This window comes from Dipodomys spectabilis, unplaced genomic scaffold (genome assembly GCF_019054845.1).
Source record: "Dipodomys spectabilis isolate Male_0828 unplaced genomic scaffold, ASM1905484v1 ptg000140l, whole genome shotgun sequence".
Lineage (NCBI taxonomy): Eukaryota > Metazoa > Chordata > Mammalia > Rodentia > Heteromyidae > Dipodomys > Dipodomys spectabilis.
The window spans coordinates 21708341-21780429 of record NW_024870817.1 but is presented as its reverse complement, the minus strand read 5'-3'; the positions used below and the strand labels follow the sequence as shown (position 1 = coordinate 21780429).

The following is a 72089-nucleotide window of genomic DNA, read 5'->3' as shown; positions in this document are numbered from 1 at the left end:
ATTTCATATGCTACAATTTTTTCTTTGCTGTAGTCTATGAGTTTGATTTAGAAATTCAGGAAAATCTAGCAATGAACAAATAGGTGAGAGATTGGGAAGTGTTCATTCAATGAGAATAATCTACAAGCTTTAGCACTTTGAAGCTATGGCATGGTAAGCCATGCCTGCTACTTGGAAGATTACAATCTCCACCTGGAGACTGAAAGAGGATCATGCTTAAAGGCCAGTCAGTGCAAAATATTGGCAAGTTCCCCATCTCAATCAATAGGCCAAGTGTTGTGGCATATGTCTATCTAAAGGGCTGGAAACAATAGCTAAAATATAAAGGGCTGGAACATGGCTTAAACTATAGAGTGCCTGCTTATCCAGTTCAAGGCCCGGAATTCAAGTCTTAGCATCAAAAGAAAAAAAAGACTTATAATGACAGTCATTAGAGAAGTTCATGAGGAACAGAAGCACTTCATACACTTTGGGACACAGTGGGCAATTTTTTTGCTCTATTGCTTAGCTCTTCTGTGAATATCTATTTGTGTGCCTCATTGCCACTAAACAGAATATCCAAAAGCATTGTAAGTCTTTAGTTTTAGAGATATATTCTACAGCTTTCCACAAATTGGCAAAAAAATAAAAATAAAAATTGCAAATCTCTTAAAATTTAGCAGCTTGTAGTTCTATGTAGAAGAAAAATAAATATTGTTAAGGTTAATTAGTAAATTTACAGTCATGTGAATTAATTGTTCTTTAATTTCCTGGACCTATTAATTTTATAAATAAATTTAATCATTCCTAATATATCCTAGTATATCTAAACCACAAATCATCTTAAAGTCTGTAAAGGGTGAGTGGATTCCAGAGCATTAGGGTCAGACTGCCATGTGTCTGTATGAGCAATTCACTTAACTTCTCTGGGTCTTACCTTTGTTTTGGAACAGTGATCCCTTTTATGCCTGGCTGATAGGGCTTTGGAAGACTCCAGAATAGTGATATGTGTTAGAGGTTTACCTATTTTGTGTGGGAAATTGTTTTCAAAAGAGTAGCATATATTTTTAGTTTTCCTGAGAAGTAATGCTTTCTATAAAAAGAAATGGAAAACTTTCTCACCTCTCAGAGCTATAAAATTAATAGCTCTCATTTCTGTCTGAATTTGACCTTTGCTCTTGGACTCCCTTACTATTTTCTCTCTTACTACTCTCCCTCCCTTTGTGGAACATTCATGAGAATGTAAGACCAGAGGCCATCAAAGTCCCAAAAAGGATCAGATAGAAGGTGGAGAGGGTGGCACCCAGGATGAAGTAGGTACCAGGATCCTGGTACCCAGGATGAAGCCTCAGAAATGTTCATCTTCATTTGCAACTCCCTAGCTCACACATACACAGATCCAAACATGACCATGATAGCTTGCTTTTCTTATGATTTTCACAGACAAACACAAAAACAGCTCAAATTGACTAAATTAATTTTCTAATCATAAGTTTTCCATCTTTAATGTCTATATTTAATATCTTTTCCTATTTGTCTCAGCCAAGTCTGTGTGCAGGCTGCACAAGTAGTTTTCTGTCCCTGTGCCTTCTGGAATTAGTCTGCTCAGTGAAGATAGGCCTCAATCCCCACTACTCTCTACTCTCTGTGTGTCCTATATGTAGGATTTGGCTACTACCCAGTTGCAGATTCCTACTGTGGTCTGCCTGATTTCAGCCCTGTCAACTCTTGGGAGTATTCTGCTTCAGGGTCAAAATTATGAATGAAACCAAACCCCAGAGACTTGATGAGCCAGTGGGAGAATCTCAAGAGAATCAAGCACTTCTGACCCCATCACACATGTATACTTATTGTTATGAAATATTATCTGGGGCCTTGTTATTACTTTTCTTTCCAGTGATGTGGATGGTATGTTGGATTTTTGCCTGATAATTATTCATTATCTCTCATATAGAAAAGACTTAGTTTTATTCTGAGAGTGAAAAGGAATAGAGCTGAGGACCAGTGGCTCACACTTGTAATCCTCACTACTCAGGAAGCTGAGATTTGAGGATTGCAGTTCAAAGCTAGCCCAGGCAGGAAAGTCTGTGAGACTCTTTATCTCCAGTAAACCACCAGAAAACTGGAAATCGCACTGTGGCTCTAGTGGTAGAGTGCTAGCCTTGAGCTGAATTGCTGAGGGACAGCGCCCAGGCCCAGAGTTCAAGCCCCACAACCAAAAAAAGAAAGAAAGAAAGAAGTTTCTGTCACTCCAAGAGTATGTTCATTGTAAGACAGTCTTTCTGAAAGAAAACATTTTATTTAATATACTACATTGACATTGTGGAAAAGACCAGTGAGCATCTGCCAACTAAAATCAATGGTCTAAGTTAACACCTAAAAGTAGTTTTCACTTTTAAGGTACTAAAGTAATCTTTTCCAGACATTTAAGATGTAAAGTTTTAAGATATAAAAGTGAGAAACTATGGCAAATGTGTTCATCTAAAGTAGAGTTGCCAGATAAAATGCAAGATGCCCAGTCAAATTTGAATTTTGTGTAAATTTTTATATAATTTTATATAAGTACAAACTTCAATGATAACTAGGCTCACTGTATTTTTGTTTATTAAATATATTTAATATTTAATATACCAACTATAATCTAAGGGATACATGTTTTCCAACATTGTTACTCAGTAAAACCCAGTATCTGTAAGAAGGCCAATTAATTTGGGAAATCATTCAGTACAATTTGAAATCTCACTGAGGCAGGATCCTTAGCATTGACACTACTGACATGTAAGGCTTATCACTTAGTTGTGGGGCTATGTATCATCAGATACTTAGTACCACTGGCCTCTACCAACTAGAACCAGAAGTATTTCCTTGCTGTAATATCCAAAACTGTTACCAGACATTGCTTATGGTGGTGAGGGGTATGGAGCATTATCCCTTCTTGCTTGGCTTTCATGCTCAAGGCTAGTGCTCTACCACTTGAGCCACATCTTCATTTCCAGTTTTTTTGCTGGCTAATTGGAAATAAAAAAGTCTCATGGGCTTTTCTGTTTGGGTTGGCTTTGAACCTTGATCCTCAGACCTAAATCTCCCAAGTAGCTGGGATTACACATGCATGAGCCCCAGGTGCCTGGCTAAGTATGTGTTTTAATAGAAAACTAGTCTTTCTCTTGAGGAAAGAAAGGGAAACTCATTTGTTAACATTGTCTTCACTTCCAAATATCTTAGAAGACTCCAAGGAGGACTTCTGGGAAATGGAGGAGGTAAAGAGCTGATAAACATCAAAATGAAGGTCAATCAAGAAAGCTTCCGTTTTCCTAAGTGGGTCCAAGAGAAAAGTAAAGTGGAATGAACTGTGGTAAGCTCAAGTTCCCAGCACAGCCTTATTCATGCTTTGAAAGAACAATTAGTACAGAACCCACTGATTTTTGGGAAAGGAGTGTTTTATTTGGATAACAATAATTGAAATTCCTTCCTAGACCACCTAGCTACATAGTCATTTGTGTGTGGGTTCAAAAAAGAAATGGTCAAGAGAATTAAAAACTCCAATCAGAAAACTGTTTAATTGATTTTTCACATACTAATTCCATGGGAATTTTGCTATTGTTTCTATTTTGCCCCAATCAAACATATGAATTTAGTTTTCTATTTAACCAAGAAAGTAATGTGGCTATGCATATTATGGAGAAATCCTTAAAGAATTAACCTTTCAAGTATTTATGGCTCTAAGTACTATTCTTTGGTTCCATAGTGAGAGTCACTAATCATTCTTCTCTCCAAAGAATGTCCAATATAATCCTACTTTCCACTCTGATTCTACATGACTGCCAGATTAGAGGGAAAACTCAAATCTACTTCCAGTAAAGAGAAACTCCAAATGACAGTAGTTCAAATAAAATTCCAAAGAGAATATGTGTAATAGATTACTAGATTTTGCCAGAAAACCACACAGACATCCAGGTACAAAGAACAAAGAAAGGCTTATTGCAGCAAAGGGGCCTACAATACCCCTCGGAGTGAGAAGAAGCTCTCTGGCTATTGTCTGAGGTGACCTGTAAAACCTACTGAGGCTAGGAGGGGCTGGAAGGGACCAGGAGTCAGAGACTCCGGTGTAGATATGAGGACCAGGGGCTTTATCATGGTGGACTAGGATTTATGGCTGCTGCCCAAGTAGTAGATAAGGGTCCTGCAGCTGCCCAGACCTGAAGGTCACTCTAAGGGGCTCTTACTGCCTTATATGGTGGTAGCTGCCCCAGAGGAGTACCATCTCAAGGAAAAGGGAGGTTGGAGGCTGATTATTTACTGCCTTTGCTAAATGGGCCTAGAGTTGCCTAGGAAGGCGTATGCCAAGCTGTGGAAGAGAAAAGGAGCATGCTAAGCTATGGGAAGGGAGCTCATTGGGCTACCAATGTGAATGTTTTACTCTGCCTATATTAATTTAAAATGTATAATTTGGTATTTTGAAGGATAATGCAAACTCTTTTTTTTTTTTTTTTGGTATTTTGAGATGAGTATCTTGCTATACAGGCCAGGCTGGCTTCTAACTGGCAATTCTCCTGCTTTAGCCTCCTAAGTGCTGGGATTACAAGCATGTACCACCAGACTGATGACAAAACATTTTTAATTGAGTCATCCTAACTAAATTTTGGAGACAAATAACTCTTGTTTTTTTGTGTCTTAATTCTTGTTTTAGTTATATCAAGGCAATTCTGCTCTAAGGGCAAGCCCAAGAAAGACACATTACCCTTAGGATCGAGCCCCGAATCCTTTACAGTCTATAAGGTCCTAGATAATCTGACTGGAGAACGCCACACTTTGTCCAACTCCTGGAGATTAGGTTAGACTGCTCTTACATAAAGACCTCCAAAGAGAGTGCTTCAAATATAATCAAAGGTGATTACCTTCTCTAACACAATAGAAGTATATAGATGTCAGTGAACCAGGGTTGTGGGAGAAATGAGACCATACCATGACCCTTATTTTATTGCTTCTTCATCTCTTAAGGCATTCTCCTTGTCACATGGTCAAAGCTCACCTCCACCCTTTAGGAAGAGAGGAAGGAATATAATATTCTTTTGAAAAACTATTGCAGAATGGGTTCTCCAGGAAACATACTCTGAAAATGGAGACAAGTATACAGGGAGTCATAATGGGTACTCTTAGAGGGTGTACATACAGGGAGAAAGGAAGAAAGCAGAATAAGAAAGAGAGAAAAGCTTGGCTGCAAGATTGCCTTAGACCTTGATGTCCTTTGGCTATGAGTTGTAATAGGAAAGAGATACAACCTTGGATGAGACAGATCTTTGCAGCTGAGGCAATTCCCAAAGAAGGTTGTCAACAACAAACTTTCAGAAAAAAAAAAGATGGCAGCTCAGCACAGCATCCATGGTGGCATGTGACCTAGAAGTTTCATGAACTACTCCCTCTTATTTCTTGTTATCTGGAATGGTTAGGGTGGCTACCTCAGCTGCAATGGAAAATACAGTCTCTAGCTAGAAGGGAAGAAGGGATAACAGAAAATAATCATTATAGGGAAGTAATTTGTTTAACTTATTGACTATTTTATATCAATATTATATCAATATTCCATTGAGAAGCTACCCATAAAGCACACAGGTAGAGAAAGGTAAAAATACGGTTCACATCCAGTTATGACCTTTGAGTAGAAATGACTACACCAATTTTGACTACATTTCAGAATGAACCAGAGCTTTGTAGAAAGGAATTTCTAGGGGTATATTTCTAGGTTGCTCCTCCAAACATCAAATTTGGTATTAAATTTTCTAGGAAGTGCTGCATGTCAGAACAAGTCATCTAATGTGGAGGATTAAATGTGCTGAATTGTGATTTTGTTTCTATAAAGAAGATAGTTATATTGATCCGAGATCAAATTAACAAAGATACCACTTTCTGTTAGAATTATTGTTGCAATTTGTTGGATTTTCAGCATAATAATGGTACCTAGAAAATAAAAAGAGCAAAAAGTGTTCAAATGCCTAGTATCTTTCTAAACATAGCCAGTTTCTGCCATTGTTATACACAGTGATCAGAAACACACACACACACACACACACACACACACACACGAACACGCACATGCACACAAACACGAAGCTACCACAGCCAGATAATAAAATTCTAATCAATAGTGTGCTTATGTGAGACTAACCAACTGAATAACCATTTCTCTTGCATAGTTTGAATAAAGGACAAAGTGAGGCCAGTATGTGGTTATGAGAAAAATCAATGAAACTATAAAAACTCAAACAGAGAGAACAAAGGGACTATAAAATATCTGACTTCTGAAATGCCAGTGGGATCCTAGAAGTGTTTGGTTTCTTCTTCAGAGGCAAATTTTAAGTAGCAGTTGAATCTAGTTAGCCTTATCACTTCCTTTTGCCCCAACATCCTGATTCCTATTATTAATCATTTGAGGTAAACAATCACTATAACTAATACCTTAATTGTGCCTATCAAGAAAGACTCTATCCCTAACTGAAAAATATGATGAAACTAAGGTCCATATTCAAAATTCAGGGTGTCTCATTCTCATTAAGTAACCACGTCAATCTTCACATTAAAGTATCTGTACTCATCCTCCTACTGCACAGATGTCAAGCTGAAAGAAGGCTGAGGAAAGGTGACTCCGCCCCTGCTGGCATAAGGAAACAAGAAAGCAAGAACATGGAAGAGGAACTGGAGAGGAAGCCGAGGCTGTTGAAGTAGGCTGAGACAAAAGCTGCTGGCAAAATGTCTCCATTAAGTCACCAGTGGTCTTTACAGCAGGGGTCAGTACTGTCACTACATTGGTGGAGAACAAGAAGGCTCAGGTGGCTGTGATGGTATATGACATGGATTCCATTGATCTGGCTGTCTTTCTGCCAGAAATGTGTCTCAAGATGGAGATCAGGCTGGAATACCTAGTTCACAGGAAGACCTGCACCATTATTGCTTATGTTGACTTAAAAGGCAAAGGAGTTCTGACTAAGCTGATGGAAACAATCAGGACCAATTATAAGGACAGATATGAAAAACTAGTCATCACTGGAGAGGCAATATCCCTTGGGTCCAAAATCTGTGATTCACCTTATCAAGCTGGAAAGGAAAAAGGCTAATGAGCTCACCATTAAAATGGGTTAAATGTGTAATATTGAGTTCTCTATACATGAAGAAAATAGAAACTATCCATCCTCAAAAAAATTAAAATGAGAATAAAGCAAATGTATTAGTAACTTTTGTAACTAATCATCATTCTGATGAAATGCATGACAAACATTCAACTTATGAGTAAAAGGATTTATTTTGGCTCAAAGTGTCAGCGTTCAGGTCTATGGTCACTTGGCTTTGTGTTTCTAAACATCACAGCAGCAGAAGTATGTTGCAGAGGAAAGTCTTCACCTCACTGTGGACAGGAAGCAAAAAAGAGCAGCAACAGGAAGGGGCTGGGCAAGATATAATCCCCAAGGACACATCCCCAGAGACCTATTGCCTCCAACCAGACAGGAAGTACCACCTACTCTCAATGGCCTATTCAACTTTTGAAACCATCATTAAACTATTAGGTCAGAGACCTCATGATATAAGATCATTTTGGAAATTACCTTGCAAACACACCCAGGGATGTACTTTGCTAATATCTTAGGTACTTCCCAATTCAATCAAGTTTACAGTCAAGATTAACCATTGTAGTTTCATTAGAAAATCCCTACCTCTAATGTCTGGGTATGTCACACTGGGTTCCACTGAAGGCTCATTCCAGGACTCTCCTATTCAGCACTCAGCTCTGTCAGAGATCCTCTTTCCTCTACCCTTTGCCCGCTGTCCTTGTCTCCATCTTCTTCCAGATACCAGGAATGGAATACAGATGACATCTCGCCTATGGGCAGGCTCATACAGATCCTCAAAATGGGCAAGATTTTGTCTCATCCTTGTGTTTAATTTCTTTCTTTTTTTTTTTTTGGTCCTCAGAGTTACTAATGTAATTATTTTATGTACTTGTACAAAGGGGTTTCAATTCAACAAATCAGATTTGTGTTTAATTTCTTAATATCAGAGGAATCATACCAGTTACTGAAGTCTCACATTTTAAGGACAAAGTAGTGTCTCCATGACAGATCTACTCTGAGCCCTATCTAAGTCCACATCTGGAATTTGGTAATAGGTCAGTAGAGGTGATAGCTGATGGTAACAGCTAAGTCCGTGAGACATTATAACAAGTCGCTGAGACAGCAGGCTGTAGTTCCCACAGGTCTGGGATTAAGCCCTAGCTCATCACACATTAGCTATGAGGCCATGGAAGACTCTATCACTTGCAGGTACAAGGCCCTGAATTTGATCTCTAGCACCATGGGAAAAAAAAGCATTCAGTTTCCCTAAAGTTTCATCTCCTTTTTTTATATAATAGGGACATGATAATAGTATTCACTTTTAGTGAGTAGCTGTGAGAGTCAAGCGATGTTAAATTAGCTCCTGGCACAGGACCTTGAATGGAACATGTTCTGATAAATGATTGTTGTTATAGTAGCTTCCCTATTAATAAGTTTCAGAAGAAACTAATTCAAAGGTATGAGGTACGAAGTTAACTTGATCCAGAAACAAAACCTCAGAAGGAGAGATTCCAGATATATCTCAGAGCCCAGCTCTTAGATTTGTGCTTCTGTCTCACTTTCCAGTAACTCCTCACTGAGGCCCATATCCAAATGAGATTGTATGTAAATTGTAAAAAGAGATGTTTTGTTAACAACACCTGAAAGGCAGAGGTGCCTCTATCACAGCCTTCTATTGTACATAAGTCCCATCTGGCTGCAGGGGTGGGGGAGCGGGGAGGGCAGAGGAGAGGGAGAGCTAACTATTTAAACTTCTCTGCAAGACACTGCACAACATTAGAATCTCACAGAATCCAGAGCATCAGAGGTATACGCAGAAGATTTCACAACAGTCTCTAGCAGAGATGACAGTGGCCTCCAGCTGATAAGTCAAAAGTACTAAGACAAGATTATGGTTCACAATGGAAGGGTCAGTGATTTCTCTAGCAGATAACAATGGCTCCTTACACACGGTGGCATCTCTAGAAGTGGCAGAATAGTGCTGTAGGAAAGGCAGGACATTGGGAAACATCTTAGGATGAGAGATAGTAGGGAGTTCAAGGATCTTGAGGCCCAGCTGGAGGGATACTCCAGATGGGATTGGTCCAGGGTCGGGGAAAGAGAAGAAGAAAGTGTTTAATATCATAAAGCATTGCTACCACCATGTGTGAGATATAGTCCAATGCACAGATTTTCTAGAAGTGAGACATGTAGAAAAGAGACTAAATTGGACCAGAATGCACAAGCTAAGAGCTTTCCTCTTTTAAATGTGTATGTTTGTACTCAGGGGCTCCTATTCTTGCTCAGCTTTCTTACTTTTCTTATGACTTGTGCTCTACCACTTGAGCCACGCCTTTAGCTCAGCATTTTGTGATCTAATTGGAGATGGAGTCTCTCAGGTTTTTCTGTTCGGGTTAGCTTCAAACCTCTCAGCCTCCTTGCCAGTCTTCCACTTCTATTTTTGTATCGTTGCATATTGATTGTACAGAGAAGTTTCACAGTAATATTTCCATAGATGCATATAAATTATTGCCATCGTATTTCTCTTATCATTTTCTCCATTTCTCCCACTTCTTCCATTGTTTCCTCTCCCTCAAAGTGCTCTCTATATATTCAAGTCATACATTTTTAGGTGTCGATTTTACATGTGAGAAAAACTATTTGTCTTTGTGATTCCCACTTCCATTTCCCAGCAAATGGCCTAACTTCATTCTTCTTTGTTTTTCAGCCTGTGTTTCAGTGAGGAAGTAGCTCAGTAGTCCAGTAGCTCTGGACTGGAAATTTGAGAGACAGATTAATCCTAGTCTGACTCTGCCTCTCTGGGAAGTTACTTAAGCTCTCCGAGGTTTAACATATCCAATCACTGAAAGCAAGCCAGCAATTGTATTCAATAGCTGATGCTTTTTCCATGATGAGTTTATTTCATCACTCCTGGATTCAGATAGAGTCTAGGTCCCCTTAACACATCTTCTCAGTTGAAATGTAATAATTCTCAAAAACTTGGAACAGTTACCATATTCTTTTAATGGAAACTTTACATCCTCCAAAATAATTAACATTCAGTACTCAACCTTAGAACATTACCCAAATTTAGATGACAAGAGATGCAGCAAAGAAAGAGGTGTTACCTTATCATACTTTTCCTTTTGGTATTAAAATAAAGTTCCATTTAGGGAATAGGAAAAGTTTTGGTTTCTTTGGTACTGATAGCAGCAGGAGTTAAATAGGAGTTGGCTATCTCAGATAGGAACTTCAGCTAAGTGACTCAGGAACCAGGGTCAGCCAAGCTAAGTATGTCCTTCTGGGATTGCATGGTTATTCACAGTGAACTATCTTCAGTAAAATTGACTGGTATTTGTGGAGATGAGAAGGGCACATTCTCACGGCCCGCCCCAACTGTTGAGGGGAATGAGATAGCCAGTGCTACCCATGGAAGAGAGAACCCACATTCTAGAGCCCATTTCTATTTCCCCCTCTGAGAAGGAAGGACCCTCTAACAATAATGTGTTTCACTGGAGCAGTATCATCTTCATCATCAGTAAAATAATTGCCAGTTGCCACCACTTGTGCAGAAGGTCCCTGTAGAGGTCAGTTGTCATGGGAAGAATGAGAGGCTGACCTCAAGAGGACTGGTTCTTTCCTAGGTGAAAGTACTATATCGGGCACCCATCGTAGAGATGCAGACACTCTTTTCTTGTGAGCCCCTGAGGGAGACTAAAGGATAATCAGCAGATGTCATTGTCTTTAAGAGGCAAGGCATCCTTTACAAGGTGGACATTGGCATCAACCAGGCACACAAATGGTAAGGAAGCAAATTTAACAGAAATTTGCTTTGTAAACAAGTGGATATTTAATGGAGTCCGCCTATCATTATTAACTGGTGCATCCATTTTCACCATGTGTTCCTGTCTGCCTCTTGACCCAGAAGGGCTATGTTGGAAGGTTGGATGTCAGAAAGCCTTCCTTGGGCAACACTCCCAAGTCCACTGCCATACGTTCCCTTCTGCTTCCTGGCCTGCTGGTTTTCAGACTCTGACTGACCGGCTCCCTTTGCAATTCACATGTTCTTATTTGAAATGCATTCATATCTTTACTCAGGCTAGGTTAACATTAGGTTCCTGCACTCTATGAGATGTTTGAATTTATAATGTGTGCTCAGCTGCATAGGGCTATTCCTTTCATTGCTTATTTCTTGGGATCGCCCCATTGTGCCTTCCTCCCATCAAGCACCTACTCTGAAGCCTGAAAATGTCATTTTGTTTAATTTCATCTCACTTTTATTTTCTATGTTCTTTTGAATGCCTCTACTGATTTTTTTGAGTGGGATTGTTCTAAGAAATGATATTATTTTTAGCATAAATTGAGTAGAATGAAATGAAATGTTGTAACAAATTCCACTGTTTCATTAAATCAAAGGAGACTAGATTCTTTACCAACTACAATTTCTATGTGAGAGACAAAACTGTGTTTAACATAAATGATAAATAAAGAAATACAGGTATATTATTGTGTTTAGAATTCCTACCTACCCTAAATTGTGCTCAGCAGTAATTTGGCACTTTTTATAATAGATTTCACCTGTTAATGGTTTGAACCATTAGCAGCTACCAACAAATAGACCAAGAATTTGTGACTCCAACTTCTCATGAGCTGATCCGGGGACATGCGTGCACACTACATTCCATTGTGAATCCCTAAACACTGAGGAAAGAGCTGCCACTTCCCAGATTTCAACCTTCTATTTGCTTTAGTCATTTTGCATTTATTTGTTTGTCTATTCATTTAGACAATTATTCCTACTTAGTTTGTTCTACAGAGCATTAAGATCGAGGACAAGAACATGCAAAAAATCAGGATCAGGAAAAATAAATATTATTAAGAGGAGAGAGAATAGTTAGAAAAAATATAAGATACAAGTACCTACTTGATAATTGAAGTGGAGGTCAATGTTTATTCCAGGCTTCCAAGTGGCAAAAGTAAAAATGAAAATATAATAGGAACATAATCACCTACTCCTCAAAAAGAACATAACTGAAGGTTTTTTTTGAATTTCAAGGAAACTTCTTATTTATGGCTTAAAAAAAATCAAGTGGTATGGATGACACTATCTCACAACGTGGAAGCATGCAATAAAACAAAATTTTACATCTTAAGGGATACTTTGTCAATTTCTTTCTTCTAGTTTCTGAACAATGTATCCTCCCTTTATTTTTCTAAGATTAATCTAAATATTTAATAAAATCTTACTTGCTCCTAAGAACTACAAGACTATAAGACTATATAAATTGCTCCCTCTCCGCTTTATTGTTATTTTATTTGATTAGTCCTGTTTTGCATTTGTTTTTACAAATTTAAAATCATTACTAGATGGTAAATGTTTAAATCTAAATACCTTTGCTCAGCATTTCCTTTTCTGTTTTCTTCTTCTTCTTTTTTAACTCCTCTTATATGATAACAGTTATCTTTTTGCATTTCAGTCTTTCTATGTAGGTTCAATTTCTCTGGGCCTGAGGACCATGCTTAATTATCATCATCATCATCATCATGATTGCTGTTGTTGTTGTGTTGTTGCTGTTGTTGTTATGGCAATGCTAGTATTTGTACTCAGGACTTGGTGCTTGCTAGGCAAGCCTTTACCATTTGAGCTGTGCCTCTAGCCCTTTTTTCACTTAGTTTTCCAGATAGGGCTTAGTTTTTGTTCAACACTGACTTTGAATCATGATCTTCCTACCTATGTCTTTCAGGAAGCTGGGATTATAGGTATGTACCACCATGCTTGTATATCATTTAGAATTTTCTTTTGTGAGAGTCATGTTGCTTTGTTTGCCTTAAAATATTGTCATATTTTACTAGATCAAAGATTGCCAAAGCAACTCATGTTTTTCTTATTTCCTCATACTTTGACTCTGAATAATAAATAGATCAATAGACTCAATTGCAAATGAAAATATATCTTATCCCCCACAAAAGACAATAACCATAAAACATCTATATAACAGGTATTAACTCAAATGCAGTCTCTCACCTACTAACATCTCTGTTCCCTTACAACAGAAACTAACATGTGAATGACACTCCCTACTAAGGAACCAAGGGAGCCATTAAAAAGCTTCCCAATGTCACACAGTGATGGAACCAGGATCCAGACCTGACGTACTCCTAGCTAGAGCACTAGCCCTGCTATTTACTGGTCCTTCTCAGAACTGTTGTGGGAGTTGGCTTCAGGTCTGTGATGTCAGAAGAGCCCCCACCTAGAAATAAAGCACCCTTCTTTATTGGGAGACAGCATGTGTCAACACCATCCTGGAACTGGTTCTCACCCAACTCACAAAGTAGAGATCATCCAAAAACAACAACAAAGAAAAGCCTTTTGTGTCCATGTCTTGGAGTTCATTTCACTTAGCATCATCCTATATGGTCAGATGTACCTATGTGATTTCTTTTTTCTTTCGTGTTTTCCCCCCTATTGTTTATCCCTTGTTGTCATTGTATTTGATGTTGATACCCTTTGTCAAGTATATGTGTTTATCTGATTTGGGAAAGGAAAGGGGTGTGACAAAATGGTGAGACAAAGGACAAAGGGGGAACCAATGCCACAGCAATATTCATTCACAAGATACTATATTGGGGCGGATTGGGGAGGGGAAGGAAAGGGGGAGAAAATGAGGGAAGGGGTAACAAGTTAGACAAGAAATCACTCTACCTTACTTATGTAACCCCTCTGTACGTAACCTTGATAATAAAAATTAAAATTAAAAAAGTATAGATCATCCCAGGGAGAAGATGGAGACAATCCTACCTACACAGAAAGCTTAAGCTACTTCCCAAGGTCACATAGCTAATAAGTGTCTGGGTCTGGTTTTGAACTTGGAATTAGGTCCTCATGCAGCCTCCAAGATGTTTTGAGTAGTCCTTCACAGTCCAGGGTGTAGTATTGGGGACAGCACAATGGGAATAGCTCTGTTTTGGTAAGTAAAATACATCTCTTTTTTATGCTTCTATAAACTTTGTTAAAATGTTTCTACTTTCTCTGACATGGATTTTTAAAAAGTAGAGAAAGAAAGAGCACATATTAGAAAATTGAATTTGGGGCTTCAGATAATACTTTAGAAGGAAGTTAGGTTCATGACAAGAAACACATTCTTTTTTTGATTTTTATTTTATTGTAAAGGTGATGTACAGAGGGGTTACAGTTATGTAAGTAAGGTAATGAGTACATTTCTTTTCAAACAGTGTTAGTCCTCTCTCGTTTTCTCCCACTTGCCCTCCCTCCAACTCCCCTCCCCCTGAAATTGTAAAGTTCCTTTCCAACGTAGTGTCTAGTAATCACTGTTGCATTGGTTCACCTTTGCCCCACGTTTTCTGTGATAAGAAATTCATTCTTTTGGCCTCCCCTTACCAGAAAGCAGCATTTGTGTACTGACCCCACATTTGCTCCCAATAAGGTAGTAATGCCTCACAGAAAGGCACTGAACTGCGGACAGAAGGCCTAAGTTTGAGTCTAGGCTTTGGTATTTCCTTGGGAAGTTCATTCAACCCCTTTGACTTGGAGATTTTTTTTTGGTCTGTACAGTGTATGGTGACAATTAAATGAAACCAAACATAAGACAGAGAAGACAGAGCTGCTAGCTGGTCACAGCAATGCATGCCTGAGTCTCAGCTACTTAGGAGGCAGAGATAGGAGGACTAATAAGGAGACTACATCTCAAAAAACCTTTGTCCATCAAGTGTAAATCAAGTTGCTAGTAACAAAAAAAGAGAGAGAGGATACCATCTTTGAATGGAATGTTTTGGTTACTATTACAATGTGTATTATTAGTAGCTAAAAACATAATATATGCTTCTACACAAAAGGGAGAGATGGTTTGCTTTGGTGTGTTTGTATGTGTGTGCATAGATATGCATAAATACACAAGGACATATGTTCAAGTCAGTGTATTCTGCCCATAAAGATGTAAAACCAACCCCCCCCCAAAAAAAAACCAGGATCTCAATGGAAACACCCTGATAAAGGGTGCCAAGGCAGATTTGCAGGCCTCTACTTCAAGCTATCAGATACAGAGACAATGCTGAAAGATTTGTTCTGACCAAGATAACAGGAGCTCTAGCCTGTGAAGCCTTGACCCTACACATGACTTCAGAGAGCTGTAAATGGAATACTTCCAGCTGTGTCTGGAACACTTCACTCCAGACAGGGCACCAGAAAATGAGCTGCTAGACAGCTCAAGGAGAACGCTTCATGAGAGGTGTTTTAAGGGAATGGATCCTCAACACCCCTGGACATACCAAGTTTGTCCTGACAGACCCTGCGCCATCCCTCCCTTTCCCTTCTCTGGCCTCCTGCATGTCCCTTTCTCTGTTCTTCTTCCTGATCCTGTTTCTACAATTCTACCTGGTTTTTCTGCTAAAAGTTGACTAGATTTGCCATCCCTGTTTTCTTTCCCATGGGCCAATTTTTAAGTGTGGCAGCCAGAATAACCAACATCTCTAGTGACTGTATCCCATGCAGAACTATTTTATGACAGAGCATGAGGGAACACCATGAGAAAATGTCTTTCTGAAGCCCATAGAAAGTCAGAAATCCATTTTTAACTAGCATGGGTGGCAAAACATATGCAGTCTATCAAAGAAAGTTCACATGGAACAGTAAAGTATGTTTGCCGTACACGTTTCCCTAGATCCATGAGAAGAATTATACCGTGTCATTAGATTTTTCAAGTCAGTGACTAGATCCTTCCCATTTCTTGAATGATATGAGCCGGTCTTGTGTATGCTCTCCATGTACTTAGAGAGGGGAAGAAGAACAGCAGCAGACTTAGCATTTATTAGTCTATGGAACTGGGAAGCAAGGTGGTAATCTAAGACATTGGGCTTCTACACAGGATTACACTCTTCTTTCTTTGAACAGCTTTTAGATGTTTCATTTGTGTGGGTGTTTTTGTTGTTATTGTTTGTTTTGTTTTTTGTTTTTGCTCATCCTGGAGCTTGAACTCAGGGGTAGGGCACTGTCCCCGAGCCTCTTATGCTCAAGACTAATGCTCTACCATTTGAGTCACAGTACCACTTCAGGCCTTTCCTAAGTAGTTTATTGGAGATAAGAGTCTCATGGACTTCTCTGCCTGGGTTGGCTTTGAACTGTGATCCTCAGATCTCAGCCTCCTGAGTTGCTAGGATTACAGGAGTGAGCCACTAGCACCTGGCTGATGTTTTATTTGTGAAATGAATAAAAAGACACATGCACAAGTTGTGACGAGATTCAGAATGTTCTGAAGGAAAAGGCAAGCTAAAGGGAGAGGTCTTCTAGTTCTGCATTAAAGGTAGGAATGGGGGCTCGGGGTTTAGCCCAGCGGAAGGGCTCCTGCCCGGCGCGCTCAAGGCCCTGGGTTTGGTCCTCAGCCCTGGAAAAAAAAAAAAAAAAGGTAGGAAAGTCAGGAACAGAACCAAAGGGATTCCACAGGTATTGGCTTCCACAGGTATATGGCCAGTAAATACCAGAAAGTAAATATGTTAGGCTTTGGCATGTCTTACAGACTCTGGTGACAACTACTCAATTTGCCACAGTGCCACAAAAACAACTAGTGATAAGTAAGCATGATTGTGTTCCAATAATACTTTATTTACATTCCTTGAAATTTGAACTTCACATAATTTTCACATGTCAGAAATCTTACTCCTGTTTTTATTTCTTTCCCCAAAATCTAACACTATAAAAACTGTTCTTAACTTGATGATACCAGAAAAAAACAACGTGACCAGATTGAGCCTGTCAACCAGTTTGCAGATTCCTGGTTTAGAAATATATCTTAGTTAAATGATAGAAATTGAAGCCATTTTCTCTCTTTCTGCCTAAGTCTTTTATCGGTTTTCTCTACAGTCTCACTCCATTCCTATACATCAGCACATTGCTTCTCTGAGTTTGCATGTTTGTACTATAAACCTCACAGGAGAATAAGGGCCATTTGGCAGAGCTCCACTTGGCAATGCTCAGTGACTGCAGTGGGTACCAAGGAGCCTGTTGATGAGCACAGTAGTGCCAACATCCATTATCTTCTCTCTTCCTACTCTCTTCCCCCCGCCCTCCTCCACCCAACAGGCAGAAAACACTAGAATGTCGCTTTCTTACCCCTTCCAATGGACAAGACATCAGTATGTCTATGGTTTACTTCTGGACAGTAAAACTTTGAAATCTTCTGGGAAAGGTTTTCCTCACTGGAAGAGTAGAGAGAGGTAAGGGATAGGAGAGAAAATATAGGAGAGAAGAGAGAGGAGAGAGAAGTGAGAAGAAAAGAAGGGAGAGAAGGGAGCAGAAGGAAGGAAGAGGAGAAATGGGAGAGAGGAGGGAAGAAAGAGGAAGAGGAAAGGGAAGAAGGGAAGAAGGAAAAGGGAGAGAAGAGGAAAGAAGGGAAAGAAGAGGAGGATAATGGAAGGAGTCGAGGAGAGGAAAAGAGGGGAGGAGAGGGGAGAGGAGAGAAAGAGAGGGGAGGAGAGGGGAGGGGAGGAGAGGAGAGGAGAGGAGAAGGGAGGAGAGGAGAGATGGAAGGTTTTTCAAGCTGCTGCAGCAGCCATCTTACAACCATGTGGAAAGTTCAGTAACTGCCAAATGCCTTGAAACACTTCATCAACTCTGCAATAGAATATGGTAAACCCTCAGAGTGGAAATTGTCACTATACATTACATAGATGGCCTTTAGTTCCCATGAAGCTCATGTCATTGGAATGGTAACAGACATCTTAAAAATGAAAGATCATTATAAGAGGACATAAAATAGCAGGCTCATGCCAATGATCCCAACTTTGGGGACGCAGAGGTCAAAGGATTATGAATTCAAGTTCAACTTGGGCAACCTAGTGATTTCCAGGCCAGCCTGGACTTCATCGTGAGACCTGTCTCAAAAGAAAAATAAATAAATAAAAGGAAAGACAAAAGTATACATTATCAAATTTCATAGACCAGCAACTGATACACACTATTTTCATTTTTGTGGCCCTTGATTAAGAAAAATCACTTATCTGTGATTCCCACCCTGGAAGTTCTATTCCGTGTGGATAAAACCATGCAGTCAGCCCCACTGACCAGCTCCTCCAGAGCTCACTGCCCTGGGACCCTTGTTACCTCTTCAGTGTCTATATCCTCACCCCCAAATGGCCTTTCAGCACTATTCCATCAAACTGCTTCAGTCACTGATGGCTTCAGTATTAACAAACCCAAGAAAAAGATTTTTTAAATCCATTTTTTATTTACTTGTTTGGTGCTGGCAATCAAACCCAGAGTCTCAGGCATATGTTCTAGCGCTGGGCTGCACCCTGAGCCCTCTTTTTGATTTAGTCTGCATCCTGCTTTGCCATTCCATGAATTTGTGATCCTTCACCCTGCCTCCCTGACACCACACGTCTCAGCTTTTCTCTCCCCTCTTGCATTCTCTCAATGTTGGTTCTCCTCACTGTTCTACTTTACCCTTAGCGTTTCTTGTTTTACACTCTTCTTAAGTTGGTCTCATCTATTCTTAAGAGCCTTGGTCATTCCTTATAAGTGTATGTGGTGCCCATGTTTATAAAGCTCCCTCCTGCACCATAAACCCATGTAAGTGTAAGGGAACAGCTGCATTTGAACATCCTGAAGGTGCCTTAAATTCAGCATGGTGAAGACAAGCCCTCATCTACCCTTTGTATGTCCGTGTGTGGCATATAACTCAGAAACCAGATATATTGTTGGCATTTCTCTCATGGTCTTTCATCTAACAATGCATTCCCTCTCCTTGTGAGGCCCTCCCCTAACTTTGTTACCTAAACAATGCCTCCACATTTTTACCATGTAAGAGAAAAGCTAGCTCTTCTGGAAGCCCTTTCTAACACTCTCTAGCTCTAAGTTGTTCTCTCCCAGTATGTCTTTATTTCTTATGACACATCCCTATTTATTACAGCATGTACTATTTATTTTCCTGAGTAGAACTTGATTCAGAGTAGACATTGTATTCATAATTGTTGTCTAGACATTGATGAGAACATTCTAAGTATTTCCTGAGTAAATTAATGCATGGGTGCTAAGTGATTAGTTGAATTTTTGGTTATATAATGAGGATAATTGTAAAATATCATACTTCATAGGCAAATATTCTTTTGCACATAGTGCTTTTGTCAACATATAGTAAAAGTCACATATTTTTATGTAGAATTAGAACGAATAATAGATTTTTAATCCAGCTTCTTTATGAACTAGCTAAGGGTTGTTTGTAGTTACCAGTACCAATTTTGCTGGTAAGTTAATTATCAAAATGCCTCATGTCTTAGATTAAATGTATCTCCAGGTATTCAAGTAATGCTATTGAGTGCTTACAAACCTCTCCTTCCTCGCTGCCGTTGAACCTCAACTCAGATCCAGTCAACTTATCCCAAATTCTGAACTCCTTTCTTCCAAATCAATACAATTTTACTGTATTTTATGAGCTTTCTCCATGTCCTATTACTTCATTGTACTCTGTGTCTTATTTTCATGGTAAGTGTATTTAGCCATCTGGCATTAAATTTGGGTTTTCTTGGCACAGTAAACATCATTATCATTAAATATTGTGGGACTTACAGTATGGATAGCTGGATGGGCTATTTAATAAAGGAACTGACTAATTTAAGAGATGGTACTTGTCAAAACTCTCTCTGGACTCCAAGTGTGGTAGACAAGGTTATTAGCTAAAAAAAAAAAAATCCTTACTGTTCATTTATTGGTATTTTTTCTAAGGAGTTTTACACATTGTTTAGTAAAGTATATTAAAGAAGCTTAATGAGAGACTTTTTATAGAGTCTACAGAGACCCTTAGTGAGATTAAAAGAAAGTAATTTTACAATTCCTTTTTGTACCTCACTAATCTTCAGTGCCTAATTGCTAAAACAAAATATCTTCTAAGAACCTAAAAAAAAAAAATCTATGTTTAAATTACACTCTAATCAAAAGCCCCCTGCTTCATTTACTGGGCTCTTATTTGTGCTAAGTGGCTTCTAGAAAAGCTATTTTGCTGTCACTTAATAGATTCCCTTCCATTGTAATTAACAGTAAACTAAACAGCAGTGCAAAGTCCACTTTCCCAGGGCTGTGATGTAAATGTCATCCCACAAAGCAGAATGGAAACCATATTACCTTTCCCGTCTTTAAATGTTAGTAACCATCTCATTTATGGTCCCTTTGAGAATCCAGATAGAAACTTGGCAGAACTAATGATAGTGTTATACATGTCTCAACGAACAAATATGTATAAGAAAGCTACTCAGTTGTGCCAAACAGCAGTATATGGTGAGTAATGTCTCCCGCTCCTCAAGAGGAATGTTAGAAGACTGCTGTACCCATCTCACAGGAGTAGCATGGACCACATTCCCATCCTTAAAACTGTGTTTAGATGTCAAGGTTAATGCTGATGCCACACAGGCATAGGAAGTGGTTAAAAAGTCTATTACTCACATCATAAGCCATTCTAGGAAGAGCAAAGTAGACTTGCCTGCTGCTCAGCAAATGGCTTGAGAGAGCAGGGAAAGGAGAATGGCTTTGGTAGGAAGGATTCCTGTGCATGGGCCAGAGTGTCCAGAGATGAAACAAACAAGCCAGCATTGGCATCCAGGCTTTCTCATCAATTGGAGCTGAGAGGAAAGGAAGTAGTAGGGCTTGACATTGTCAATAGTCAGATCAAAAATGGCATTCTAAGTGGGCATTGGTGGCTCACACCTGAAATCCTAGATGACCAGGAGGCTGAGATCTGAAGATCACAATTTGAAGCTAGCTTGGACAGGAAAGTCTGCAAGATTCTTATCTCCAATTAACCTCCAAAAAAGCCAGAAATGGAGTCATGGCCCAAGTTATAGCCATGAGCACAAAAGCTCAAGGATAGCTCCTAAGCTTTGAGTTCAAGCCCCAGGACCAACAACAGAAATAAAAAGTCATCCTATTGTGCATCACAACACATTGTGTATTTGAACAGAAAAAAATCAGGCACCCATGCTTCATATCTGTAATTCTAGCTATTTGGGGAACAGAAATCTGAAGGATGGAAGGTAGAAGTGAGCCCAGGCAAAAGTTTGTGAGACTGCATCTCAAACTATATCTGGGTATGGCAGCATGTGCCTTCATCCCATCTACCAAAAGAAGTATAAACAAGTATAAAACAGGTACAACCAGGCTGACTGGATTGACTAGAAGTAGACCCTCTCTCAAAAAATAATCAGAGACCTATGACCTAGCAATCCCACTTTTGGGCATTTACCCAAATGTTCACAAACAACACCACACTAAAGCTACCAACACAACTATGTTTATTGCAGCATTATCTACCATAGCTAAGATATGGAACCAACCCAGTTGCCCCTCAGTAGATGAATGGATCAAGAAAATGTGGTATATATACACAATGGAATTCTATGCCTCCATCAGAAAGAATGACATTGCCCCATTTGTTAGGAAATGGAAAAACTTGGAAAAAATTATATTAAGTGAAGTAAGCCAGGCCCAAAGAAACATAGGTCCCATGGTTTCCCTTATTTGCAATAACTAGTATATGTCTGAGTCAAGCAGAAAAGTCAGATAAGTTGATGTTAGGGAAATGAACCCTAAGATATGTATTCAAATGTTTTTTCTTTCATGTGATTGTTTCTAACACATTTATAAGATTATTTCTTTGTTGCTTTGTATGTCCCTCCTCCACAGTATAACCCCTGCTTTCACTGTATTTGAGGTTGGTATAATTTGTGAAGGGGAAGGGAAAAAACAAATTGTTTAAATAGGGATACAGGTGGACCCATTGCAGCAATGAGATGTACAAGTCATTATGTTGAAAACAAACTTTACAACTTTGGTGGGGGGGGATGGGGGAAGGGGAAACAAAGGAGGAAGCTACAATGCTTGATAAGAAATGTACTCATTATCTTGCCCATGTAATTGTAACCTCTCTGTACAGTATTTTTGCAATAAAAAAAGAAAGGACATGTGAAAAAAATAATAATCAGAGATAAAAGGTCAGGTGATATGACTCAAGCAAGGGAGTGCCTGCCCAACAAGTATGAAGCTATGAGTTCAAACACCAGGACCAACATGTTTAATATAACTTCATTGTTATTATTAAAATGTTGTACAGAAGGGTTATTATCAGGTAATACATACATTTCCTTTTTTTTCTGATCATGGAGCTTGAATTCTGGGCCTGAGAGCTATCCCTCAGCACTTCAGCTCAAACCAATTGCTCTACCACTTGAGCCACAGCACCATTTCTGATTTTCTGGTGGATTATTGGAGATAAGAGTTTCACAGCTTTTCCTGCCCAGGCTGGCTTTGAACCGCACTCCTCAGATCTTAGCCTCCTGAGTAGCTAGGATTACAGGTGCGAGCCACCAGCGCTGGCCATACATTTCCCTTTTGGACAATGTCTCTCCTTCCTTCACTTTCCCCCAGTTTTTCCCTCCAGTCTCTGCCCACAAATTACATAGTTCATTTTCCACATAGTATATTCTGAATACCATGATTACATTTATTAAGCCTTCCTCCTTCCCTTTCTGTGTCCTCCCCTTTCTCCTCTCCACCAAAACAGCATTAATAACCCATGCCTGGAACTCAGTTCAACAAATAGTATTTGGTTCAAGGGAATTATGCCTTTGGGTTCCTCCCCTTCTGGTATCCTCTTTTGGTCTGTTTGTCTGTGAGTTCCTGGAGTCCTGTAGAGGTTATCCTGTCCAGTATATTTTAGATCTAGCTTCCACATATGAGAAAAAACAAGCACTGTTTGTCTTTCTGAGCTCACTTAGCATGATTTGTTCTAGGTCCATCCATTTTCCTGCAAATGACATAACCATATTCTTTTTAATGGATGAGTAAGATTCCATTGTGTATATATATACCACATTTTTTTCAATCTACTTATCTGTTGTAGGGTGCCTGGGATGTTTTCATAACTTGGCTGTTGTGTATAGTGTAGCAATGAAGATGATACACAAATGTCTTTACCATATCCTAACTTAAATGATTTTAATAGATGCCCAAGAGTGGTATGCCTGGGTCATAGGGAAGTTCTATGCTTAGTGTTTTGAAGAACCTCCAAACTTCCTTCCTGAGTTGGTTGTACTAGTTTACATTCCTATCAATTGCAATAGGGTCATGACCAACTTTTAAAAAAAGAAAGAAAAGGAAAAAAAAGAAGAGAGGAAGGAAGAGGAGTAAGGGAAAGAAGAAACGGAAGGGGAAGGGGAAGAAACTTAGTATTCTAATTATCCATTGTCAATATAGTATTGTAGAACATTCACACACACACACACACACACACACACACACACACACACACACACACACACACACTCCTCAATAACTGGTAAAAAAAAAAATATGTATTGCTTCTCTGTGTGGAGTCAGCTAGACAGCTCTGATGATCTTCCTGGAGCTCATTTGTCTGGATGAGTCAGTCATCAACTGATTTTGTCTGGCTTTTCCTAAACCGATGATACTCCTCTCCATGTTGATGACCCTTCATTATATGAATGTAGGCATGCTATCTTGGCAAAGACAGAGGTGTAATGGCAAGCAAGCCTAATTGCACAAGCACTTTTTAAGCATCTGATTTGAAGCACTTTGTGTACCCATCTGTTGAACAAGCAAGTCATTTTCCCCAACCTACTGTATTTATATTATACACAGGTGACTAACATCATAGTATCTCTTTTTCCAGTTCAAAGTAGTTGGAAAGAGAATTTGAGTCAATGATCTATTTATTCACTATTATGTGTTCAAACACTGTATTTGGAATTGGTGCTACAAAAGCAAATGTGATAATTCTCAGGAGCACAAAGCCTGATAGTTTAATACACTATTAAGATAATACAGTTCAGTGCAAGGGCAAACACATTGATTTTAACAAGGTGGCACAGAAATGAAACTGTTTAACTCTTTTCCCTCCTTGCCCTTAGATTTGTCAGTTGATTTAATGAATTTTATTGAAATAAAATTTCCTCTTGATTCAGAAAACATGAAGAGAAAACTTACTGAGACTCCCCTGTGTGCGGCTTCATAAAAATGCAGGATTTCTAGACATAGTTATCAGTTCTGTTAGGCTAATGGAGATGTATTTTATTTCTTTTCTCCATTGCACTTAGTAGCAGCTTAGTTCAACCAAAATTTATTGTGTCCCTATGTATGCAAGCTACTGTTCTGGGAACCTACTAAAAATCAGGGATTTCTAAAAAATAGCTAAGATGCCTAAAATATAATACCTTCAAATAACTTATAGCTTAGTTTTACTCATACATATCACCTGGTGAAAACACACCAGGTATTTTAAGTGGGAGAACTTAGTAGAGGGAAACAGTTACATAGTGATAGAACTGAGATGACAAACTGAGACCCATGATACTGTTCGTAGCTAGAGGGACAAATGGCCACAGGGCAGAAAGTAGGCTTTGTGGCTCTTACCTACAAGAGTTCCAAAGAAGATGCATTTATTCAGGACAGAAAGGAGGGAACCATTCTAGTTTCTATCTACTCTCCCATTTTATCCAGACTACTGACCAGCATACAGAGGAGGGAGAAATACTAGGTGGGAGAGGAAACCCAAGAACTCACACAGGCAACTATTTTATGTGTCAGAGTAAGCTATGGCACACATAGTATGCTAGTTGTTCTTTTTCTGTTTTTTTTTTAATGAGTGTTTGTTGTTGTCTAAGGTTTTGTTTTTGTTTTTGTTTTTTTGAAACAGGGTCTGACTATGTAGCCCAGACTGAATTGGAACTCCCTATAGCTCAGGTTGATTGGAACTCATAAACCTCCTTCCTCAAGCAAGTGCCACCAAGCCCAGTTTTAATTGTCCCTTTCCATGTTTGGTTTCCTTGGTATCCTGTAAGCATCTAAATTGTGTTTTTTAAGCTCCCCAAAAAGATTTTAATAAGCTCACTAAATAGTAGCTTTCAAACCTGTCAATATCCACTTCTTCAAAGAAAATCCCTTCTGAAGTGCATTGTATGAAACAGATAAAAGCAAAGCTGTTCTGCTTGTTCCAACTCAGTCCTGGAGACAAGGTTTGGGGACCTAAAATTTCCCAAGTTTTAGTAGAAACTTATTTACACATCCTTGTGTCTCTCCCGAGCTCTCATTGGTGGATATACGGTGATTCATTTCATCGAGTGACTTTAACACGACACTAAAGGAAGCTTCGGTAGATCTTAGAGTTTTTAATTTTTATTTTATTGTAAAGATGCTGTACAGAGGGGTGACAGTTACAAGAGTAAGGTCATGACTACATTTCTTGTTGAGCATTGTTACCCCCTCCTTTGTTGTTCTCCCACTATCCTTTCCCTCCCCCACCTCTTTAACTCCCCCCCCCCAAGTCTGTTAGATCTTAAATAGAAGAGAACTGGAAGGAAAGCACAACTCTCCAAGAGTAGCTGTAAACTTAAACCCTAATTGATGGTTCCTCTATCTTTGGGAATAGATACCATGTTAATCTCCTAGTTAGTGGCAGATAGTTTCTTCAACTTTTGAATGAATTCTTCCAGACATAAAAGTTAGAAAACAAGTCGTTTAAATAAGGATACAGGTGGACCCGTTGCAACAATGAGAAGTACAAGTTGTTATGTCAAAAACGAACTTTACAACTTTGGTGGGGGGGGGGGGGGGGCGGGGAGAATTGTGGGGAGGGAGGGGGGGGAGGATGGGAAGGGATAGGAAGGGGAAACAAAGGAGGAGGCGACAATGCTTGATAAGAAATGTACTCATTATCTTGCCCATGTAATTGTAACCCCTCCGTACAGAATTTTCACAATTAAAAATAAAAGTTAGAAATCATCAGCTGGATCTCCTCTACATTAGTGAAGATTGTTACATGAGGAAAATTTAGCCCTAGATTTTCAGATATCCTTCCTGGCCCCTCTAGTTCATCCCTACACTGTGTTAGGAGAAAACGAATTATATAATGTTCCTTCCTTGTCTTTTGCGGCCTACTTCAGAATCCTTAGAGTGTGGAAGAAGGTGGGTAGACGGGGAATTTGGAAACTGGAATGCAAATAAATTTTCCACAAAAGACAGCAGCACTAACATATATGCATATATATATATATATATATATATATATATATATGTACACATATGTACAGAAAGAGAATGAGGGAGAGCGAGAGAGCGAGTAAGGGGGGGGAGTGTGTGTTCTGGATGAATTCCTTGAGATGTGTTTTATTTCCTTTAGAAATACAGAAACTCCCAAATGGTCACTATTCGAGTCTCACATGTTGATGAAAAAAAATAAAAATCTACCGTGTCACGGATTCAAGGAAAGTCTGGAGACATGTACAGGAAGCCAGTTGCTCCCTGGACCCCTCGAGGCAGCGCGCCCCGCAGTGCCGCGGGGATGCGTTCAGCGAGGGACTCGGGGAAACTCTGGAAGCCCCTCCAAAACGCAGTCCTTTTCATAGGTGAACGAGCGGGAAAGGCCGCAGGGTCTGCGCGGGTCCTCGCGCGCCTCGTGGCAGTCCGCAGCACCCGTCTGTCGCCCACCTTCCCTTCGCCCTCCCGCCTCAGCCCCCCAGGATGCCCGTGCGCGCTCACCCGCCGTCTCCGCGCCTTCCCGCCCCGGCTCGCGCCTCCCCACCCTTCCCGGCAAAGGGGGATCCTCGCCAAAGGGGGCCGCCCTGGCCCGGGTCCTCCCCCGCCCCCGGGGCGGCCGGACCATAAAGCGCCGGGTGGCGGCCGTCCAGCCCAGCCGCCGGCGCCCCAGCTCCGCGCGTGGCCAGGACGCGAGCGCCCTCCCGGTCCCCGACGGCTCCCGGACTCCGCACCCCACACCTGCGCGGCCCACGGGGTGGGGAGGGGACATCCCCCGACTTGGGACGGCACCCTGCCAGCCCCGGGACACTGAGGCCCGGCAAGATCGCCGTCGCTCGTCCGATCCACCGGTGAACATGCTGACCCCGCGTGGAGCCGCCTTCCTGCTCCTGCACCTGGTCCTGCCGCCGTGGCCGGGGGCCGGCGCCCAGGCCGCCCCGCAGGGTAAGTGGGCCATCGTCTCCGCGCTCACAGGCCCCGCACATCCCTGTCGCTCTGGGGCTCGGATCCAAGCACGTTGTGATTGGAAGTTGGGGGTAGTCTAGACGTTTCTGAAATTCGATTATTCCCTAACAGCAACAGTTGGAGGGATGCAAAGCTTTTTCTCAGCCTAGGGCGACGTGGTGAAGCGCGTTTCACAGCTCCCTACAAGGTCCTGGGTGAAATCACGGGCTGCTGAAGACCAGCTTCGGGCCCCTGCGATGCCCTGGGGAGGCCGAAGCTGTGTCCACCCCCAGCACAGCCTCCTCCTCATGCCTCTTCTCTGTCACCAGCCTTTCCGTTTGGATCCCAAAGAAGCACGCTTTCTTATCATTTAGAGGTTGGCTAAGTGTACTGATTCCTGAGACAAGTGAAAAGGACTGAGAAATTGGTCTTTGTCTATGGAAAGGTTTAAAACTTCAATAAATATAGATACCTCAATATTCCTGCTCTTGGTAAAATGAAATGCCCTCGGACAGAGAGCTCTTTAGGTTAAACAGAATTTCTTGTAGAAAAGACAAGAAAAGAAAAAGAAAGAAAGAAAGAGAAAGAAAGAAAAGAAAGAAAGAGAGAGAGAGAGAAAGGAAGGAAGGAAGGAAGGGAAGAAAGAAAGAAAGAGGAAGAAAGAAGATAAGACTTTAGGCCATATTCCTATTTGAACTTAGTGTCTGGGTTGATTTCTAATATTAACTAAGAAAACTGGAAGAGACACTGGAAGTGACAACTGTTATTCTCCTGGTAGCCAGAGCAAAAAACATTTTCAACCCCTTTAAGTCCCCATCACAAGGATCACTCACTTAAGCTGCTCATTTCACCAAGAAACTCATCTTGATTCCACACCAGAAAACCGGAATTGTGGTTTCAGGGATTCCTGTGCAACTAATTTCAGATCGGGTTGAAATAGTGGAAATGCCAAAGTCTGTAATATGCATTATGCCCTGTGCTTCTAGGAAGCCAGAAAAACTAACTTAAAAAATTTTTATTTTACTGTAAAGATGCTGTAAAGAGGGGCTACAGTTACTTGAGTAATGAGTACATGTCTTGTTGAACATTGCTACCCCCTCCTTTGTTTTTCTCCTAATATCCCTTCCCTCTCCCACTCCTCTCCCCTTCCCAAGTTGTAAAGTTCATTTCCAACACAGTGCCTTGTGAGTATCATTGTTGCAATGGGTCACCTTGTGTCCTTGTTTCAGCATTTTGTTATCCCCCTTCCTGTCCCCAAATTAGATAAATGTATGTACAAAATCAAATACAGTGAAACGGGATATACAATAGGGGGAAGAACATACAAAAGAAACCAAAAAAATCACATAGTACATTAAAAACAACAACAACAAAGAAAAACCTCTGATGTCCAAATCTTGGGGTTCATTTCATTTAGCATCATCTTATCAGAAAGAATGGCACTGCCCCATTTGTTAGGAAATGGAAAGACTTGGAAAAAATCATATTCAGTGAAGTAAGCCAGACCCAAAGAAATTTAGGTCCTATGGTTTCCCTTAGTTGCAATAATGAGTATACATCTAGGATAATCTTACCAGATGAGCAGAAAAGCTCAAAAGCTATGTACATATGACCATATAAGAGCTATTTTTTTGGTACAATTCAAAAAATATTCTTGTGGCAAAGATTATTTGACACATTCATATTTGGATCCAATATTTTGTGTTATAATAAATTCTTGACATTTGAATGCACAACCTTGTGGTGTACCTTAAGCATGACTTCTGCTTCTTGGACCTGGCAGTTTTATGGAAACTTAAAAGCTCAGGCTAGAATCTAACTATCTGGTTAATTTAATTGCAGTAGATGATCTGATTAAGTCAAGTTTTTGATAGACTCTCTTATTGAGTAGATAACCATCAGCTCAACTGGATAATTTGCTTATCTCCTTTTAGAGTGGGAATTACAAGTCTTAAATTAGTGTATTCAATTTACATAATAGTTGGGTTCATTGGTAGCAGCAATTTCACCTCTAACACTAGAGGCTTGTGCTTGGATTCTAGTTGGACTAAAAAGGCAATAACATTAATAGAAAATGATAGTGTCTTATTTCCTTTTTTAAACATCCTGAAGTCATTACTAACTAATCCCCACTCTGCCTCTTGAGAGAGCAGCAAATGGATCAAACAAACCATATAGATTGAGATACAGAACTTTTAGTTTGAGTTAAATTATGGACTTGAACAAAGTCGAACCAAGGATGAAGAGTGCCATGTTTCATTTGGATGCATTCATCTACCCTGAACATATCTCTTTTCTGAAGATACCTTCATTGGTAGGAATCCAAAGTTTCCAATTGCTGAAAACAACAACAACAATAAAAGCAATAATAATAATAATCCCTTTTTGAAATAAAGTAGGCAGCTGTCTTCATAATTTGAGGACATGGAAAATTAGAAAGAACACACACAATAGATTTATTTTTCCAACACATCTAGTAGTATATTCATTATTGTGTGAGATCAATTAGATAGATCAATTAGAAGCCAAAGTGAAAACAGATGTTTGTGAGTACTTGAATTTTTACCTGTTTTAGAATTTTATTCATTCTTTCTTATAATAAAAGCAGTATCTACTCATTGCAGAAAATAGAAATTGGGGGGCTGGGAAGGTGGCTCAGTGATAGAGCGCTCGCCTTGCATGCTTAAGGCCCTGGGTTCGATTCCTCAGCACCACATAAGCAGAAAAAAAAGCCGGAAGTGGCGCTGTGGCTCAAGTGGTAGAGTGATAGCCTTGAGCTAAAGAGCTGAGGGACAGCACCCAGGCCAAGAGTTCAGGCCCCACGACCAAACCCCCCCACCCCCAAAAAAAAAAAGAAAATAGAAATTGGATAAGAAAAATATTAGATAGCTTCCACTAATATGAATGGGCTGTTATGTTGTCTTCTCTTTCAAATGTTTTCAAAAGTTTGTGTGACAAGCTTTCATAATCTTTTTTTTTACTTTATCACAAACATCTTTTCCTATCTGAAGGTATTTAAATAGCTGTATTTTTTAAGTAGATGGTATTTCCTTTCTTTTCTTTTAAGAACTGAAACTAACTTAGCCAGGTTTGTAACAAAGGACACAAGTTATTTTCAGTATTTTGATATTGTAGTTGGTAATTTATTGAGTGAGTGAAGTGCCACAGGATGGCTTGATTAGCATTCCCCAACCAACGAAAGTTTATGTTTTCATGGCAAAATACTTTGTCAAGAGAGCTTCAGGATTTATTTCTCTTGCATTTAGAGTTTTACCTAATTCCTTCCTAAACAAAATTCTAGAATTTTGATGGCAGATATCCTTGTACCTAAATCATATGCTGTCTTATCTATTATTTCTGTTATGAATTTCTTTAGGTAGAATTTCTAGGTCATAGGACATTTGTGTTTTAGGGCCTTTAATACTATTATTTAAACTGTCTTCAGGGTATTTATATTACTTAAAACTTTCCAAGCAGTAAATGAAAAAGAGGGCCCATTTCCCTGAATCCTTACTGGCTATTACTGTGTTTATGACTTTTCTGATTTGGAGTTAAAATAATGTCCTATTATATAACTTAGCTTTCTCCATCAGGGTAAATATGAAAATTTATGTATATGCTTCTTTATTATTTATAATTTTTTCTGTAAATTGATTTTTCATGTTCCTTGCTCATTTTTCCATTAATATGCTTAGCATGCTTTGTAAGAGCACCTTATAAATTATTAGTATTATCATTTTAGTAATCAGATTATTGTATCTAAGAGACAGGTACTGAATTTCCTGTAGGCTACAGAATTGTTCAAACAATAATTGCATAAACTAACAAATTCTAAGTTGACTTCTAGTGAGTATTACCCACATTGAGCCTTTGCCTTTTAAGTGACTTCAAACATACTCTTCTATAGCTTTTACTAAATCTTAAAACACTTTTTATTAAAAAGTGTTGCTTACTTGATCAAAGACAACTTATACAAATACAAATGCAGATTTTTTGTTTCTGCACATCAACTTTGCCTATCAATTTGTAGTCAAGAATGAGAAACCTCATCATTTTGTTTTGTTTCCACTATAGGATTATTTTTTTAACAGAGAAATATTGGAGGCACAAAGGGAATATTTAGATCTCACAAGGCAGCCAATCATTTTAGTGACCCTGTACCTATCACTGCATCCATGCCTTCAGCTATATTAACTGTCATTTATCACTGACCAGGAAAATACAATTGGTTCTGGTCTGCTAGGTACCTAAGGGAACCCATGACTGAAATTCGCTGCTTGAGGACATGAGAAAAACAATGAGCTGGATGCTTCCACCTGTCCCCATTGTACTTCAAGCCTTAGTGTTTTTCCTAGTAGGCATTTTCAAAGCCACTAGTGCAGCCACATCCAATTTTGTTTGCAAATTTAGTCTTCCCTTAAGGACTCTAACTAGTGATGAATATTATACTGTATTTCTACTGCTTCAAATGTGCAGCCACTACCAAGTGACAAGGAAGAATTTGTGAGCCTGACAATGTGAAAACATGATACAAGGTGCCAGGTACTGGTGACTCACACTTGTAATCTGAGCTACTCAGGAGACTGAGATTGGAGGATTATGGGTCAAGGACGACCCCAGCAGGAAAGTCCATGAAATTATTATCTCTAATTACCATTACAAAGCTGAAGTTGAGCTGTAGCTCAAGTGCCAGCCTTCAGTAGAAAACGCTAAGGTATGGAGTCCAGGACCTGAGTTCTAGCCCTAGAACTGGCACATGTACATGAAAGTGTGCACAGGCGCACGTGGGCGCACGCGCGCACACACACACACACACACACACACACACACACACACACACACACACAGTAAATTTCCATTATTTTGTAGCTATTGTCAAATGGCCCCTAAGAAACATGTTTTCCTCAAAATTAATCTCTCACAAAGTTAATCTCTCCCTTCCTCCCTCTCCCAGTCTTTGACCTTCTGCCATCCTCCAGTCAGAGGCTGAACCCTGCTGCTCTGCAGCCTGTCCTGACAGACCCGGCCCTGAATGAACTATACTTGATCTCCACCTTCAAGCTGCAGACTAAAAGCTCAGCCACCATCTTTGGACTCTACTCCTCATCGGACAATAGCAAATATTTTGAATTTACTGTAATGGGACGCTTAAATAAAGGTAAGTACATTTGCAAGGAGCATTTCCTTAAAACTCTCCTTCTATCCGAAGAATTGGTGTCCACTGTCCTGAAAATGGTTCCTTTGTGCAACTTTATTCTTACACATTTCGTTTCATTTTCAATATCACATTCTTCTTATTGTTCATTTACCTATAGTGGAAGATGAGATTATATGAGGAAAGAATAAAGAATTGTTTTGGGCCAAGATAGCTTCTGACATTGTCAAAACTCAGCTATTGTAACAAAATACCAATAGAATACTAATGGATTACCACAGACTCTACTTCTCACAGTTCTGGGAGCTTCAAAGTCTTAAGGTCAAGGTGCTGCCAGATACAGTTGCTGATAAGGGGCCATTCTCTCTTCTATCTCTTTCTCTCTCTCTCTCTATCTCTCTCTATCTCTCTGTCTCTCTGTCTCTCTCGTTCCCTCGCTCTCTCGCTTGCTCGCTCATGCTCTCTCTCTCCCTAGGAGTGCGTGTGTGTGTGTGTGTGTGTGTGTGTGTGTGTGTGTGTGTGTGTGTGTGTGTGTGTGTGCTGGAACTGAGGCTTGAATTTATTTGGACTCTCACTTGGCCTATTCACTCATGGCTAGCACTCTACCACTTGAGGCACACCTCCACTTCTGGGACCCATTTTCTGGCTTACGGATGTTCATCATTTCATTGTATCCTCTATAAAAAGTACGGAGAACATATTTCCTAGTCTTCTTATCTCTCTTCTTATAAAGGAATGAATCCTACCATGAGGGAACCACCTAATCTAGTCCTACTTGCCTCTCCCAAGGCTAGGTACCTCCAATCACCATCTTACTGGAAATTCAGAGTTTAATTCAGAATCTGATGTGGACACAAGCATTCAGCCCCTAACAGCAGATCCCATCATTCTCAAGTTCCGGAGTCTGAGCAGAGCTAGCGCACAGCTCTGCAAGGATCTAGCTGTCCTGGATAGGGAAAATATCCTCCTCCCGTAGAAGAGAATAAAGGGCTCTTTGCTGCTTGCTTCCTGACAGCTTACACAAGCTCTCACTTTTCTGACCACTTTGCTGTCATCTCTTTTACTGCCGAAGGGAGGGACTGCAAGCACTGAGAAATGACTCCCCAGAAGAAAGGTCACTATTTTTCATCCTCTTCCTTCCACCCATGCCCTGGGGACAACACCTGTTCTTGTTTATTGAGGAATGTGATAGATACATGTTCTGCTGTCTCATGCATTTAATAAAACAGGAAGGGAAGACTGGTCTTTCTGCCTGTTTTTTTTTTTTTTCCACTTGCTTTAAAAGGAGATGCTTCCTAGTGTTTCAGGATGTCTCTTAGATTCTACTCAGGACTGCACCCTTAAATCTGTAGATTAAAAGATTAACTCCTAGCTTTCATGGGACTATAGAGTTAAAGCAAAAAAAGAATGGAGATAGGCATGGTGGCCTATGCCTACATCTTAGCAGGGATCAGGAAAATCAGTTTAAGGCCAGTCTGGTTAGAAAGAACTGGGTTCAAAACCCCATCTTGATCAATAAGTGTACTAAGTGTAGTACCATGTGCCTGTCATCCTGGCTACGCCAGAAATGTAAAAGGAGAGCCCTAGTTAAAGCTAGTCCAGTTATAAACATAAGACACTATCAGAAAAACAACAGAAACAAAAAGTGCTGGTGGTGTGGCTCAAGTGGTAGAGCCCCTGCATGGCATGTGCATGGCAAGTTCAAACCCAGTGCCATACCCCAGCTCCCCTTCCAAGCAAAAAGCTAATTTGCCTTGCATTTATTGAAGGAGCTCCTTCCTTGTAGCAATCACTTCTCTTCATCTATAGTCCAGTAGCTTCTGACTAAACTATTTTAGACACATTGGCTTATTCAACCTAATGGCTACAAGGTCCTCTGTAGTGAGAAAAAACTCTGCTCCTCACTTGTCACTATCACTGCATCTCCCTTCTATTCCTAAATTGCTCCGTCTGTGTGAATTCATCATAGAGAGTCTATGAGACCAGGACACACAAGGAAGTCACTTCTGAACTGATTCCATTTGCTGACAGAACAAGTGTAACACTAAATACAGGGGGCAGACATAGAAATGAGTGAGGAGCTTGTTAGTGTGTTTCTTCTGAAGAATCACCAATAATAGAATGAAGCCATACATACGAGCTTATCGACCTCTAAGGAAGAAGATAAGAAGGTTGATAGACACTCCTGTTAGGGTTTAAATGGTGACTGTTCCTCTAAAGGCCCATGTGCAAGAAGCTTTGTCCCAGTTGGCAACATGGTTGGGAGCCGATGGAACATTTAGTGGTTGGGGCCCAGTTAAAGGAACTCAGGTCATTGAGGTCATACCTTTGAGGGGCATCTTGGGAGCCTAGACCCTTCCTGCTTCTCTCCTTTACCCTTTGGCCCCTATGAAGTGAATAGTTTCTGCTGTATCATGTATTCCCACCATGAGTCTGCCTCACACAAGCCCAAAGGCAGTGAAGCCAACTGACTATGGACTGAAGCCTCTCAAACTGTGAGTCAAAATAATGTTTTCTTCCTTTTCAGTAGTCAATCCCATGTGTTTTGTCATAGCTATGAAACACTAACACACTTCCTCATCCTGGTACATAGTAAGTATTCAAAAAAATGAGGAGGGTTAGTAAGTGAATCTTGAAGACTTTTTGAATGAAAATATAAGAATATGAAAATAATATTGGTCAAATTATTAGCAAAGTGGACGCAAAGTCTTAATAAAAATAAGGATTCTACAGAAACCACTTGACTGAATATGGTTGATGCTTTTGTAGTATCTGGCATGGACAAATTTCCAGTTAGTATCCTGGGTTTTAATTACCAACTGGTCACCATGACTACATATCTCAATCTGTTTTAGCCCATTTATCATCTCTAAAGTAGAATGATAATAGCTGTCTCACAAGTCAACTGTAAGAACTGAATTATGTAATCATCCCCCTTAGACTCTGAGATGCAATTTTAAAACTTCATATTTTAAATACTACATAATGATGGATGGATAGATAGATGGACAGCAAGATTCTAGTGTTTATCGTCTGAAAACAAAGGCTTGGCTTGAAAATAGCTTTACCTTTCAGGAAAAAAGACAATGAGAAGAACTGTTTTTTTTATCTTTGTCACAGAAGAACAAGTTAATGTTGTGGAAATGAAAGAAACCTACCTGTATGTGCTATCAGGACTAAGGAGAGCCTACAGATAGGAGATGTCCAGTGGTCTAGAACAGTTGTTCTTGAACTTTCTGGCCAAAAAGAAATATAGCTTGAGAGTGGTGGGAAGCTCAGAAATTAATATTCTGGACTCCATATTGAGTGGGGAAAGATAAAGGGCCATGAATTCAATTATAACCTTAATTGATTCTTTTCAATATTCCAAGACTGTTCTAAAAGCTCAAGGCTCATTTTATTCTTGACTATTAAAAGATTCTAACCATTCAATTAGCTCAGTTTTAAAGTAGGTTTGTGCGAAGATGGTAAGAATTTTGAAATTTTCACAAAACTATAGGAAGAACAAGTTAAGAATTTTTAAACTTTCACAAAACTTAGGACAGAGAAGCTAAAATCTAATTGAATCAAATTTAATGATTCACACTTCACACACAAAAAGCTATGTTCAAAATAAAGAAGGAATAAACCGCTGCCTAGAATATAATACAGGATTAACAGATGTTGAAAGAATCCATATTCAGCTCTTTTGCTTCTATCTTATCCATCAAAGGAAATGCTCTTCAAATGGTCAAGAACAACTAGCAGGAAACAACCACCTGAGCTAAATGAGGAGATAGCAGAATAACACCCAACATCTTCATAATAGAATAATACCAATCTCTTCAGTGACTTTAGTTGTCTATGTCATTACATATTGGGATATTTGATGAAGAATGTAGCAACATCACTGTGATTTAGAAATCACAGAGAACAGAGTGGAGAGAGACATGTTTTCCTTTCTAGAAAGAGAGGCAAGGTGGATTCTGAAACTCATAGGCTAGTGAACTTTCTAGCACAAACTCCCAGAGGTCTGTAGTATTCTTCATGTAATTTAAGATTGCCTGGAAAAGAAATCTGGAATTTTTTGAACACAAAATTGGAGTTACTGACGATAAGTCACACGGGACTATTTTTCCACGAGACCTCTAAGCTGATTAAGAAATGCTATGGAGCATAATGTATCTTTACTGCACAAAATAACGTTATGCAGTTACTGATTATACCTTTCTGAATAATATAAAAAAGAATAAGATATAGATAGATAGACAGACAGACAGACAGATAGATAGATAATAGTACTGCTGAGTGTTGTGAGGTGATTTATCACTACGTAGCTAGAAGCTTTTTGGCAAAATTGTCTTTAGCATCGAGCCTCTCAACATCGTGATTTAAATGAAGATAGACAGTATTTATTGTGTTTATAGTCAGCACAAAGCTGGAAAACCAAACTGAACATATTGGATGTCATCAATATTTGCAAAATGGCATTACAAGCCACAATCAAATTGGATAAAGTTTCACAAGCATAGATGTAAATCCATGCTCCAAGAGGGAGAAGTAAATTGCAGAAGCATAGAATGTGAGAAATCTAACCTAAGAGGTCGACAGCAGGAGAAACCAGTCAGTGTTGAGCAGAATGAATGAATGAATGAGTAGATACTATGATGCGACTGTTTTAAAAAAGCTCTTTAAGTTTGAATATCACATACATGTGTCCAGGTTAAAGAAATTAATAGTCTCATTTTACTCTTAAATGTCCAAGCCACATCTAAAATTACATCTTGTCCTGAACACATTTCACAAAGATACAGTCAAATCAGACAGTACTCTGAGAAGAACTGAATCCATTTAGACCTTCTTGCGCCTTTTATTATTATTATTATCATAACCCAGTTGAAAAGTTAAAAAAAAAAAAGCTAGGAAAGTAAAGAAGCCAGACAAAAGATAAGAGAGATAAAAGTTCCCTTAAGGTATTTGAAAAAATGTCATTTGAAATGAGGGTCAGACTAAATCTGTCTAAAGCACTGAAGAGTACAATGAGGATTCATTGGTGAAAGTGAGAGGAAACAGATATTGGCTCTATGTTAGGAAAACTGTGGAGAGCTTTCCAAAAGTGAAATGGGTTTCTCTGCAGAGTAATGAGTTCCTTGTTACCGGAAATGTGTTGGGAGAGGAGACACTGACTTTATTGAAGAGCTTTGTGAAGTGAGATATTAAGCTGGATGACTTATCAGGCTAATATGCTGTGATTTTACTAAGGCTAGAAAGGTTCCATGACTTAAGAAATGGCTATGCAACTCCTTCTGTTATATGACCTTTGGATTCTGTGTGCCTCACAACTTTGTATCACAGAGTTAGGCATCATGATTAGTCACATAATTTTTAAAACATAAAGCCCTCTGTAGATATTTGATATGATTGCTTCCCTTCTTTTACTAGATAGTTATGCTGCTGCTGCTGCTGTGTAGGTATATATTCTGTAAACTTTACATCTGTTCAAACTGTCATAAGAAAATCCGGCCAGGCAACAGTAGGCTTCTCCTTGTAATCCTAGCTATTCAGAGACTAACCTATGAGGATCTTGGTTCAAAACCAGCCAAGGCAGAAAAGTCTGTGTGACTAACCAGCCAAAAGCCAGAACTAGAACTGTGGCTCAAGTGGTAGAGCACCAGTCTTGAGCAAAAAAAAGCTAAGGGACAGCAGGATAGCACCCAAGCCAAGTCCAATACCAGTATACACATGCACAAAATAAAATTGAAACAAGCTGAATTTATCACCCAGAGTACTTTTAGCAAAGGCAATTTGATGATTTACCTTTTATATGAATCAAAAATGCTAACATTACTGTGTTTAGGCTATAAAGATACATAGGCAAAGATAAACAAAAATTTCCATTACAAAAGAATTAATAGAAAGAAGGCATTTTTGAACATGTAAATTACTTTAAAAGAAGAAGAAACCTTGACAGTGGTGGTTTCTATTATATATTTTAAAGTGCCGGAGTAAAGCCATCTGCCAAGAAAAGCAGACAGTTCTGTGCTGCCTCCATGAATTTGCTGCCTGAGGGCCAGGGGACTGAACTCCTGTGCCCAACCTGGCAAAATGCTGTCAGTTCCGGTTTGTTAAAACTGTCATCCTCCTTGGTTACCTTGTAGGTCAACATTTCATAATATATTTGACTACCATGTCCACTTTTCCAAAAGCACCTTTTAAAAATTCTTTCCTGAGACAGCAGTCTCAAGAAGACCTCATTGATTCAATTTGCTTGTCACTCACTGCCAGTCACTGGGACAGGCTCTAATCAGACAAGTGAGTGGGCTTTCTGCATCAGGTATGGAACTATACAGCTTTTGGACAGCGCCACAGAACCAGGCCCCAGATTGTCAAGTATACAAAAAGATGATACATTTGGAGAGAAAGGGTTTAAATGAACAAACCAATAAAAAAAAAACTCCTTAGTTTCTAAAAGATTTAATTGTGGATAATAAAATTCAGAGCAGTCACGCAAGTATTCTGTCTGATCTATTCTGTCATCTCTATAAATAAGTATATTGCCTTCTACTATATAATCTCAGTGATATGGAACATAAGAGAAGTAGGAAGACATAGACTTGGTAGAGTGGAGAGTAGTGAAAGTGGCTAAAAGCATGGGGCCAGTCCTGAGGCAAGGGCTTTAGACAATATTTAGAAGCCACTAGGGAGTTATTGAAGGATTTCATTCACCTGTCTGTGTGCTCACCATTAAGAAAGCAATAACTTCATCAGAGCACTTCTGTAAGATCAACCTGTCAGTCCCCCAAATCTGAGAAGAGACCTGCAGTGGCAAGGTGAGCCAGGAATCTAACATAGAAGACTAAAATGGAGCAGAGTAGAGGCAGGCATGATGTTTGGCACAGGAGCACCTGAAGTTCAGGAATCTTCTCCACCAGTCTAGTATGGCTACATTTTCCTTTGCACTAAGCCTGCAAGATAAACAGATTGAATTCCTAAGCAGACTTGTTGAGCTGGTGGTGAGGGGAAATTGTACGTGTGAACTGAATGTGCTGCAGCTGAAGAAACAGAATTGTACCCAGGAACATCTTTGTGAGCTCAGTGCTCCCCGGGGCAGTGATGACACTGGGGTGTGGCAGGACTGAGCTTCCACAGTCAGGTGCTGGCTTCTCGTTCCTTGCTGGAGGGTGGATGACAGCCTTACTCCCTCTGAACTATTGTCCCCTCTGTTTTGCTCTCTCTGTTCTGTGTGTGTGCTGGGTTATGACAAGGTCAAGTGAGCCTTAGAAAGAGCTCTCTCTCTCCCCCCCACGGTGATGCTCTGGAAAGGCCTGGAAGGGGTGCAGCAGGGGCTCCAGGGACCACAGCTTTCAGCCATTGCTGGACTCAGTGCAACTGATGTAAACACCAAGTTTCCTGAGCAGGCGCCAGTCAGCCCTCTGGGGTTGTCTTGCTGCTGTAGGATATAATAAGTGTAGAGGCAGTGAAGTAAGGAATTTGCAATAAAAAAGAAAAATGAAAAATGGAAGCCACGAGAAAGGAGAATTATTGGATCAAGTTTGAAGAATGGTAAATGTCAAGGCCCTTGATAATTTTTCTGCTAGCAGACATTGTGAAGATGAAAATTTCCACAATTCTTCTTTCCCGTTCTTCCTCTTGCTATTGTCACAAGATCTGAGAGCATGAGAGATTTATCATCCAGGTGTTGCATTGCAACAAAAAGCAAGGCAAGAAGTACAGAATCCCCTTAAGTAAGAGTGTGGACACATGGTATGCTTTGGTACATCGAATGAGAAATTAAACTGCCACTCAGATCTTTTTATTTTCTATGTGAAAAGGTCTAAATCATTTAATTATTCATTGGAAGTTCATACATTTAATGTGTACCTGTTATATAAAAGACCCAATAGACACTATTGATAAAAATTCAACTCAGCTATTCAGTTATGAAAATAAACCACAGCTCATGTGCCCTGAAAATACCTATGAAGACTGGCAGCATGTCTAGGGAAATATGTTTCCATTGAATTTCATAGAAACCTTAGGTTGGGTAAAAAATAAAAATAAAAAATCAAGAGATTGGTGGTGCATACCTGTAATTCCAGCTCCTTAGGATGTGTGGGATAGAAGGATCATGGTTTGAGGCTAGCACGAGACTCTATCTGAAAAACAAGCTGAGCAAGGTGGCACATGCCTGACATAGCAGCTAGTCTATAAGCAGAGTTAGGAAGATCATCTGAGGCCAGATCAGGCAAGAGACCTTACCTGAAAACAAATTAAAAGCCAAAGAACTGAGGGTGTGACTCAAGTTGTAGAGTCTGAGTGTGAAGCCCTAAGTTCACCCAGTATCACAAAAGACTGTATTTGTTTTAAGTCCCTAAGTGTTAATTCCCTAAATTGTTGTGTTAAGTCCCTAAATTGTTAATATAGGGACCAGAACTAGTGGCCATAACTAGAATCAGGGAACATCGAATAAATGTTTTGACATAATTCAAGTTTGGCAGTCCAAGTGTCTTTTTTTTGTCAGTTCTGGGTCTTGAACTCTGGGCCTGGCCACTGTCCCTCAGCTCTTCAGCTCAAGGCTAGCGATCTACCTATTGAGCCACAGCAGCACTTCTGGTTTTCTGAGTGGTTTATTGGGCTTTCTTGCCTGGATTGGCTTTGAACCGAGATCTAGATCTCAGCCTCCTGAGTAGCTAGGATTACAGGTGTGAGCCACCGGCGCCTGGCTTCCAAGTGGCATTTTTATTGGCTTATAAACACTCCAGGACCTTGAAAAACAATTCTAAATCATAAAGTTATTAAAGTAAAAAATGGATTAGTGCTTCTTTGGGCTCCATTTCTCAATCTTTTAGCTGCTATAGGCGACTCCTATTTCCAGCCATGAGTTCCTCTTGTAAATTCTCAACAATTAACATGAAATAAAATGGTAAAAACCCTGTTGGATCTCATGTTGAAAGGAAATCTTAAGAATTTCTGTTCATGTTAATATTTCTCTAGCTTTTTCTTTCTTTTTATCCCTTATGTCTTGCTGAGAGTTTACTTCGGGAAACTTACTATTAGACTATAATCATCAATAGCCCCTCTGGCTAGTCTGCCTTGTCAGGGTTTACCAGTTCTTTTCTCTCAAGAAGCTTGTTGTGACCACATAGACATAAGAGAAGATCTCTCTGACCCCATCTGGCATCAAGTCACAAAATGATGGCTTCCTACTCTCCTTCTCTCTCACCATAGTCAGATGGAAAAAGAAGTCTGGTCAGAGTTCAAGAGGAGCAGGAAAATTAACCTCAAGAGCATAATGTGGGAAAAGCCCTTAAATATATCCTTCAAGTTTCTCAGTTGAGATTATTTTCCTTGGGGAAACTGCAATGTAAATAGGGATTCTTGGCTAACTGGTCCATGAGGCAGTCCCAAGCTCACGTTTACACTTTACAGAGGGGTTCCTAAGGAAAAGCAATCCCAGTCATGTACTTGCCATAAATCACGGATGGACAGCAATGCATGTCTTTACTTGTTTATATGTAAGTGATGGGTGTTTCTAGGATGTGAAGGTGATCTCACTGTGACATCAGTCACCCTATTGGTTGCCAGGGTTGATTCAGCCATGGCTCAGTGGGAGTCTCTTCCCTCACTATGCTATGTGAGTCCCTTCCGAAGCTGAGCCACACCAGTGAAAGAGGAGTTTCTCTACCAACAGAGAAATATGAATACTATGATCCTCTGCTAGAACCACCAAATAAGCTCTCATAAGGAACAGGTGTCTCATAGAAAAATTAGACAGTAAAGATAGACGAAAAAGTACATATCATCCAAACAATTATTAAATGAATATTGATATATTCTCATTTTCTATACACACATGTTCATGTGCATATATACATACACATGTATGCTTGCAAATATACATGTATAAATTTTTTTCTGAATGAAAATATGCTGGCTTATGACTTCTTTTTTTCATTTAACAGTAATGAGATTCTTCTTTTAATATACAGCTATTCCATAGAGGCTTGTTTTCTATTCATACCATAATTTGTGTATGTGTGTGTGAGTGAGAGAGAGAGAGAGAGAGAGACAGAGAGAGAGAGAGAAGAAAAAGAGAGAGAGAAAGCACACTCTCTAGATGAGACTGTATGCCAGTCCTGGGACTTGAACTCAGGGCCTGGATATTTTTCCTGAGCTACTCTGCTCAATACTCGTGCTTTTCCACTTGAATTACAGCTCCCTCTATGGCTTTATGATGGTTAATTAGAGATAAGAGTCTCACAGATTTTCCTCTTCAAGCTGGCTTTGAACCATGATCCTCAGAGCTCAGCCTCCTATATAGCAAGGGTTTCAGGTATGAGCTATGGGAACTTAGCCATCATACAATAATCTAAGTAGCCAACTGTTTCTTTTCACATATATATGCCCTGTCAAATGCTCACTATATTAAATATTTCTGAAATGGCCATTCTTATGCATATATCTTGATGAGTCTTCTTTTAATTCCTTTAGCAGCAAGTCCCCGGAGTGGCCTTGCCAGGTCATAGGATCTGTACATGTTTAAACTTCTGATGTACATTACTATTTTCCCTTCCAGACCTGTTCTGACAATTTAAGACTTTCCACCCTGGGGCAGCTGAAGGCTTTGGCTTGGACCTTTTAGGCTGCAGTGATGTGTTTACCACATCCACTATCCAGCAACATGTACAATCATCCTTTCTCTTGTTCCTGGAATTGTTTCTGGAGAGTGATTTGGATTTGGAAGGGATACCTGTGTGTGGACCTATGGAGTTTGTTGTTGAGTTATGAAGACCTTGAAAGTAGATCATTTTAATCTCTCTAGCAAATCTCAGCCAAGGAGCTCCACTTTCAAAGGGCCAGCTTATATGACTAAATTTTATCTTAAGGCCTAATACGTTCAGGACAAAAATGGTATAAAAAGAAAAAGTGAAAACCAGAATAAAAAAATTCTTATAAATTTTTATTTGTTGATCTCATAGTTCAAGCCCCATGACCAACAACAACAATGATGATGATGATGATGATGATGATAAAATGTAAAGCTAGAAGCTGGTGACTTGCAATTATAATCCCAGCTACTCAGGAGGCTGAGATCTGAGAAGTGAGGATGGGAGCTAATCCAGGCAAACAAATCTGAGAGATTCATATTTCCAATTAGCCAGCAAAAAGTAGAACTAGAGATGTGGTTCACATGGCATAGTAACAGCCATGAGCAAAAATGCTAATCAAGAATGCAAGACCCTGAGTTTAAGCTCCAATATGACCAATAAGGTAGTAGATCTCCTACCAATAAGGTAGTAGATCTCCTAACTTCTTTGTTTGTTAACTGAACATTGTTAACAACAGGCTGTTCAAGTGCAATATAAAAGATTACACTCTTTTTGACATGTGTTTACAGACAACACATATCCATGTCTAGCAGTCCATTAATCATAGAATAGCTCATACTTGGATTCAAATTCTAGTCCTGCAATTTACAGTGTTCTTGGGAAAGCTCTTTCACTACTTGGGCTTTTTGATCCTCATTTGTATTTCGATAGCATGGCCATGAGGAGAACTCAAATGTTTAGAGTAAGTAAGGAGCATATGGTAGTGTTCACTGAATGTTTGGTAAGTTTATGGATTCATGCCCCCAGACACTGACTTGGATTTGGGCTTACTTTCTGGTAAGGATTCTATTTGCTCATCATATTTTTCACTATCAGAAGCCTTATTGCTTATTTTGAAATTTGCTAGTATCATGTGTGTATCCATGAGCACAAAACATCCATGGTTGGAAAGGATGTTCCTATCCTAGTATCTTGTGTGTGCTTAGGACAATTTCTGGCATATATAAGATGATGAATCAATATTTGTAGTTACAATTTTCCTTCTTTTCAGTGATCTACCCTTGTGACCAGAAGGCCACTCGACATAGAACTAACCCATTTCCACTGAACACTCCATTCATTGATCTATGTTTGTTTCCAGCCATCCTCCGTTACCTGAAGGATGATGGGAAGATCTATTTGGTGGTTTTCAACAACCTGCAGCTGGCTGATGGGAAGCGGCACAGGATCCTCCTGAGGCTGACCAATTTGCAGCGAGGGACAGGCTCTGTAGAGCTCTATGTGGATTGCACCCAAGTGGATTCCATTCAGAATCTTCCCAGAGCCTTTTCTGGTCTCTCTCAGGATCTTGAGTCTATTGAACTGAGAACTTTCCAAAGGAAGGCACAGGTAGGAACCTGCAAACCATTCTCCAAACTGGAAAGAGGGCCTGCAAGGGCCTATGCGGTATGGAATCATGTGCTGGGAAAATGTGTTAGCTTCCAGGCCAGTGAGTCCAATGCTGACTGCATATTAGAATCACCCAGGAACTTGCCACACGTCTCTCTACCAGAGGACAACCACCAAGACTAATTAATTACAATCTGTGACCCTGGTACCTAGACATTACTATTTTTAAAATATTGGTTCAAATAGACAGCAAAATTTGAGCATTTTTGCTTTTGATTGTATGTAGAGCCTTTGGAGTCAACTCTTCTTATTGCATAGCTACAAAGGAGTAGTTATTCTTCTATGATTTTTTAAATTCATTTTTCATGAAAAAGAGATTTTTTTTCACAAGTCTTGGAAGGACATCAGGCTTAATTCCATCACCTCTGTATTTTATTTCACTTAATGGTGATATTGTTGTTACCTTTATTATATCATTTTATCTGCTATAGAAATTGCCACAAACATCTTTCGCAATGCTAGGAATAGAACTTAGGATCTTGACTATAATATGTATGGTCTCCACCACTGAGTTACATCCACAGAACTTGTTTTTGTTTTGTTTTGTTGGAGGCTTTCACTGTATAGCCCAAATTGACCTTGAACTCACACATCCTGAGTAGTAGGATTAGAAGTGTGCACCACCATGCCATGACATAGAGTGCTTTGAAAATTTCTGTGCTAGGAGATGCTTTGTTTAGTATTCTTTGTCCTTTCCAATAATTTATATCTGGTCATGATACTTGAATTTTATCTGGTATGGCAATCAATGCCCAAATCAGTAACTATGCTTGCCTGTTATGACCTATAATATTGCTGTCTTTTCTCAATCTTTATTTTCCATTTCTATTTTATTACTTCATTACATGTACTTTATGCAAGTTGCTCTGTAGCCTTTGTTCAAAGAAGCAGTGTGTAAGCAATGACTTTCATTGTAAGTCGAATTGAAGCGAGATTTTAGATGTTAATATAAAAACTATGAATCTGATCCTAGAATTTTGTGTTTGAACAACAGGAAGCAAAAAATTCCAAGAAAATGAAAATCTAAGAAGGATTTGGTTGGCTTTAGTTTGGCTTTACAGATGGCAATTTGGTTTGGGGTTTTGTTTGTTTGTTAATATTTTATTTGCTTTATTTTTTTCTTTTCCTTTCTTTTCTCTTTTTTTTTTGAGGGGGAGGGGAAATTGAGGAGGAGTAGGGTCTTATTATGTACTCCAGACCAGTCTCAAACTCACGATCCTCATGTCTCAACTTCCTTGATGCAGGGATTACAGACATTAACCACCACATCTAGCTAGAGAGATTATTAGTATGAATTTATACATAGAAAAAAATAATGGAAAAGTCTACTTAACTTTTCTGAAATCCAAAATATCTCCAAGAAATCTTATTGACAGTCAGAAATTTTGTCACTGACCATACCAGAAATTAGTGTCCATATCCAAATAAGTCAGTTTGTAGAAGTTTCTAGAAGTCAGAACCCTTGACAAGGTCACCAGGGAACTATACTAATTAGCATTTCTCAAAATCTTTGCTTCCTTGGAATATCAGCAGGAACCATAGCAAGCTGGTCTTGGTAGCCACATATTCATTCACTCAATCAGTTAAAGTGTCAGGCCACATATTCTAAGCATTCAGAATATTTGGTGCTTCAAGTCCATTGTGGTCCCACAATGAAGAATCTAGCCTAGCATCTAAGCCAGGGCCTGTTACATGGCATGTATTACATAAATCTTAACTTGACTAAGCCATAAAGTAGAATTCCTCTGAAAATCTTGAGCATGCTCATTTCTAAAATAATGGTGAGAGCTTTACATTAGCAGTTAACACTTACAGATATAATAAAATGAGTACAAGTAAGCCATTACAAGATAAATGGATGAGGAAATTGACTTTGTGACTAAATAATGAATGATTGATATCTACCAATAATATAAAAATGCAGTGCCAACAGCCTAATGATCGTAGAATGTACTGTTTCTCCATTTTCATAGCCCAAGGAAATCAGAGGCTTTGCAAAAACCTGGAGCCAAGGCATCCTAAAAACAATACTGCTCAAAACCAATATCATAATTACAGTCTATAACTCATTTACCATGATGGAAAACAGCCTTTCCTTTTCTTGGCCATTTTGATGAATGCCCAGGCCAAATTAGTTGACAGTGTTTACTCAGGCAACTGGCTTGTTCCACATTTGTTTCACTCAAAAAAAGGATGGAGCCTACAGGCTTTAGAAAAAATGTGAACCTACAAAATCGTGCAAGATGCCAGCATCCAAGTATACAGGGCTCCTCTTTTATGAGTCTTGTGAATCCAGAAGCACATTGGTATTGAATGGTAGCAGAAAGCTCCAGTAAGCAAACATGTGCCTTTTTGTTTGTTTTCCAGGACTTCTTGGAAGAGCTGAAGCTGGTGGTACGGGGCTCACTGTTCCAGGCAGCCAGCCTGCAAGATTGCTTCCTGCAGCAGAGTGAACCATTGGCCACCACAAGCACAGGTGTGGGCTACTGTGGGGGGTTCGCATCCTCTTATCAGCAAAGACAAATGCCAAAAACCTCTGAGTGAGCTAGGTGCATCACCCATTGACAGACTGTCATCTGCATCTGCAAAACCCAACCCTTTTAGCACCATCCAGAGCAAGGAATCTTTTCATTACACTTGTTTATAACTTATATGAACTTGAACTAACTAGCCAGAGGCTAGACCCTAGGTTTTTGAATCTCCTTGTTGTAATTGTCCGGGGAATCATTTGGTTTTGACTGTCACTAGCCAGATGCTCTTTCCCTTTTGCTATTCCTACAGGGGACTTTAATCGACAGTTCTTGGGTCAAATGACACAACTAAACCAACTGCTTGCGGAGGTGAAAGATCTTCTAAGACAGCAGGTAACCAACAGGATCTACCCTGAGAAAACCTCATACCTTAGCAGAGCAGAAATCTGTACGTGAGGTTGGAGTTGTGAGCCTGCACAGACAAGGAGAGAGGCTGGTGGCCTCATTCAGCGCACTTTCCCAGAGGTCAGCCAGAAGTGCTCTGCAGATGAGGGATACACTTGCATGGCTCCAGGTAGAGGGGAGGCCATCAAAGGCTGCTGGTGCACCATATATAGGTTCTTTCATTCCTTAGTTCTATTGGGTATTCCTGTCTAATCTTTTCCCCACACCCTGTCCATTTGTAAAGGTCAAGGAAACATCATTTTTACGAAACACTATCGCTGAATGCCAGGCGTGTGGTAAGTGACTTTCTGAGTGGGATGGAGTAGACCATTGGGGAGGGGAGGGGGCTTAGGGGAGGCCACAGGGCTGCAGCTCTGCACCATTGGAAGGAAAGGAAGAAAAGTTCATGGGGAAACAGTATTTCATTTTATATCCTTTGAATTCCCTAGCGATGAATACGGATTGTTGGGGTTTTATTTCCCCTTAGGTCCTCTCAGCTTTCAGTCTCCCACCCCAAACACACTGGTGCCCCCAGCACCCCCGGCACCTCCAACTCGGCCTCCACGGCGCTGTGACTCCAACCCATGTTTCCGAGGTGTCCGATGTACCGACACTAGAGATGGCTTCCAGTGTGGGCCCTGCCCTGAGGGCTACACGGGCAATGGCATCGTCTGCTCTGACGTTGATGAGGTAACATTCAGGTGTACAGGGTAGAGGCTCCCTAGAACTGCCATGTCCTGAACGGAACCGGAAACCAGGCTAATGACTGAGGGATGGCTTCCGTCATTCTCCAGAATCCATGAAAAAAGTTCCTCTTTTTGAATCTTTGGAGACACTGAGACCCAATGAGTAAAGGAGGTGTGACACACAGATGTGGCCATGTTTGGTACTCTCCTCTCGGTTTTTAACATTTTACCAGTCCTTGTTGCTCCAGGGCTGTGATTGTAGCAACATCTTCATTGTTGGTTTTTTTTTTTTCAATCTGTATTAGAAATTTGCTTTTACTCTGTCTTTGAAAGGGTGGGAGGAGAGGATCTGTGCAAGGGTATATTTTGGAAATTTGAATAGCTTTCTTCAAGCTTCTTAAAACAGAAGAGCAGAGACAATCTCACACCAGCAAGAGCTGTTGAGGAGGACGTTAGCCTGTGAGTAGCACAAAAGTGACCAAGAATGGGCCGATAAGAATACATACAGTCAATACAGGCTGCATGATCTCTGGGCAGAGCCTCAGAATGGGAAATGTGTCAAGATCATGGTTATCTAGTCACTAGTCTGATCACAAAGCTGTATCCATAGCAGATAACAAGGTTGCCACCAAAACATGCTTCTGGGCCTCAGCAACCAGAGGAAGGATAAAAGAAGTGGAAGGGAGGTGGGCATGTAGGAACCTGAGACTAGCCATAGCCAAGGTTCCTGCAGGCTCATAGTGACACTCAGCTGATTACTGATTAAGATCATCCCTAGTATTAATCCCAGCTCTGGGGATGTCAGGAGGATCATGAGCTTGGGACCAGCCTGGGCTACATAGCCAGACTCTATCTAAAAAAAATAGTGTTTAGTAATCCTTCAGTCGAAGAGTCATCTGCATGTATTTCACAAAACTGCATCTGTCTTTTATCTGTGTGCTGGGATTTTTCTCCTTTTTGAAAGAACAGGAAGTGGTCATTTTTTTTACATTAGTTAAAGTTGGTGTTTGAATTTTTATGTGTAGGAACCTATCTCACAGGCTGCAAGGGCCTTGGAATAGCTATGAGTTGGACAGGGCATGAAGGAGGCAAAGACAAAGGCAGAGAATCATGTCTTACTGAAGAAGCACCAGCCTCCTGTTTTCTCAAGGTCTTCCATGAGAGGAGTTGGCTCTCTGATGCTTTGGTAGTCACCTAGAAACTAGTTGACAGGTGGTCCAGAGGTGTGGGCCTTTCCCAAGGATATATTAACCAAATTAAAACACAGGGGAGCTTACTACGTTAGGAGATAAATTGGTTAATAGTAAGTATCCTTTTGACTTTGATGTGCTATTGTTCTATAATACAGCAAAGTCTATTAAAAGGCAATCCTCAGCCAGGGCTAGAGCTGGTGCTTATAATTCTAGCTACTCAGGAGGCTGACATCTGAGGATCATGGTTCAAAGCCAGTGCAGCCAGGAAAGTCCATGAGATTCTTATCTCTAATTCACGGGCAAAAAGCTGGAAGTGGAGCTGTGGCTCAAGTGATAAGAATGATAGCCTTAAACAAACAAACTGAAAACTCAGGGACAGCACCCAGCACACCAAAAAAGACATCCCTTGCCTGGAGAGGTCATTCAAGTCCAGTGGGTAACTATGAACCCAGAAACCTAATTCTCTTGTATCATTTTTTCCACCAAAAATATAGTTGATGGAAGTGGCTCTGTGGCTCAAGTGGTAGAGCACTAGCCTTGAGCTGAAGAGCTGAGGGACAGTGCCCAAGCCCAGAGTTCAGGCCACACAACCGACAAAAAAAAGTAAATTATATATATATATATATATATATATATATATATATATATATATATATATATATACGCATCTGCAAATAGATAGGGGAAAGTTCAAGAGTGTTTTCCTCATGTGGCTAAAGACTAATTTTTTTTTCAGTGTAAATACCATCCCTGCTACCCAGGTGTACGCTGTGTGAACTTGGCTCCTGGCTTCCGATGTGACGCCTGCCCAGTGGGCTTCACAGGGCCCATGGTGCAGGGGGTTGGGATCAACTATGCTAAGTCAAATAAGCAGGTGGGCTGAAGTTCTTCTGCTCTTTATTAATTTTCTATCTTATCCGAACAATTTCCCAGCTCTTCAACAGACCCCTTCATCTCCTCCGGCAGCCAGTGCTTGGGTATACAATAAGTGAATTGTGAAGTTTTCAAGGCATTTCTGAGGATCTATGTTTATAAAGTCTAGAAAAGAAGAAGCTGTGAAAGCTGGGATAATAGAGTGTTGCTAGAAAAACAGTAAATGGGTAACACTAGGTATGTGGCATGATTTCAGACTTCTTTTGCTGGGAGCCTTCGGACATTTTGTCCTGTAGATTAGGTTGAGAACCAGGAAAACAAATAAAAGCTTTGAAAAATTAAGTCCCTTTTATAGAGCTGTTGTTGCCAATCAGAAGCCATTTCAGAAACGAGAGGATTTCAAGAGTAGAGAGATAATCCCCCAAGGAAACCTTTTTCCTTATATAAGCTATAAATTGCCATAAAGCATCTGAGTACTTCATGACAGTCTCCATTTATTTCCAAATGTTCTACTATATCCTGGTCATTATTTAACTGACTGACTGTGAAATTCTTTTTGATGTTTTCAGCCCTTTAAAATGGTTGGTCTATAAATAAATGACTACCTTAGGGAAATTATTAGCTTTGAAGAAGGGCAAGGGTTCATTATTTCCTTACTACCTATCAAAGGGTTGTAGAGGGCACCATTTTTACACTAGAAAAAGGAGTCAAGCTAGACACAGAGAAATGACAGGGACCAATGACCTCGTTTTTCTTCTTCTCTTCCAATGACAAAATCTCCAAGACTGACTAAACCAAGAAAAATAGACAACATGAAATTTACTGGGCTTGATATATGCTCTTGATTCCCAGCAATATGGCAGACCAAACTGAAATAGAGGGAGCCAGTTTGCTAAAATGTGATGACAAATTTTAATGCATTATCAAAGGTCAAAAGGAATGAAAGGAAATGGTGCGGCTTCTAGAAACAAAGAAGAAAAGCCAGTACTATGAATTGAAGCTGAGGGGTGGCAAGAGCATGGGTGGTTTTAACACTTTCTTGAATATAGCAAATGCAGTCTTGGAGATTTAGGAAGACTTAGCATGCCTGCCTAAAGCCAGAAGCCTCAGAGAATTACTGTCTTCGTTACATTGAAATGACAAAAAAAAAAAAAAAACTTTACTATCTCTAAGATGCAAGGGAGTTTGACTTCAGCCTCAGGACATAGTTGGCAAAAATGAAAATTTCCCATCACAAAGCAAAGTACCAAGTTAATACCTTACACAGTTATGAGCTTCTAATCAGTATTAACACACACAGTGCAAAAAGACATGCCAAAATATTAGCATAAAAAACCAGTACTGAAGCAGTAAAGCTCCAAATGCCCTGGCTAAAGTCAAAGAAATGCAAGGACAATGGAATGCCCATGCAAAAAGTCAGGGTACAAGGATAGGTTCATAAATAGCAATTCATATGAAGAAACTACTATGACAAATCATGAAATGTTTAACCTTAAATGGACAAATGGATAAAAAAGGAATGGATAATCATAATTAAAGAATTGAGTATTGTGAGAAAACCAAACAAATTTGAATAGCATTGATAAAACTTTTATCAATGAGCTGGGAAGGGAGGTCAAGGGTAAACAAAGGAGGAGGCTGCAATGCTTGGTAAGAAATGTATGCATTATCCTGCCCATGTAATTGTAACCCCTCTGTACAGTATGTTCTCAAATAAAATAAAATAAAATTTAAAAAAAAAACTTTTATCAATGAAAAATAATTATTGATCAACAAGTGGTGAAACAGATTCGACCTAGCAAACTAGGAGTGCGTAGACTGAGCGATGAGCCTCAGGAATGCTTTGAGAACAAAGCACAGAAGAATAAAGATGTGAAAAAATAAACAGGAGGGTAAAGGGCAAATGAGGATGGTAATGAAAATAAAATTATTTGTCTTGGGCTGGGAAGGTGGCTCAGTGGTAGAGTGCTTGTCTTGCATGCATGAGGCTCTAGGTTCGATTCCTCAGCACCACATAAGAAAAAAGAAAAAAGCCAGAAGTGGCGCTGTGGCTCAAGTGGTAGAGCGCTAGCCTTGAGCTGAAGAGCTGAAGGACAGCGCCCAGGCCCAGAGTTCAGGCCTCATGACTAAACCAAATATATATATATATATATATATATATATATATATATATATATATATATATATATATATTTGTCTAAGGGTAGTTTAAAAAGAATACAAATAATAAAAGTGAAGAGAAGCAGAGAATTTTCCAGAATTGAAGAATTCTCCAAGGAAGTAACACTGAGTCTCATAAAAGGATAAAAATAATAAATCCTGTACTGACTAAAAATGCTATGGAGGTGAGTTGTACAAGTTGTCTTTTCTGAGCTACTTTAAATTCTATGAAGGCCATTTGCAATTAGATTACTCATAGATGCTACAAATGCCCACAGATGGCTTAAACAACCCCAGGTCAACATCCTACCTGAAATTCTGTCTTCACTCACACAGAGATGTCTTATGTGCATCTCTGTCTATGCCACAGGTCTCTCTCCCTAAAGCTTCTTTACACTCTTTTGTCTAGGTGTGCACCGATGTGGATGAGTGTCGCAATGGAGCATGTGTTCTCAATTCTATCTGTATTAACACGTTGGTGAGTAGTTCCTACGGCTCTTCCTATGAGCACAGAGTTTGGCACTGAAACAAGTGTGTGCTTGAAGGTCAGAACCCCAAACACACATCAAACATGGGACAATGGACACGTGGGCAGAATTAGGACAAAAGTGTGTGGTTGTACATGCATTCACTATAAGGGTAACTTCACAAGTAATTTTTATGTAAGACTAATTTTGTAGATGTTGAGTTTGAATTGTATTTTCTATGAAGATTGCAATATGGTGCTGTTAGATAACTATTTATTCAATAAAATATTATCCTTGTACCTTAAAAATATAAGGACTTTGTTAGTTTATATTAACAGATCAGTGTTCAGTGACTATACAATTCCCAAATATTATCCTTTATTTTCATAAAACTTTTGAAAAGCAATTGTATTAAATTAAAATCCTGCTGGGCACTCGTGGCTCACACCTGTATTCCTAGTTACTCAGGAATCTGAAATCTGAAGGTCCCAGTTTGAAGCCTGCACAAGCAGAAAAGTCCATGAGACTCTTCAATTAACCAGCAAAAGTTACAAGTAGAGCTGTGGCTTAAGTGGTAGAGTGCCAGCCTTAAATGAAAAAGCCAAGTGAGAGATAGAGAGAACTTGATTTGAAGCCCTAGTACCCCCACACACAAAATAGAAACACGTTGAAAATATGTGTACACACACACACACACACACACACACACACACTTGTGTTCAAGTCTGTCCTTTATTGTGCCCATGGCTGGTCACAGAATCCAGTCTAATGATGAGTTGATCAACATGCACATGATCTTGTAAGACAAGCACGTAAGCAGAGAGGTAGGCCTGAGCTTCACTCAACCCTGGCATCGCTGAGGACATCCCTAAGTATATTGGAAAATAAACAACAGCTCTAGGCTCATAGCCACTGTGAGCTCCTGACTCATAGTTTTATCTTGGTCCTTTATAGGGATCTTATCGCTGTGGGCCATGCAAACCTGGGTACACTGGTGATCAGACAAGAGGATGCAAAACAGAAAGAAACTGCAGAAATCCAGAACTGAACCCTTGCAGTGTGAATGCGCAATGCATTGAAGAGAGGCAGGGAGATGTGACATGTGTGGTAAGTTATTTGCTTTTTAAACAGTCTTCCCATTTCAACTTGCTTCGGGATCAAGGTGCTGCAAAACGAAAATGCTGCTATCAGAGTGGGGGCAGAAAGTAGCGTCAGCGGGGCACCCGGCTCTGCGGGGAGCTGTTTGATGGCCCTCTGACCTTGAGTTGCTTTTTTCCTCCCTCTTGGCCATGTGTACACCCCATCCTTTAGGCTAGCTTGGATGATAGGACCCCAACTTCCAGCCACCTTTGGTGAAAAGGTCCATAGAGCCAGCGGCAGGGCAGTGATGGAGTCGCCATATTGCCCCCTGCCCTATCCACTGTCATTTCTACCTGTCCTGACCCTTATAACATCCTGTGTCAATCAGGCCTAGCACTCCTAGGGGTGAGTCACAGTGCAGAACTAGGAGGCGATGGGCTCTTGTAAACACTCAGAGACCTGTCTCCTGCAGGTAGTTGGAAGAGTGTGACGGCACTATTTTTTGTATTCCTCTCAGAGGAAGAGTGTGGCCAGTCTTCTATATATTCCTATCCCTAGAGCCTATCTGAGCCAGATGAGCTGAGGGGCCTGAACTGAGCTGGGCCCTCTGTGCAGAGCAAGGCTCCTTGGCATCATCATTACCAAGTCCCAGAAGGATCAGGGGCACTGATGTGTGAGCTGACATGAGATGCTCACTTCCTCCTCACTTCTAGGGCAGCTGGTGGCCCTTCAGTTACAGTGGTCCTCTCCTCTCTGGGCAGCAGTGTAGATTCTAGAATCCCCCCCCCCCCGTGTGTGGTGTGTGGGGCAAGGGAGTGCTGGGAATTGAACCTAGGGCATTGTGCAGGCTAGACTAGCTCTCTGCCACTTGACTATATCCCCAGCCCTTCTGTTTATATGGGTTTTTTGAGATAGGAACTCACTATCTTTGGGCTGACCTTAAACTCATGGTCTTCCTGCCCCCACCTTCTAAGTTGAGAATACAGGCATGTTCAGAATACAGGCATGCATCATCATGCCTAGCTTCCTTTTGCTGTCTCTGTCTTAGTCTGTCTGTCTGTGTTATTTGTCTGGCTCTCTGTCTCTGTCTCTGTCTCTGTCTCTGCCTCGGTCTCTGTCTCTGTCTGTCTCTGTCTCTCTGTCTGTCTCTGTTTCTGTCTGTCTCTGTCTCTGTCTCTGTCTGTCTCTGTCTGTCTCTGTCTCTGTCTCTCTCCCTCTCCCCACCCCCCCCCCCACTCTCTCTCGCTGATCCTAGGGCTTGAGTTTGGGGCCTGGACACTGTCCCTCAGCTTCTCTGTGCTCAAGGCTAATGCCTTACCAGCTTTTTCTGAGTAGTTTATTGGAGATAAGAGTCTCATGGACTTTCCTGTCAGGGTTGCAGATCTCAAGCCTCCTGAGTAGCTAGGATTATAAGTATGAGCCACCAGTGCCCAGCCCTCTTTTTTTTATATATATATACTTCAAACTTAGGTTTCCTTCTTGCCTGGAAACTTTTCTACAGCAAGTATATTACTTTTCATATGGGAATAATAAGAAAAGTCAAAAATAAACAGAAAAAATAAATATAATAAAATCAGTCTTTCCTGGCAGTACTAATATTCGGAAATAAGGTCAGGTTGAAGGAATGTGCTGTGTCAGAGGGGAGAAACCCCACAATTTCCTTAATTCCTGTTAGTTGAGTGTGTTTATTTAAAAAAAAAAGTATTCATTAAAACCAAGTACATAACTGTACTTAAATCCTCATTTTCTGTGAACAAATTGATAACTCCCCTAAGAGGATGGGTGATGGGGCTCTTAATATGCTTTTGAATTTCTAATAAGGCACAATGACAGATGGCAAAAGATTAATAGACTCGGTGTGACTACTAAAATAATTTAATCTGCCAGAAAATGTCTCATTAAAAATGTATTTGTTCCTAGAGGAAATTTTTTTTTCCTCATTAAAATGAGTCAGGAGCCAGAACCCACCACTGAACTATCCAGGCCCTGCAAAGGTGCTGCCGAAACCATTGAGCGGGCAGGGGGTACCCGGGCAAGGGAGGGCTCTGTTCCGAGCCCTGCTTTCTAATTCTGGCTGCAGAGGGAGCACAGATGACAGGCAAGGAAGTGGCCAGTCTGAATGCACCTTACTGTGGTTAGAGGCCAGGACATTTCACAGGCTCACGTGGCTTTTCCCCTTGGCTCTGTCTTTCTCAAATTCTTTCCATCTTCTCTCCTGTCCCAGTTTGACTTTTCTTCCCTTTGCATTTATGATGTGTGTCTGTGTGTGTGTGTGTGTGTGTGTGTGTGTGTGTGTGTGTCCATTCCCCCCTCTTCCTTCTCCTATCTGGCCTGTTCCCTCGTAGAGAGCCCACCCTGAGCATGGGCTCATTTTCAGACCCTCCAAACACCCTTCTGAAAGGGTTTCCTTTCTCCATGACGTATCAGTTGCCCTTTCAGTAGGCCACTGCGGATATGGATTATCAGAGGGAAAACCAAAACCGCACATTAGCCACATGGAAGTGGCCAAAGTCAATCAGGTACAGAAAGTCAAAGGGACAGAAAGAATGTCACATTTCCCAGTTCTGAGAGCCTGGTCAAGACACTGACCCAGGCTTAGATTACTTGATTCTTCTGCAAAATAGGGGAATGATGACCTGAAAACATCATTGTAAGCACAAATACAAGGGTAGTAAAGAATCCCGTTTAGCTGGGTGCTGATGGCTCATGCCTGTAACCCTAACTACCCAGGAGGCTGAGATCTGAGGATCACTCAAAGCCAGCCCAGGCAGAAAAGTCCCCATGAGACTCTTATCTCCAATTAACTACTCAAAAACTGAAAGTGGTGCTGTGGCTCAAAGTGATAGAGAACTACCCTTAAACAAAAGAGCTCAAGAGCAACACCCAAGCCCTGAGTTCAAGGCTCACAACCAAAAACAGAAAATCCAATTTAGAACAGCTGCTATTCTCACACTTACTCTGCTGTTAGTACATGCTTGCTCTCAACTGCTGTGGGTAGCCACAGAGTAGCCACAACCTGAGGTGGATTCATATTAAGCTCACAGTGGGCCCTTGTAGAGAAGAAAGTTCCCACAATCCATTCCCAAAGTCTAGGATTTGGACATCTCCAGGGAGGGGGTGGTAAAGAGATCTAGTACTGCATGCATATGACCATCTTCAGCTAGAAGAAAAGAGTATGAATGGAGACTAAGTACTTTGGAAGATTCTTTCTTTAGTGGAAATTGATCCAGAAGACTGTTCAATTCAGATATACGACTCCGATGCAAGATGACACATAAGTGGGCATGGTGGGCGCATGCCTATAATCCCAGCACTTGTGGGGCTGAGCCAGGAGAATTATAAGTTTGAGACTAACCTGAGCTCCAGCAATTCTCTGTCTCAAAACAATACAAACAACACAACAAAGAAAAAGGAGAGGGGTGGCCATAAACTGGACAATCAGATGAAGAATATTTGGACCATAACCCAAAATTACAAATACAGATAACTCTTTGAACCAGGAATTCCTGGCAATGAAACTAGCACACATGCAGATTGACAAATGTACTAGAATTATCTATAAAAAAATTGTGAGAAATAGGAAAGGTGTTAGAAACCATGGTCTATAGGAACTAATATGAAAAGAGGAAGTGGCACTGTGGCTCAAGTGGTAGAATGCTAGCCTTGAGCAAAAGAAGCTCAGAGGCAGTTCATAGGACTTGAGTTCAAGCCCCAGGACCAGAAAAAAAAAAATACAAAAAGATCTCCAAGATAGGTTTTTTAAAGTATAGACCCGTATATACATATAAATGTGTGCTATCAATTGATAGCAGACATAAGATACAGTGCGCTGATGGTTTCTGTAGACTGTCTCTGATGCTCTAGATGACAGTGGGTTGCTTGGTCGCCTGAGGCACAGGTGCGAAAACCCATTTCTCTATCCATCTCCCTTTAAGCATTTTGAATTAGAAACCAGTGAAAACTAAATCGTTTCTTTGTTCATCGTTCATGCCAGGTCCAGGGCTGCCCCTTAGCATTTTTGCTCAATGATGATGCTCCACTACTTGAGCTTCAGCTCCACTTCCATCTTTTAGTGATTAATTGGAGAGAAGAGTGCCATGAACTTTCCTGCCCATTCTGGTTTTGAACTGCAATCCTCAGCTTGAGGAGCTAGAATTACAGGCATGAGCCACCAACACCTGGCTATTTGTTTCTGTTTCTGATCTGATACTGTGGTTTGAAGTCAGGACCTTATAAGTTTGGGTGCCTTACCTGGTTTAACTACACTATTAACTAGTGACATGTCACTTAGCCTTTTTATACTTTAGGTTAGTTTTCAGGTAGACTCTTGCGTTTTTGCCTCAGCTATCTTAGATCATGATTCTCCTATGTATGCCTTCTGCGTAACTGGGACTGAGGTGTCAACTACCTCACTCAGTCCATTCAATTGTTCTTAGATCCCACTCGACTAGACTATTAGGCTCCAGGCCTTTCCCAAGAGGATGCTCATAGTGAAGCAGAGGTCCTGTGGATCACCTTCCCCAATGCCAGCCTCAGCTTTCCAGGGCTCTAATGGGCTTTCTTTTCACAGTGTGGAGTTGGTTGGGCTGGTGATGGTTATGTCTGCGGAAAGGATGTGGACATTGACAGTTACCCTGATGAAGAACTTCCATGCTCTGCCAGGAACTGCAAAAAAGTAAGGAGGATGAGCAGGGGAAAAGTACACAAAGGCTGAGGCCTTTCAAAACCTGTATCTTACAGGAAGTAGAGATTTTGCGCATCCCACTTAAATTATATTTTTAATAGCTGCAATTTTAAATGAACCAAAACAGCCACTGATATTAAAGCCAGGCAGCCACCATCAGTTTGGGGAGCAGGAATAGTTTTTGAAATGAGACAAATATACAGGATGTCATGGACCTATTTCCCATGTAGGATAACTGCAAGTATGTACCGAACTCCGGCCAGGAAGATGCAGATGGAGATGGCATTGGAGATGCTTGTGATGAGGATGCTGATGGAGATGGGATCCTAAATGAACAGGTACCTGCTTTGTGGGGAGGGCCTGCAAAATGCCACATGCCAGGGACTGTGGAGGAAAGCCCATGAAGTGAACTGTTAATCATCCCAAATGTTATCTCCATGCCTGTGTCCCCACAGCACTGCAATTCATTCACCTATAAGATTCACAAATGTACAGCTGAGCCGGGTGCTAGTGGCTCACTCCTATAATCCTAGCTACTCAGGAGGCTGAGAGCTGAGGATCACAGTTTGAAGCCAGCCTGGGCAGGAAAGGCTATGAGACTCTTATTGCGAATTAACCACCAGAAAACCAAAAGTGGTGCTTGGCTCAAAGTAATAGAGCACTCACCTTAAGCAAAAGAGCTCAGGGACAGTGCCCAAGGTCTGAGTCCAAGCCCCGCAATGGTCAAATAAAATATACAACTGACAGCCAGGTACCTTTGGCTCATGCTTGCAATCCTAACTACTCAAGAGATTAACATCTGAAGACTGCAGTTCAAAGCAAGCTGGGCACAGAAAGTATGTATATATATATACATATACATACTATGTGTATATGTATATATATATATATATATATATAGGCACACACACACACACACACACACACACACACACACACACACACACACACACACACCTGACAGATGTAGTTACCAAAGCTCTGACCGTTCGTAACAGTGGGGGGATGAATTCAGTAGAAGTCTGCATAAGTGTCCCACTGCCTCTTTTTTCAGGATAATTGTGTCCTGACCCACAATGTGGACCAAAGGAACAGCGATAAAGACATCTTTGGGGACGCCTGTGACAACTGCAGGACTGTCCTCAATAACGACCAGAGAGACACTGACGGGGACGGCAACGGAGATGCCTGCGATGATGATATGGATGGGGACGGTGGGTTGCTTCACTGTCTTTCACTGGGGATTTATTTGTCCCCTTTTCTTTTTTTAATTTTTTATTGTAAAGATACTACAGAGGGGTTACAGTTACATGAGTAGGGTAATGAGTCCATTTCCTATTGAACATTGTTACCCCCTCCTTTGTTTTTCCCCTACCATCCCTCCCCTCCCACCTCAACTACTCCCCTCCCCCCAAAGTTGTCCCCTTTCCTATGTCCTCTGTCAAATGTAGAAACAACTGTGCAGTGATTCACTTTGGCCTGTATTTGGCTTGTTCCTATGGAAGAAGACAGTATACAGTCCTGTTTAATAACCCCGATGTTTCTGGGACTCTACCATTTCCAGACACTCTGTTAGCATCCCTTTAAGCAGTGTGATGTCATGGTGGTGTTGTTGCAGAGCATCTGCCTTCCCAGGCCATTCCTCTTTCCAGTCCCCGATACCCTCTGTGACCCAAGACAAGGGAGATGAGCTTTGATCAGGGCCAGGGGCTACCCCTTGGAGGCAGGTTTCTGCTGAGAGCTAGGCAGTCCCAGGGAGGTGTGGTCACACCCTGCCTGTTCTGAGTAGAGATGTACAAGCAGGAGTGCTCAGCTTCAGAGACGCCACCACTGAGACTTCCTGTGAGATCCATGTGAGGGGCCCCTCCTGGAGCTTGCCAGCCCTGAGGCCCCATGGTAGCTGAGGAAGGATATTTGTTTCTGGATGAATCCCATGGACAGCTATCATTTAAGCCCAGAATTTGAGAGTTTCTGACCTTCATATCACATCATAGAGGACTATCTGGAGAAAAATTCTAACCATTACACACACACACACACACACACACACACACACACACACACACACACACACGAACATCCATACATCCCTAAAAGATGATCTCAACATCTGTGACCACAACTGATGGCCCCAATCCAGCAAATACCCAGCAAACCAGTTCAGTGGAACATCCCGAAGAAAGCCCCAATTGGTTTCCACAATGCTCCTTCTCCCCATTGTCCTTGATTCCAAGCTACCAACACGACCTGATTGAATGCAAAGGGAGGATGAGAAGGTTCCAATGGGGTCTGGCGTCAACACAATATTTCCCAGAGCCCTTGTGTCTCAGTCATGGTCCGGACCTTCCCCTCTCTAGTGCTAGCCTACCTAGTCACCATGGCCCCATCTCTAGTTTACTGTCACAGCCCTTGACATCTAGGATAAATTGAAGTGCTAATTGCTTTGGAGAGCCATTCATTTTAAGTCTTCCAATACCCTTCCTTTGAAATAGCCTCCAGGTAACTGCTGAGAAAGGTAGAGCTGTAATGAGTCCATGGCCCAGCAGAAGGTACTGACTCCAGAGCCTGGACTCTAGAGCAGCTAAAAACCACTGTATTCCATTCCTATCTGTGACATCCCCTTGACCCAAGGGAGCATTCTTCTCTTGCAGGAATAAAAAACATTTTGGACAATTGCCCCAAAGTTCCCAATCGGGACCAGCGAGACAAGGATGGTGATGGTGTGGGGGATGCCTGTGACAGTTGCCCTGATATCAGCAACCCAAACCAGGTCAGTAGGACACAGGGGAAGTCAAACTCTGGGCTGAACTCCTTTGTGCAAACACTCCTTTAAGACCAATGTGGAGGCATGCACAGCGGAGCCTGTTGGCCAGTTCTTCACTAGTGCTACTTATATAAGAAAGCACAAAAAAGAAAGGTACTCATTACCTGACTTACGTACTGTAAACCCCTCTGTACATCACCTTTACAGTAAGTAAATAAAGCACAAGTGGGGAAATAACATACCTGGCCTGAGCATGATGGTCTGCAGCTATAAGAGGCTGGATGGGGATTTCTGAACCCCTTGGAGCTCCAGCTCACAGCTGTAGAGCACCAATGGCATTAGTAACATGGGCTGAATGATGCCCCTGTGGTGGTTGTTTCTTTTAAGGAAAGTAGAACATGGTAAGGAACCACTGGGAGCCTAATCACATGTCTCTCTAGTCCCAAGCCCCTCCACAGCCTGTGTATGGATAGGTCAGATTAAGGTCCGTCAGTGACGCGTTCAGTTTTCCTTCTCATCCCCCTCCCCGTTTGGATCATTGGGCATGAGGTGCCATTTGTTTCTGAGGCCCTGAGAAAGGAGAATCGTTCTTGCCCTCGGTGACTCACTTCCCATTTTGACTCAAATCCAAAATGCAGAAGCAAACAAAGTCAATTTTCCTTGTCCCTCAGGCTGCGGTTGGCTCCCTTCCAACTCGTGCCAGAGTACCACGTCTCCACCTGCCACCGTGCTGCCCAGCACCCTTTCCAATCAGCTCATCTGGTGTGTAGGCAGTCCCTTGATGAAGCTTGATATTTAGAAGGCTTTTTTGAAAATTCAGCATTTTGCCTACACCAATATGGTGTTGTCCTTTTGCAGTTTCATACCTCCTGAGTCCCAGAGAAATAATTCCTGAAATCCAGTGAAGATGGGCCAGCTCTGCCTTCTCTGGAACATTCTGTACATGCAAGCCCAAGGATAAATAACATGTTGTGTTCTCTTTGCAGTCTGATGTGGATAATGATCTGGTTGGGGACTCCTGTGACACTAATCAGGACAGGTAAGACACATCTCCCAGCTGCAGAGAAGCAGGTACAAACATCTAAAGAGAGCTTTCAGTGTCAGAGCTTTCTGAAGATGCCTTCCTTTAGGATCTCTGGGTGAATTCAGCTACTGACAGGGCAGTGGCTCTTCCTTGGTCAAGGCCATCATACGCCTCTGAAAATGTAGTATAGGGGTGGTTATGTCCAAATGGGCTGCTAGACAGTCCAGCAGCTAAGCTGTCTTAAAGGAGAAGCAGTCTAGCCGATGGGCTCTAGAGTGAGACACTGGATATACAACTCTTACAAGCCAGCTATTCTCCTTGGGGAATTCTTAGAATCCGGTGGTTGGGACAGGGATGGCAAGGCAAGGATCCCAAAGCAAAGCGTGAGAGGCATGGCTTCTCTCCCGATCCATGGGTCCTAGACTCAGTTCTCCACGCAACCTTGCTCAAGGACAGCTCTTAGGAAGTCCCATCTCCTTTGTGCTCCATGTCCTTGCTTGCCATGCTTACCAGTTAAATGAACTTAAACATATCCTGTCTCTTAAGAGTCTCTGGCATTTTTTTTGTCCAACAAAGTAGATATGATGAAATGCATCTTGCAGATTATAGGGAAGATTCGGGATAATGTAAGGAAAGCTCCCCATGTAATGCTGGCCCTCGGGTGACATGGAGAAAATGGAGGCTGTGTTCATTATAACTGCCATCCTTGTACAGGAGGGGCAGTGTGGGCTGGAGGCTAAGATGGATGGCTCTTTGCATTGCAGAGAGGAAGTTGGGACTGGCACACTGACAACTACCTAAATGATCTACATCAAGAATATTCCCTGTTGCTGGTCATTCTGTACTGATAAGCATCTATGAAATTTTCTAAAGTAGCCTATCTACCAGACTCTGGATATTTGCCTAAAACAAATGACTTGTAATGCCACATTTCAATTCCCACAAACTTGAACCTAGGGGAGGACAGGAATTGCTTGGTTTCACATACAATGATCTGGGGCAGTATAGGATGGCTGCTAATAGAAATAGCTCAATCTTATGCTGTTAAAAAAAAAAAGCAGCCTCGCTATACAACACAGTTCTGCCATTTGAGCTGCAGTATTCTGCTTGTCTGAGCTGGCCTCAGTTTCTTCAGGCCCCTTCTACCCAAATAATGGGGTCTGAAGGGTATATACTGGCCCCTAGTTTTCCTCCTGCATCCTCTCCTAGAGAATGCAGGGACAGTTCCCAGGACAAGACAGGATGCAGATGGAGTAGGGTAAAAGGAATAGCCATTTTTTCCCCCAAGTTGCCAAAAGTGGTCTCAGTAGACTCCAAGAATCTTCTAAGGGACAAAGCAGGCTCACCGTCAGTGGCCTATCAAGCTAGAAAGAAGAAAAGTCAGGGCCAGCTTGAACCCCTGAATTCAAACAATACTAATATCAGATAAAAAGAAGAGGGAGAGTAAGAATCAGGTGGGCAGAGCTGGAACACTCTGAGCCATCCTTTCAGTGGCTGAGCCGGGTCCCCACAGGGAGGCTGGCTCCACTGTCGCTTGCCCTGTGCCCTTCCCATGCCCTCTGAGGTGGTGTCATCTAGCAGTGCCCAGGGATGGTCAGGAAGCTCCATCTCAAATCATAGGAACAGTCTCTTATCTCCTTGAATAAGACATGGATGCTTATTTTAAGAGGTTGGGAAAGTGGGAAAATTGTCTCTGAGACCCTTAAGTCTTATCCGCTTATCAAAGCAAATGACCCTCCTGGGTCTGATTTAAAAAAAAAAAAAAGACACTCCCGACTATATGTTCTCTCATCTGCAGTGATGGAGATGGCCACCAGGACAGCACAGACAACTGCCCCACCGTCATTAACAGCTCCCAACTCGACACTGATAAGGATGGAATTGGTGATGAGTGTGATGACGATGATGACAATGATGGCATCCCAGATATGGTGCCCCCTGGCCCAGACAATTGCCGGCTGGTCCCCAACCCAGCTCAGGAGGATAGCAACAGTAAGTAGACTCGGGATCCAGGCTCCCTTCCAGCCACACATGTGAATGACACCTCCGCAGGACCCTGAGGACACAGAGTTTTTCCAGCATTCGTAGCTCCCGTCATCTGCTGCTTCAAACCCAGCTTCTCTGTGTAGCTGCAGCTTGCAGCTTAGCCAGTAGACTTCTGAGAGACAACCATCTCCAATTCAAGTAAAGCGTCTCAACTTTGCATCTTTCTAAGCAGCCAGAGATGAGAACACACACAACAGGATACAGCCACATAATACAGCTCAGTCCCCAAGGAGCCTGGAGATCAGCTTCACAGTCTTTGCTCACTTCCACTGGGAGCTAGACAGCGAGGACACAGTAGAAATGGCATACACTGGGTTCACCAACCCAGGGGCCTGCAGGGCCAGGCAGGGAAGGTACTGTGTACTCCCAGGCAGATATGAGAAGGCAGGGAGTGGAGCAGACCAATGGTGAGCTGGAGAGAGGGTGCATTCACACTGATGCAAATTCCAATCGTTCAAATTTATACTAGCTGAACAAAACACACTGTGGATTAGATTTAGCCTACAGACCACTAACAGCTCATCTTTGATATGATAAGCTTCCTACGTTATGGTCTACAAAGGCTTAAGACCCACCACTTAGAACCCAACTGCATGTAATAAGAACTTGCTGGGAACAAATTAGAGGCCAACTGCTCAATTGGTATTTTAAGAAACTCAGAGTGGTCAGAGGCTCACGCCTGTAATCCTAGCTATTCAAGAGGCTGAGATCTGAGGATTACAGTCTGAAGCCAGCCCAGGCAGGAAAAGCCTTGAGAATCTTACCTCCAATTAATCACAGGAAAAGCCAGAAATGGCTGTAGCTGAAGTAGTAAAATACTAGCTTTGAGCAAAAATAGCTTAGGGAAAGTGTCCAGGCCCAAAGTTCAAGGCCCATGACTGGAGAAAGAAAAAAGAAACTCTGAGTGTCCCCTGAGGGCTGGCTGGGTCCCTCATCATGAGGGCTCCAGGATGGGCACAGCGTAGCTCAGGAAGACCCACCCCAGGGCTCCTCCCTCAACAATGATGGAAATCACATCACGGGCCCTGGGGTCGGGGCTTGGGCTTTTCCTGTCTCTCCTGCACAGCCCCATCTACTCAGGAAGGAAAGGTGGGCATTATTGAGCTCCTGTGCCTTTTCTCACCCACTCAGGGGATGGGGTGGGAGACATCTGTGAGAGTGACTTCGACCAGGATCATGTCATTGATCGGATTGATGTCTGCCCGGAGAATGCCGAGATCACCCTGACAGACTTCCGGGCCTACCAGACCGTAGTCCTGGACCCCGAAGGGGATGCCCAGATCGACCCCAACTGGGTGGTCCTGAACCAGGTGAGTGTCTCAGCGTTGGCAGCAGCTCTGCTTTGCCTCTAACAGAGGCCCATCTGATGGAGGGAAGCACCAGGCTAGGCTGCTGACTACCTGCCAGGTGGCACTCAATTTGTCCCAGTAGCCCTGAGACAAAGAACTTGCATTCTGCCCATATCCAGGATGGTGAAATGAAGTCTTAGGAAGCTTTAATACTTGCTAATGGTGGCACTGAAGTAAGTGTCTTCGACAACTGGGATTGGAACCCAGGCAGTCTAACCCTAGAACCACATCCCTGACTTCTAAAACAGACAACAGACTGCCTCCTGCAAGTCCCCTTATTGTGTAGGTAAAGAAGAACAGCACAGAGAGGTTTAGGAGACTTTCCAGAGTAACAGAGCAAATTTTGCTTATCAAAGATGTGTGTGTGTGTGTGTGTGTGTGTGTGTGTGTGTGTGCTATAGTCCCCAGGTTAGGGTTTATTGAATCAGTTTAAGTGACAATCAGCAAAAATTACAGCTCAAGCTTTATTCAAACCTCACCACTGGTTTTTTTTCTAGTACATGAAGCATAAAACAAGATAGGGAAACTACTTAGATAGTGAAATCCTTATACGAGTCACTCGTTGTGTCTGAGGTTTTGGGCTTCCCCAATTTTACTTGGTCCTTTTCAGGACTGTTCTTAATCCCATCAACTCTTCCCACAGGGTATGGAGATCGTGCAGACCATGAACAGTGATCCTGGCCTGGCAGTGGGTACGTGCAGGGACTCAGCTACAGATCCTGTAGGATTGTGCCAGCGGCTAATGTGGCTTGCCTTGTGTTCTAACCTTGCCTGTCTCTGCAGGGTACACTGCGTTTAATGGTGTTGACTTTGAAGGGACCTTCCACGTAAATACTCAGACAGATGATGACTATGCAGGCTTTATCTTTGGTTACCAAGATAGCTCCAGCTTCTACGTGGTCATGTGGAAGCAGACAGAGCAGACATACTGGCAAGCCACACCGTTCCGAGCTGTTGCGGAGCCTGGCATTCAGCTCAAGGTATCGATGGTTCGAAGGCCCTCATCTCCCTTTCTTCTAGGCCCTTCATCCCCTAAGTTCTAAGTTCTCCCAAATGCCATTTAATCTAAGAAACAGATGCACTCATGCTGATGTTCAAGTCAGGGAAGAAGAGGGCCAAGCCCAGTGACTTTGCCTTTGTTCTTTTGTACCAGTCTCTAGGCAGCTCTCCTAGTAGGAATCTTGACCTTAGTGAGTGAAGGATATTGGAACGTTGGGGGTATGCTTTAGACACAGTGTTGAAAACTGGTTAATGTCTGTCACTAAAGAGCCCAACTGTGTACAGGAATTTGGGGTCCCCTCTGTCAACCTGCTAGGACAGAAGATCAACTGTAGCATGAAGGCATTAGGTGGGAGCTCTTATTGGGCAAATGTAGGGAGCCCCGGAAGCATGGGAGGAAAAATGTGGAGTGGGTGGCGTAGTATTGTTCACCGCTCAGTTCTTGGGATCTAGGGTCCCCTCTATAGACATGGCATTTAAGTTTTAGGCTTTCAGCCTGGTCCTAGGTGGCTTATCATAATAGTGAACTCGCCACCACCTTGTCACCTCGGGGAAGGAAGGGTGGGCTGTGTGTCCTGTTCTAACACCTTGCTTGCGCCTCCTCCAGGCAGTGAAGTCTAAGACAGGCCCCGGGGAGCATCTCCGGAACTCCCTGTGGCACACAGGGGACACCAGTGACCAAGTCCGGCTGCTGTGGAAGGACTCCAGGAACGTGGGCTGGAAAGACAAGGTGTCCTACCGCTGGTTCCTGCAGCACAGGCCCCAAGTGGGCTACATCAGGTAGGCCAGGCCCTTCCTCTCTTGGATCTAAGCACACGCTCCCTCTCTCTAGCCCAGAGCTTCATTTCTCTGAGCAGTCCTGATTTCAGAGAGTCCTCAGGAATGGACCAGGACACCCACAATCTCAGGCCGGGGCTCCCAGAAAAGAAGTGAGGGGAAGACACTAGCCTCAGCTGGCACCTTCATCAGAAGGGCCAAGCGGGAAGTGAGGGTGCTTGAGTGGGAAGGAGCCTTGGGGCGTTGATGGACTTGAATAGCCAGGATCTTAAGGCAGCCTGATAGTGTTACCCGCTGATGGGTAGGAGGGGGACGCGGGGGGGAGCGCTGCTGCAATGCCACCCGCACCCTCCGAAGACTCTTCTGGACCCTGTGTAATCACTTCCTGTTTCATGACTCATGCTGAAGGCACTGAGCCCTTCCAGTCTATTTTCACTACTGAGTCATACAAACCATGAGAATAGCACCTGTGGGTCTGTTTGCTTTTGTTGTTCCCCCACACACACCCGCCTCCTCAGTCCTGGGGCTTGAACTCAGGACAAGGGCACTGTCCCTTAGCTTTTGTTTTTCTTTTAATCAACACTAGTATTCTACAACTTGAGCCCCACCTCCACTTCTGGCTTTTTAGTGGTTAAATGGAGATAGGAGTCATAGACTTTGCTATCCAAGGTTTTGAACTTTGGTCCTTAGATCTCAGCTTCTTGAGTAGCTAAGATTACAAGTGTGAGCCGCCAGCACCCAGCTACACCTGTGTCTTTTTTTTTTATCTTGATATCCTCAGTGCCAGTACAATGCCTGACACAGACCATGCACAGCAAAAACTGTCCATTGCATAGGCCAATGTGAACTGCCTGGTTTCTTTATAGGACTGGGCTTTAACTAGTCTCCATTGCTTAGTGCTGCATCACTCCTCACTAAGAGATGCACACTCATGCCAGAGGGAGGTTTTGAATTGTACTCGCCTTCCCAAGCTAGAGAAGCAGCTTAGTGGAACCAGAAAGTCTGAGGGATAATTCATATTCTCTTCTTCGTAGCATTATGTCCAGTGTACTCCATTTACTACAAAGTAAGAAATATATTCTGATCATGCTCTCAACCCTATTAAGCCCAATTACTCTTTTTAAATGAAAAATATTTTGAAATGCCTCCTCCTCTCTGCCCCCAAGTGAGATTACCAAAAAAGTCATCTACCTATGTATATAATTTTAGAAAAAAAATCTGAGCCCTAACAATAGATGAGAAATAAGTCAATATGCAACAAGATAATGTTAATTTGGAGGCACAACCACACCGAAGACAAAATGAAACAGCCACGTGGTAAGGGTGACATTTAACTACAGATTGCTATGTCAGTGACTTTAATATCACAATGGTGTTGTCAATGGTGACATGAAGTTCTAAAACGGCGAACAACTCTTAATTTTAAAGCTAAACAGGGGAGTCAGTAGATTTCCAATTTATCCTGGAAAATTCCATTTACATTAAAATCATTTACATTAAAATGGTGGTCAAAAGGAATTCAGCCCCTCTCGGTAGAAACAGGCTGTTCACTTTCCCATGTGTCTAGAGGAAACTACAAAATGTATTCAGGGTGTGGGATGAGCTCTGGCTATTCTCTCCAAAGCACTGCAAGGCATCTAGTGACCCTCGTTTATGTCACTCAGTGCCTCTAGGGCAACCAAAAAAGCCCCTACAGAGGTCTAAAGGGTTGACTCTTGTTGAGAATCATGGTCACTCCAAGTAATATAAACCAGACTCAAGAAAAAATTGAAGTGTCAAACATGATATCCACACAAGATAACTCCCAAAACAAGTCACAAAGTCCTCACCTGTGACAAAACAGGCTATTTCTTTTTCAATTCAACTGCAAGCATCTATCACATTTACTAGGTGCCTAGCATCATCATAGACTGTTTGAAAGCAAGTTACTCAGACATGAACACGCAGGTCCTCCCATCAGGATCTTCCTGTTGCAAAGGGAGGAGGGATCACTGCAGCCCAGTTCTGGTCAGTAGGACTCAGAGTAGAAAGGCAAAGGTAGAAGTAGGAAGTGGGACCCTGACCCTGGTCTCGCCATGAGCTCTTCACCCTTGGTTAGATTTCACAGAGACCTACTCTACCTGTATTGTCTGCAGAGTGCGATTTTATGAAGGCTCTGAGTTGGTGGCTGATTCTGGGGTCACAATAGACACCACCATGCGTGGAGGCCGACTTGGCGTTTTCTGCTTCTCTCAAGAAAACATCATCTGGTCCAACCTCAAGTATCGCTGCAATGGTAATATATACTCTTAATACTGAACAATATTATTATTAGCATCAAACAACACTACCTTATTTCTATAACATACTTTCTGCCCCAATGGCCATAACTCATATGCTCATTAAAACCTGATCATCTCTGTGTAACAGATTAAAAAGTAGACCTCAGGTTACCTCTTTTACAGATGTGGAAATTCAGACTTAACTGAATTTAACTGCATGGTTAGGGTGTGGAAGAAACGGAAGTTTAATTTACAGGCACCTTTATTTTCATGTGGCTCACAGACTGAAAAGCCACGCTGCTTGCTGATTTTCTTTAGGTCTCTGAATGGGCACTAGCTGGCTTAAATCCAACAATTTGCAAAGCAGCCTGAAACAAAAAATGGCTGTGGGCCTTGCGGGGCCTCTTGGGCAGGCAGACAGCGCCCCCTACAGGGCTTGCGTAGCATGCAATGGCCAGAATTCCTGGGTCAAAGAATCCTTACTAACCATCCGCCTTGTGCCCCCTTTCTGTTGCAGACACCATCCCAGAGGACTTCCAGGAGTTTCAAACCCAGAATTTCGATCGCTTGGATAATTAAACTATGAAAGCAATTTCTAAATACTAAAACCATATATTTTTAACATCCTATCATTTTCCTTGTATAAACTGTAGCTTTCTTTCACCAACCCAAATATATCAAAACTTTTTTTTTTATACAAATGTGGAAATAAAGGAAAAGAGGTCGTTTCTAACCAGCGTGACACTCCGAAGTCGTCTCCATATGGCTCAGGCTTCCATGGCATAGGTGGTTTTCTGAGGGCTGGACAGAGAATTTGCAGGGTAAGCCAGTCTTCTCAAGTGAGCAGTGTGTGCACTTGAAGACCCAGGTAAGGGTCTTACCTGTGGTCATATTAACTAGTTTCATACCTGACAGGTCTGTGATGGCTTCCATGTCATCCTCTTTCTAAGGAGGGATGTCCCAGAAACACTTCCCCAAGGGCACTTTCCCTTGGAAAACATCTGACCAGTCCTGCATCACACTGGCCCAATTTTTTCCTGATAGTTCCAAGCCCTCCCATCTCCCCTCCCCACCCCACTCACTTTCCACAGAACCATTAACAGAATTCTTAATGCTTATTTTCATGTTTGGCTCCCCCTAGTGGTATATGAACATACTGAAAATAATCCCATAGTACCAGATATGAAGTTGCTATCAATAAATGTTTGCTGGATGAAAAAGTGAAGTATGAATGCCTCTTTTCTTAGGCAGTACTGAGGTTTGAATCCATGACCTCATACTTGTACTCTAGCACTTGAGCCATACACCCAATCCTACGTGCCTCTCAAGCATTAGAGGTGTAGAGAGATCATGTGAGCCGAGTCAAAATACATGCTCTAACTATGGTATTACTAGGAGCTCTTTGTACAGGGCAGAAACTGCCCTAATTTGTGTATTAGACTTTCTTACTTTCCCTGTTGAAAGCCAGAGATCCAGACAAAAAAAATTATATGCTCCCTAGAAATTTAATTCCAAGGAACATCACTAGGTGGTATTATACTCTTCTATTCCAGAATTATAAAACATCTTAATCATAAATAAAGGATAAGCACTGTTAGCACGATTAGTTTATTGGAGATAAAGTCTCAAGGACTTTCCTGTCCACGCTGGCTTTGAACTATGATCCGCTTAACTCAGCCTCCTGAGTAGCTAGGAAACAGGTGTGAGCCACTGATGCCTGGCTTCTTTACCACTTATTGCTTACAAAAAGCCTTCCTAAGCCCTCAGTTTCTTCAAGAATCCTCTGACCCAATCAATCTTTGATCCACTCTATGGTAGACTTAGAATGGTAATGTTTTAGCCAGGTATCGATGCTCACACCTGTAATCCTAGCTACTCAGGAAGCTGGGATCTGAGAATCAGTTCAAAGCTAGCTAAGCAAGAAAGTCTGTGAGACTATCTCCACTTAACTACCAAAGAGCTAGAAGTGGAGTGGTAGCTCAAGGGGCAGAGTACTAACCTAAAGCACAAAAAGCTCAGGGAGGTTGGATACACTGAGATGTATCAAATCCTGTACATGGCATGCTTTTCTTCCAGAGGAAAATGTGTTGGTCAAACAGATCTTAAGCTAAATTCATACAACCTGCTCTGGCTTTTAACCAACCTGGTTCCTTAACAAAAGTGTTCCATGGCTCCCATTTTTTTTTCCCATGCACTGTTCTCTGAGGCTGGGGAGAAGAGGAAATAGCCCACCCCCATTATGGACCCCTTACCACGGGCCATTTCTCTGAGAAAGCACTATGTCCACAGGAAGGAAGCTCTCACAGTTGATATTTTCATGTCTATACCCATACTAGCTACCAGGCTGC

At 41.4% G+C, this 72089-nt stretch overlaps 1 protein-coding gene across 1 annotated transcript; it reads left to right on the top strand.

Annotated features, from left to right (window-relative positions):
• Positions 1-26963: 26963 nt before the first annotated feature.
• Thbs4 (thrombospondin 4) lies at positions 26964-70926 on the top strand. Its single transcript, XM_042690894.1, has 22 exons — positions 26964-27051; positions 32006-32209; positions 44156-44403; positions 46831-46939; positions 47245-47327; positions 47623-47674; positions 47866-48068; positions 49994-50131; positions 52700-52768; positions 53712-53864; positions 58408-58512; positions 58752-58859; positions 59576-59735; positions 61173-61291; positions 62272-62324; positions 64108-64301; positions 65487-65665; positions 66348-66396; positions 66488-66684; positions 67311-67483; positions 69616-69755; positions 70259-70926. Exons 1-22 carry the CDS (start codon positions 26964-26966, stop codon positions 70318-70320), a joined length of 2886 nt encoding a protein of 961 aa, XP_042546828.1. The 3' UTR covers positions 70321-70926.
• The last annotated feature ends 1163 nt before the right edge of the window (positions 70927-72089 follow it).

What these genes read in the sequence shown, in the direction of transcription:
- Thbs4 (XM_042690894.1), top strand. Translation starts at nt 26,964, where the DNA reads ATGCTGACCCCGCGTGGAGCCGCCTTCCTGCTCCTGCACCTGGTCCTG. An exon ending in AGCCTGGCATTCAGCTCAAG is followed by an intron (nt 66,685 to 67,310) that starts GTATCGATGGTT and finishes CGCCTCCTCCAG; the next exon opens with GCAGTGAAGTCTAAGACAGG. An exon ending in CCTCAAGTATCGCTGCAATG is followed by an intron (nt 69,756 to 70,258) that starts GTAATATATACT and finishes TTTCTGTTGCAG; the next exon opens with ACACCATCCCAGAGGACTTC.